Here is a 72089-nt window from a genome sequence, read left to right as displayed (position 1 = left end):
ACTGTTGGGTAATTTAATCTTTAACTATGCTTTGCAAGGGCGTTGGTTTGCATATGGATGGTAGGGACATTTCCCTACTAATATTTTGGGAGGACAGAATTGTCCCTACCAATATTTGAATGAATTCGTTCGCACTATGTTTGGAGGAAAGTCATATTAAATCAGTCCGATGCAGGCTCAACTCTAGGCATGGGCATAGTATCGTTATTTTCGTTTCTATTTGTTGTTATTCGTAACCGATAATCGATAATATTAATTAATTTTAAAAGCCGCTTGTCTGCCCCTCTCTGATCTGTAGTTTCCACTCTGTGGTCTGGAGCAATGCCCCGCCCACAGCACTATCTGATTGGTTAGTATTGGCCTATCACGCTGAAGGCTGCTGTGTACACAGATGGTCACAAATGAAGGTAGTTCCGGTTAACGAATGGAGCTGTGTCTCGAAGGTAAGGCAGCAGACATCACTGAAGCTGTAATAAACATCGCAATCTTCTACACTAAAGTTACAACAACACCACACTCTGATGAACAAGTTCATCTGTTGGTTCAAGGCACACCGAGCGAGAGAGAGAGAAGCTATCACTAACTGCTAAGCTAAAGTAACTGGCACCTGAATAGCATGTAAACAGCTGTTGAATTAGTGGAGGTCGCTAAAAGGAGCTGAGAGCTTTGGGTGCTGGAGCAGAACTAGTTTAAGTTTAAATGTACAGCGGGTAGTTAGTCACTGTGATGAAGAAAACAGCAACATTAACTGTGTTCAGACAGAGCAGCAATAAACTCTACCAGTAACAGAAACTCAATAGACTGAAGATGAGACACTACACTGACGTCAGCATGTGAACGGTCACTAACTACTGTTGCTGACATTTTTCATTTTACTACAGTAGAGGTAAAATCACTGTGTGAAAATGTTCTCTGGTAAAAGTACAAAATGAGTCAGTTAAAATGTCTCTGAGTAAACGTGTTAAGTTACATTTTAAGGGGAGAGGTAAAACATGTTATCTGGTGATAATAATATATGATAAAACTATTGATTTAAAGAGCATCTTTAGGCTGCCAGGTGTATCAGTGCACAGGTGAGAACAGCACTGAAATCAACCAATTAATTCCAGTCAGGCAATATGCATCCTGTGCATACAACTGACGATTCCTAATATACACTCAGTTGGCAATTTATCAGAAACATCTAGCTAAAACTGATGTAGTTTAAAACAACAGTCCTGCAGTAAATCTTCCTTCATGAAGATTGTAGAGTTCAGTTTTTATTAAAATTATTTTTGACAGCTGTTGATTCAACTGTATGATCATTTTTGAGGAATTATTTTGTAAGCTGGAACAGCAGCGGACCAGAGAAGTAGACGAGGCTGATGAGGAAACAGGTGCATCTTCAGGATTTTTAAATGATGATGATAGTGTAATTAAATATACACTATTATGGATAAATTGTAAATTACTAACTCATATTTAACTTAACCATAGTCCACCTATTATGATTTTAACTTGGAAGTTATTATAACACATGATAATATCCTAAAGTTTTAGTCTTTGATCTGATACAGTGTAGTTTTTATTTAAATATAAATAAATTTTCTGTTCCTCTGTCTGTTTTTCTATTGATAAACCATTTGGTTGACAGCATTAAAAAGTCCTGTTTGTTTTGGAGGGGTGGCGGGGTTGTTGCGTCCCTACCAATGTTGAGACCAAACCTCCGCCCTTGATGCTTTGCATTTTTTAAGGTCATCATATGTTTTATATGTAAAATCTTAATTTATAAAGAAACCTGTAACTGTCAAATAGATATTGTGGCGGTGCAAAAAAGTATAATATTTCCCTCTGAATTGTCATGGAGAAGAAGTTTAAAGTGGCATAGAATAGAAAGTACAAGTGTCTCACATTTGTTCTATATTTAATTATATAGCTGTTAATACTTTTGTATATCCACTCTAGTGGACACATGACTTTTACTTATGATACACTATTTGAGGTAGCTATTGTTACTTTTACTTAAATAAAAGATTTCAATGCTTCTTCCACCACAGATGAGACAAAGTAATCAAAGCAAAATCTTTAAAAAAAAATAAAAAGAACATGAGAATCAAACTCTATGCATGTGATGGAATATGTGAAAAGTGGACAAATGGAACAGAACAGTTCAAAAATGCTGCAAAACAGCCGTGTATTACAATGAGAAAAGCAGTGAGGCAGACATTCAAACACACAAACACCTACACACAGCGAGGAAGACCACAGCAGTGATACGCTTGTTATCAAGTGAAGTTGAAAGGATTCAGCAGAGCATGCTGGGCTGAGCTAATACATCTCAATGGTGATGCATTCTGTTATGTCCAGTGGAATCCTGTAGGTGGAGTGGATCATCCTTCCTGTATGTTCCCATCAAGCATGGCACATGATCATCAGTTCACCATCTAAAACACACTGATCTCTCTGCCTGTAATCACCAGTCGTCTTCTTTATTGCCTGGGAATATTGAGCGCTACACAGTCACACTAGCGAGTCTGCTTGATTAATGTTTCAATTAAAGAAAGGCAGGGGGAAAAGGTTAGTGAGTAGATGCAGGGAGTGGGTATTATTATTGGGAACATTTTCTATTTGATTATGTTGGATGGGAGTTCGGGAAAGTTCCTCTCATAGCTCAAGCAACCCCTGGACAGCTGGAATGAGAGTGGAAAAAAGAGCATAGTTAAAAGAGAGGGAATAAATATTAGAAAAGTGGGGACTATACAGGAGCTATGAAATATTCCTGTGAACATTTATGGGATTAAATGTTTAAACTCAGATGTGGATAAAATACTGTTTTGGTTTTGGGCTGAGTTTGTATTTTTTATGGCTATTTTAGGGCTTTCTGCAGTGAGCCAGCTGGCGGTAGACACTGAGGAGGAAGCAGGTGTTCCAGATTTGAGTGGCAGGTGGTGATCTATGCAGATCTATGCAGCCAGAGTGAGCCACCAGATAAATCCATAATTTCTTATTACAGCAAGATAGAATCCGAAAGACCATCTGAAGAGCCTGTAGGTTTTATTTTATGCCGCATATGAATAGAACATAAACACATTTATGTTATCTACACATAAAAATGGGGCAAGCTGTTGCACTTCCTTTTTACTGAGAGGAATAACTTGACATTTTTATGAAATATGCTCATTTAAGAGTAAGATGAGGAGATTAATACCACTCTCATGTTTTTACAGTAAATATGAAACTAGATCCAGGAGACAGTTAGCTTAACTTAGCATTAGTTTAGTCTGACAAGTTGTGGTTTTACAAAATGACCACTTCATGATCAGGTGTTTTCACAATTTTTGTACAAATTATAGAAATTGTTATTTGCTTTCTTGCTAAGAGTTAGATGAGAAGATTGATAATACTTTCATATCTGCAAAATATGAAGCTACAACCAGCAGCTGGGTTATCTTCATCTTAGCATAAAGACTGGAAACAGGGGTAAACAGCTAGCCTGACTCTCTTCAAAGCTACAATAATCCACTTACCAGAACTTCTAAAGCTCACTAATTAAGAGATTATATCTGGCTTTCTTAATGTGTACAAAAAACTAATTATAAAAACAATGAGGGGCTAGCTGTCTCCACCTCTTTGTAGTCTTTGTCCTAGACTAAGCTGACTTGCTGCCAGTGGTGGTCAAAATAGAGGGCTAGCTTCCACCTGACAAAAAAAGTTCCAGTTTTTATGTAATGATAAGCTAACCAGCTGCCAGTGGTAACAAAACCCAAGTGATCTCAAGTGAATCTCAAGTGTTCACTGGGTTTTATACTTTGGTTTTTGTAATGACTAAACAAACAAGACATAATGTATTAATTAGTGAGCATTAGAGATGCTAGCAGGTGAATTTTGTTACCTTTGGACATTTAGGCTAGCTGTTTCCCCGTTCCTAATCTTTATGCTAAGCTAAACTAATGGTGGTTGTAATTTCACTGTACAGATGTGAAAGTGGTATTGTTCTTCAGCAAGACAACAACTGTATTTGCCTGAAATGTCCAATATCGCTTTAAAGCATCGATAAACCTTGAAGAACATCCTGACCCTTTCTTAAGCAGGTGAAGCCGATTTTCCATTTCCACCCTTCAATAAAACCGGACAATCAGGACACATAATCCTTGTTTGGGAAATCAATCCCAGCCTTGTCCTGAAGCTGTGATCTCTAAACACTAGCTCTGAAAGTATTTACTAAAACAGTGGTGGCTCCAGGCTGCGTGTTTTAACTTGCAATCTATGCTCAGATTCACAGCTCGCAGCCCAGGAATGTAGGGCTTTTCTACTTGCTTGGGGTGGTGCTGTCGCTCCCGCTGTCAGTCTATCATTATTCCAGAGATGACACAAACATACACGCACATGCGTGCACACACATGCACACATGAATGTGTACACAAATATTGCCAGATATCGCATTGTATACTGCCTGAAAGATTTAGCCCAGTTTGAGCTCAAACAATCCTCACAACATGATGTTATGGAATGAGAGTGTTTCGAGCTGGTATGAATTATGGATGACCATGAATGTTGTGTCAACATTCATTCATTGTACTTTCGGACCACACCAAAGATTATTCATTGAAATGTTAGCTGTGCTCCATACACACAAAAACACTCCTACATTCACACACATAGGGAGAGAGGATGCATTAGGATGATGATCACACCTGTACTCTGTATCTCAGAAGCTCCGATGATCAATGAGACTAAGAGATGAAAAGGAGAGGGGAGAGGATTCTCTTCGCGGTACAGAAAGTGACTCCAATCAATTTGAGGAGAGATACACGCTGCTCTGCTGAAAATGTAGACTATTGCATCCTTGCCTCAAATGACAGCTGATCTTTTTTAGAAGCTCAGAAAAGAAAATCGACTTCGCTGCAGCTCCTCTGAAAAGTTTATATCCCTGACCAAAATCAGACTGTGGGCACAATGAAAAGATTTGCGGTACCACTTCATGATCAGCCACCATTTATCAATGGGTGAAAAACTGCAATTAATTTATTTATTAACTGTCACTAAATCATTTACTAACACTTTATAGTTCGGTTATAATCTTTTTAAGAACAACTTTAATCATTCATCATGGAGACCCTCCAACGGATTGTTTGAGTGCCTTGGAAAATAGCTGCAGGACATCTGGACCAACATTCATCTATCAAACTGCTTTTTAGCATTTACAGCTGCAGACTTGATTGATTGGAGAAACCTTTACTAATGATTTATCAACATTTATAACTGACTGACTAACTTTTGCTGATGTCTGGATAGCACCTGATATTAGAATATTAGAAATTGAGAAAAACCAAGACCCTCATTAATGTCATAGTTGCATTTATAACTGCAAAGCTGACTTATGTAAAAAGCCTAATGCTTTACTGACATTTATAACTGCATTATTACTGAATATAAACACATAGTAATGTTATTACCAAAATATTTTTAAAAGAGGGCACACTAAAGCAAGAGAGTCTTTCTACAAACAAAAAAGGGAACTTTTTATAATTTACATTTCACATTTATTGTAACATATTATGGTTTGTATGCATATCAACAGATAGTCGAACTCTATGGTTACACCTTTGTAAGTCTGTACTTGTGTTATAAACAGGTTATAAATCACTTTAGGTGCAGATACCCTGCAGCCTTTTTCCAGAGGGCAAGTAGTCAAGCAGTCCATTAGAGAGGTCTCCCTGATGATTCAAAGATCTAGACAGACAAGCGGTGTCTTGCTAGTGGAGGATTTTCATGGCAAGACCAGAAGTTGTTCTTATTAATGGCTTATAATTGATCTATAAAGCATTGGTAAATTATTTATTAAACATTAATAAAGCCATTAATTACATCTTACAAACCCTTTATTAACTGTGCCTTATCAGAAAGTGCTTGCAGAAAAATATTTACTTTGTGATTGTGTATATCTACTTATATAAAAATATAATGTGTTCCTCTGTGTGGATCTCTATAATGTGTGAGCATGAGTTTGCACTGACATGATCGTTCTGACAGACTTTAATGCTGCTGGAGGCATTAAGCTGACAGGCTAACACTGTGTCTCCTTCCCAGACAGGTAATCCACCTTACAGGTCACCATCCTTGGATATCTCAGGGGGAAATCTGTATTGTCTCTGTTCCTGGTGCATTATCATTGTGAGGTGAGAGACCCAGCAGACTGGATGACCCCACATTTCTTCACAGTCTTCAAGAAGCAGGAAGGTGAAACATGGACAAGGTGATTACTGCAAGTCCATTTTTTTCCGTCTTACAAATGGACATATATATTTTAACAGTAGTAGTCTATAATGTTTTAAATAATATTTGGATAACATATACTAATATACATTTGTTGTATTTCCAAATACATCGGCCAATGCTTTTTTTCATATAAGCTGCACTAAAATGATATCCAACCCAGTCAAATTGCAGGTTTGGTATTTGATTAAGCAGTCCCTGATATTTGTTTCTGAAGCTGATGAAACCATAGAGTTTTTTTTTTAATCCATCACTGGGTTATTTTTCTTGTGTTAACAGGTATATTCTATGTGGAAGATATAAAGTTGCCTTTGTTAAGTGAGCAGTTCTTAGTGATAAAATGTTATCAATTAACTGTATTGGTTTACACATAATATTATTAATGCTGTGTTCAAAGCAATTTTATATTTGAAGCTACAGTGGTAACGAAATAGCTTTGCACCAATCTTAGCTAGTCGCGCATAGAATACATTAGTTAATGATAGGTAGCCTTAATGTTAACTCAATATTGCATTAATGTTTGATGTTTTGTAACTTTAGCAGTTATTGTATTGATTGATGAGTGATTCATGATCGCTGCTAATCTATTAACACAGCTCTATCTAATTTGCTAATGGTAACTTAGAGATCCGTTGGTAACCAACTGTTACTTCATAAAGAAACTTGAGTAGTAGAGAAACAATCACATTATGTTACTCATAGCCACTTTTAGATATTTGTGCCAATGAAACTACTTTTTTGTATGGTATAATGAATATTTACATATACTGTATAACAGTGCACATTAGATAACTCACTATCATTCATTCTTTTTGTGTCAAATATAATTTTTAGGTAACTTTTGCCTTTATTTCTCAAAGTTCACTAAAGAATCAGGAATTTATGGGTTGTAGATCATGTGTAATACTGTGGCATTAATAGTGGATGTGTAAGATACATTAAAATCTTAGATCTTTTTCATGATGATTTATTGGTAAATTTCATAACTTACATGTTTTTATATTTCGTTAATTTCATGTTCATTTTTATAGAGACTAGCATAGTATACCAAATACCACAACATTTATAGCTTACACTAATTTGCAATGCCTGTCACATAGATGGGCCTTTATGCAAATATATAAAACAAACACAAACACAAACAGTCCTCTTTTTGTAAATTCATCACGATTTGAGTAAATAAATGCCCTTGTTTAGTAAGGAAAGCGGTGAAGTGGTTGTGCGAGCGATGACCCCTTAATGTGTGCCTTTAGGCTCTTCATAGAGGAACTTCCTGTTGTTTTCGTAGTGACACGGATTGAAAACTCTGAATGGCTTTGGAAAAGCCGTCTTTTACTCTTAGCCCTGGGCTATGATTGTAAAATAACAGATAACTGAAAGCAGTATGAAGATACTTTCAAGATAAGAGCTACTTGAACCTGTCCACTTCAAGACTTGAACATCTAGTATGTCTTAATGGAAGACTAAGGACTAAGTGGATGTCATACTTTATGTTTAAGATAATGACTGCCTACAGTACTATGATGTATTATTCTTTGACTGCAATAGCATGTGAATTTCTGTCTGAGAGAAAACTGGTCAATAGTGTGGGAGATTTTATATACCTTGGCAAATATGTTTTTGGCAGCTCATTTTCAGTTTAAACTTCCTCTATTTGTGCAGGTATATTTCCCAGTAGTGAGAGCTCCTAAGTCCACCATGCAAGTACATGTCTCAGGAGATTGAGTGACATCCCCTGCTTTTAAGAGGATTTTATTTTGTGAAGCCAGGGAGATGGACCATGGCGCTAATCTATTCTGACACTGCCATGCTGGTGGATCTGCTATTCATTCAGGCAAAGCAAACAAAAGAAGGAAGGCAGATCGTTTTGCTTACTCTGCCCTCATTGTTAAAAACCTCCACTCCTTCAGGTGTCCATGGTGATAATAGCAGCTAAACTTTGTGTTTTTATACCCATATCATCACATGTGCTCCACTGGCTGTTGAGAATAACATCGAAATATTTTAATAGCAGAATGTAGTGTCCACACTTCAACTACCTGCTAATAAAATGCTCCAGGCAAGGAGGCTTAAAGAGGGTTTTAAGAGGTGTATTTAAATCCCTGCTACTCCATGTTGGTGGGCATTGACGTGATCTTTGATTAACCAAACCAGCATGAGGGCTAAAAATCTTTCATATCATCTCACTCAGGGTTTTTTTTTTTTTTTTCAGTTTTTTTTTTTTTTTTAAACACAGGCTGAAACAGGCTCTGGATCTTAAATTTCATAGCTCAGATCAAACTGCAAACATCCTGACATGGAATTTTGATAAGTTCTGGGTAAACACCACCATAAGCTCATTCTGTCTCTATGTGCAGTACGTCAGAAATAAGTTTGCAACAACAAAATGTTTTCAGCGAGTGTTGCACATGTCAGACCTCCTTCAGAAGATTCTTCTATGCATTTATCACACTGAATCTTTTCATTTGTTTTTTTTTTTTGCCTTACTCAGACTCTATGCTGTGCTGATGATTACTGTTGCACTGTGATGACAAGAATCCCACCTGACATGGCTGGACTTGCAAGCTTACATTCGTCTGTGATTTGCTGTACTGTGTAGGCAGCTACAGGTGCCTCTGTGGCGTAAACACAGAAGAAGCAGATTTTTAATCAGTCCATCCTTGAACACTGGGGCAGAGGGATGAATGCAGCGAGTGCTTAATGAGCAGAAAGATTGTTTTTTTTATTAGAAATACAGCACCATTCCTGAGCAACTCATCAATGGAAAATGAGAATCTGCTGCTGTAAAGCTTCATAAGTGCCCTAATTATTATGTACCCTTTTAAACTCTAGCTTTAGGATTAGTCCACTCCCATAAAAACTAACATTTTGAATTTTAAATATAACTGCTGAGCACTGTCAATGATATATGCCTTTATTTAAAGTCTGCAAATACCTTTAGTGCTTTTTTTAAAGGGTGGAACATAAAAGAAACAATCCCCGGGATTGTAATTGCTGTTATGATGTATTATCTTCCACATTAGCCTCCATGACAAGCATCACAACAATCCTATAATTTTATGTTTTAGCCCAGGGATTTTCCAGTTCCTCCATCAACTCTTTAGAAGTGCAAGTCATAGTGTGCGGATCTGGTTAGCTTTTCACAGCAGGGTGGTGACTGAGTCCTCCAACTTGTCCTGACAACTCGGCAGGTTGGGTACTTCTCAATAGAAACACCTCGGCAGCGTCACGTCTGCTACCTGCACCTGCCACAGGCAAGTGCCTCTGCCTTACAAAGGCATAACTTAATGCCGGAGCAGGTCCCAGCCTGCATCCCTCCCCCCTGCATCCTCTTACTCAGCCCTGCCTCGTTCTCACTGCCTTATTGTCAGACCACAAGGAAGGCAGGAAAAAGTGCCTACTTGACCTTCTTTGGTCATTTTCTTTACCATGACTTTCACATGAGAGAGTAACTTTTACCCCAAAAGAACTGTCTGGTTGTTTCCAGTATTAAGAATCTGCTGGAGAACTTGAAATCATCCTCCCTGCAGATGGTAAGGCTCACAAAATGAGGAGCGCCGACAATACTGTTTACAAGCAGCTCACAATGTGTCTTGTATATTAGCATATCCAGTTTGTTTTCTATACTGGCCCTGTGTGCTCTCTGATCAGGTGGGGATAGCAAAGTTTTATTAAAGGCTTCTTCTGTCAGACATACTAAAGTATTCCTTCGCCATCACTGTTGTTGCACAGGAATGCTAGATTTCCATAGTTTAGACCACTGCAAAATGAAAGCACTTGAGCAACAGTGAATCAGTGAGACAAAAGTCAAAACATGATCCCTCTGTGCTCATGATAACCCCCTGATGCATGCCCAAACACGTATTATTTTGAATTCCTTCTCCTTTATCTCCATCTTCCTCCGCATCTGCTGCCAATTACATCATCATAATGCTCAAGTTCCTGTTTCCTCCCTCTCCTGAATGGCTGATCACCCCTCAGTGGCAGCCGAACAGACCCACGAAGGCATAAATTTAGAAGGTGCACGTATTAGTATGTGTCTGAACAGATGAAGGGGAGTTATTAATGTCAGGGAGATACAGTACGTATTAGAGGAAGAGAGTAGGCCTATTATTCTGCTCCAGAGGGTGGAATTAAATTCATTATCAGGGACCAGTTAAAATGTGTTCTCTAAGGCACTTCATATGTACAGGTGGTGGACAAAATAACAGAGACACCTTAGAATAAAATCAGACTTATAATGTTTAGCTTGTGTTGACATTGTGCCTTATAAGTGTTGATTAAAGTCTGATTTTAAAGTAGAATCAAGTCCATTTTACTACAGCTGAAACATTAGGTTGATTTATTGATCAGTCAACTAACAGAAGATTAATATGCAACTACTTACATCATCATTTAATTGTTTAAGGAAAAGTGCCAAAAAATGTTTGGTTCCGACCACTCAAATATGAATATTTGCTAGTTTTCTATGATATTGAATTAATATGTTTAGGTGTTGGACTGTTGGTAAGAAAAATTAAGTAATTATGGTGCTGCTGGCTGGGCTGCAGTTTGGAGACATAAGCCTGGGCTTTGGGAAATTGTGATTTGCATTTTCCACTAATTTCTTACATACTATCTGCCAAACAATTGATTAATGGAGAAAAAAAATGCAAATTAATTGACAATGAAAATAATCATTATTTTCAGCCCTAATTTGTGGCCCAAAATCAAAAATCCACATCAGAGGGATTTACAATCTATACAACATGATTCAGATAAGGAAATACATAATATATCAGGAAAAAAAAGGCTAAAAAAGGGAGGACAGACACATATACATACACAGAAATAACAATGGCAATGACTTGACAATACCCTGAAATATTCTGGTATACCGATTATGTCATATGATTATAATAGAAACAAATTATAATATTTGCCATGTAGATATAGGGATGCATATAGACTTGCTATCTATCTGGGATAGTGTACTTTTGATGTGTTTAGGGCTGTTAACTTTGTCTCAAAAACTAGAACATTTCAAGATTCACTTTTTAATTAGTATTTATTCTCAATATAAGCCTATAATTTTACAGTACATGTTTCATGAGTGATTTATAAATAATGCCATATACATTGAAGTTTAAAGATGACTAGGTTCAGTGTTTTTTTCTGGACATACACAAGTTATAGTTTCTGGTGTTGAATTGGATTTTACCAATTCATAAGGTATTTGTGTTATTTTGTCCAACCCCAGACATTGCAGTCTACTACAGGCAATTTTTCAGACTGAATAACCAGTTGAGGGGTTGAGGCAGAATTAATGTATATATTGAAAAATTCCCTCTCTTGATGGCTAGCGCCAGATATTTTCACCCCTCAGTCTGTTACTTGAATGTATTTTTCACTCTAGAATCTACTTTGAATGATGGACAGGGATATAGGTCAATAAGATGAACACTGTTCTTTTCTTATTGTGCTCCATGAAAAAGCCAAGTCATTTGTCATTGATTTTCCCCCTGTCTTGCCATAAGATTACTCTCCGTTGCTCCTCCACAACTCTTAATACCTCTGGGAGTGCGCAGAAAAAGAGGGCAGCTACACCTGCGGCTGCTGAACAAGTGTATCACTGTCTGGGCGCTCTGTCCTGGCTTGTTGGACCCTCTCACCTGGAATGTGCCGATGAGACAATCAGGTGCAACAGGCGCGTGGCAGCATGCTGCAGGGAGAGATAACCTGCTCTCAGACACCGAGCAAAGAGTAGAGAAGGACTTTCCATCCTGTGGTCGACACCTCTCTAAAACCCTGAGACATGCCAGTACAGAGAGGGCCGTGTGACACACCGGCGAGCATGGTGGCTGATTTCTAAACAGCTCCTCTCAAGGAGTAATGTCTGTAGATTCATCATCGTGTAGGCTTGTTTGACTATCCCAGCATGACTCACTCGTAGGGTGGAGTACTGTGAGATTTTGTTTAGCCTGAGGGGGAGAAAATTTCATTTCTATCAAGAAAAGGTCATGAGCAATGTTCCAGCTTCACAGGAAATGCATCAACGCACATAATTGGATAACCTATCAGTTTTGGGGGCACCATGATTGAAGCGACACTATTTGCCAGTGATATTTGGTCAGCTGGATTGGAAGTGAATGAAAAATGATGAACACCAAGTAGCTCTTCACCTGCACAGGACTAACTGTTATTGTAGCATGAATCTTTTATTAGCATGTGTTTACAAAACATCTTGTGTTTAAGTATACAGTCACAGCAGCTTTGTTGAGCTTTAGATAGCGGCAGTATTGGGTTATATTTATGTATAAGCTGCTCAAAATCTAATAATCGGTGTGATTTCCAACTAAAAATAACACTGCTACATCAATGTTATTTTCACTGGCTGCCTCATGATAAGATTTTTCAAAGTGATACAAATAACCACACATCCTTTAAACTGTTTAATTTTTAGAGAGTTATAAGCTTCCCTTCCAGTCACACACACACACACACACACACACACACAGGCACACATACGCAGTGGTCAGAATGTGGTTATGCACTCTCTTTTTTTTTTTTCCAACACAAAATGCAAGACATCATAACCCTTCACTACTTGTAAATTTAGATTAATGGTCTGATAACAACAGGTCATGTACGTATTATCTCGGGGCCTTTTTGTTAAGCTGCATGATTTTGTTCCCTTCTGAAGGGAATATTATTTACCACTGAAATCCAAGCAAGACGTTTTGAGGAGAAAACGACCCCTCTCAAGTGTTCATTTTTCCAGAATGTGTGTGTTTTTGTTGTCTAGGTTTTCCTTGGTGGCAGTGAACAAAGCGTTCTACTGTGGAGCAGTTTCAGCAATCGCAGACACAGTGTCTGTACAGGGAGTTCCTGTCCCTGGCCCAAACCCACAGACCAACAGCAAAGAAGGACAAGGTCAACCATTGCCTCTGCTTTCTCTTGGCATCAAGGCAGAAGAGCTTTACCTCACCCTCAAGTTGTATTCCTCCAGGCTCCATGTCAGTGAGAGATGAAAAATAAAATCTAATGGACCTTTAAGATATATTTTTACAGTCGAGCTTCACACCAAAATAAGTCCTAATCTGTTAACTGTGTTTTTGATCAAATGAATCAATGAGGGGGGAGGACAACAGGAAAAATTCTGAAAGCGAGTGGGGGCGAGGTATTTGCTTCAAATGTCAGTTAGCTGTTGTCATGACAGTTTAGAGGCTAGTGCTAGCATAATTCAAAGAGGTCTGCAATAGGCTTCGTCCACACTAATACGTTTCGAAATTCGAAAACAATCTCTTTCCAGACGTCTGTTTTAGTTCTGTATTAGAAATGACCCATACAATCACACCTGGAAACCTATACGTACATGACCATTCACCTACACTGGGCATACGTGAGCCGGTATAAACAGGAAGCAGGTTGTCTATTCCGCAGTTCATTAGTTGCAGAAAATACTACGAATGAGTTACAGCAAAGGCAGTTGTCGAGTTAAAATGCAGAATTTAACTCCGCAACAGCTGCTAGCAAAGACAACAAGGTCAGTGACACTTGTAGTTTGTTATCCCTGTTGCTTTCACCACTGGTAGTCAAGGCTTATAAGCCAAATAGGGAGCGACTGTGTGTGTCTACATCATTGTTTCCAAAGGTCTGTGTTTCCGCCCGTCAGGACTACAACAAAACCCTGGAGTTTTCAAGCTAAAATGGAGCTAGCAGCGTTTTCAAAAGTTTCAGTTTTTGTCCTTCAAAAAGTTTGGAGAAGTACAGATGCCAGGCGTGAATGTAGCAAAAGTTGTGGTACATAGTAGTTTGGATGCAGCCATAGTTTCCCAAATTTTTTTCAATGGAACCACACAGCACATGAGTGTTAGAGGTCAACATCATTTTAGGATGTACGCTTATCTGCATTTTTACCGCGAAATGAGAGGACCGATACCACTCTGTACCAAAAACTAGTCAGACCGGAAACAGGGGGAACTGCTCTGGCTCTGTTAAAAGCTAAAAAAAAAAAAAAAATCCACCTAGCGGCATCTCTACAGCTCATGAATTAACACATTATACCATATCTAGTTTGTTTAAACCATGCAAACTCTCTGAAGAGTGAAACCTACAGACTCACACAGCCTATATGCTAAGCTAACATAAGTGGCATCTAGCTGTGGCTTCATGTTTATCATGCAGACATGAGAGTGATATCAATCTTCTCATTCAACTCTCAGCAACAAAGAGGATTTCCCAAAAGGTCGAACTATTCCTTCAACTTTAGAGAAATGCAATCAATGAGGCTCTTGCTGCATCAGGCTGTGCCCAGTACAAATTACAGCTTTATGTATTCCCTGTGTAGCCTCCTCCCATTGCTTCTCTGTTACACTCAACCCTGTTTTCATCCATTTCCCAGTTGATCATAAATAGAAGATATTGCTTAATTAGCTGAGGGGGTCTGGTAACAACAAAGATTCAAAAGGTGCAGAACTAAGAGGATCCATCATGGCAATTTTAGTGACCTACAGGTAAGATAGGGAGCCTGCTTGTGAAATATTTTACAGTCCACATTGGTTTAACTCTTTGCTTGGGTAACCAGAGATTACGAGACAATTATCAGAGGCTGGAATTCCAGACTGTGCTGCACATGATAAGAGAAGCTCAGCGGTTGTAGAAGATAAAAGCAGAGACACTCACCAATGAAAACACCACAAGTCTTATCAGATTGCGATAGACTTTGTAGATCCTCACTAATCTGTGTGTGTACTTGCTTTGAAAAAGCTTTCACTGTCACATTAACTCTCAGCCATATGTGATTCGTCACCTTGGTCTGTGTGGGAATTCATGCTGTTGTTCAATTAATTTGTGGTCTATATATATATATATATATATATATTTTTTTTTTTTTTAATGAAAGCTTTTATTCATGAAAGTGTATTGATTTACATTTGTTCAAATTAGCTGTGTGCTTCAGTGCTGTTCAAAGCAGATGGGCAATTATTCTTTCACAAGTGAGAACATCTATTAAATTTGTATAGCAGTCAAGTTTAACTGTTGCAAGTTAAAAGAGGGAGTGACAACATAGATATCCTTTTGAGTTTTTTGTTTTTTTAAATGTGCCTCTGCAAAAGTTGCACAAAGAACACAGGATTTCATAACATCCCTCTGTAATATGCTCAAATGATGCACATGATTATAAACATACACCTCACAGGATATTACAGATGATGCAAGACTCATTTTTTGTGGTATTACTCTGACAGGGAGCTTACACATCCTCTCTGACAACTGCGCCAGGCCTGCAGGGGGATGTCTGGCCTTTTGCAATGCACCAATCTCCAACGTCATTTTAGTTCCAGATTACAGAGTCCATGCACCGGTATCTGCGAGGCTGGCTCTCTACAAGGCTTTCAGCAGTATTATTTGGAATCTGACCTTTGGCTTTCATGCTAACATATGACAAAAGCAGCATCATGTGTTTTGATGATAAACCTGACAGCATGATGTACAAATCCAGTTTTCTTCCTTGTTTTTTTTTTTTTCAAATAGTCCAAAGGCTTATGCAGTTAATTAGTATTCTAAGAGCTACAAAAATCATGTTTTGGCCACTGGGCAGGTTGAAGGGAGGGAAATCTCATTATCAAACTCTTACCAGTGAGCTTGAGCTGTGCGCGACCACTGTTTTTGGAATGACTCTGAAAGATTTAGGCGTGTTTCTGAAGCCCTGATTAAAATTGCAGCTGCTGAAATTTAACTGGCAATGCCGCAAAACCAGCATCTCATTCTCATTTATTAGTTTGCAGATTGAGGACATTTCTGATGGGCAGTTTGAACTTGAAATATGAGTGACATGTTATGAAGTGATACTGCGTAAAGGATTAAAGTAGCCTACATGTCTGGTGAAATTCTGTACTTTTCACTGTCAGCAAATACCATGGAAACCAACAACAAACTGATGCTCCTAAAAACTATTGCCTGTGTAGCCAAAGTTTATTCTTCGGTGACACTGACCTCCAAAAACATGAGACATGTTCCTACTCAGTTCAAGTCACTCCCACATTCATGATCCCGTCGCTGTAAATATTGAGTAACACACCAAATGTGTATTAGTCCACTGCTGAAAATAATCACCAACAAATTAACTTTTTTACTCCTTTTTGAGTTGTGTTGCCAAAAACTACATTGTCCAACTTTTTAGGAAATACCTAAGCCTGTTTTTTGTGTTTTTTTTTAAATGAAAGCATACATTCACAAATATATTCATGAATTTCATATTTATGAATTTAAAGATTTATGTCTTCTGTACAAATCAGTAGGCCTTGGGCTTAGTTGAAGAGTATTAGGAGGCACTATTGCACTACGGCTTTGGTCTTGTCTTGGGATTTGTAAACAGTAACAAAAATATATACTGTTATTGAATATTGCCAGCCTCATCCTTTAAAGGAAAAGTTAATCATTTTGGGAAATAAGCTTATTTGCTTTCATGCCAAGAGCTGAGAACATCTTCCTTCAGCCAAGAAATACACACAGCACATAACCCTCTGTAAAACCACAACACGCAATCATCCCACTTTGGTTTTGTACAGGTTAAACAGACAAGATATAACATATTTATCAGGAAGCCTTTCCGATGTTTACAGATGGATTATGTTACCTTTGGACAGAGCTAGGCTAGCTGTTTCTCTTTGTCTCCTGTCTTTATGCTAAGCTAAGCTAACCAGCTGTAGCGTCATATTTACCAGATGGACACAAAAGTGGTATAAGTCTTCTCATTTAACTCTCTGCTAGAAGACAAATAAGCGCATTTCCAAAAAATATTGAACTATTCCTTTAACTCGCAGTTCAAAGAAGTAATGACATTTCCAAACTTTCCCCCAAACTCAGAAGTGTCATTAAAAATTATTTTCTTATTATAAGTCACTGGGTCTTTATCAAACCCCCTGAACCAACATGATTAGAAAATATGTTACCATACATTAATATGCTAAAATAAAAACTTAAACACACTTTCCCTTTGAATTATGCAACAAAAATTGTGCTTACAAATTGTACGGCTTTGCTTAACAAGTCTTTGATGTGACACCCCACAGAGAAAAAAGCACAACAGGCCTGTGCTGCATGATAACAATACAATTATAGGACATTATTGGCCATGGTCGTTGCTTCTTTTAACGCATCATGTCCATGCAAGCAGACCCCCCTTGGGAGCTCCCTTGTCTACACCACATCCTAGTGAGTAAGAGCAGCTCCAGACACTGATGAACTCCAGGGCCCTGCCTACTTCTCTACACCTACCCCACCGTGTCATCACGGTCAGGGCTACTCGCTGAGCCGTAATTACCTCGGGCTGACACACACAACAAGGGAGATGCCTTCAAGTAAACACAGTCCAGATTCTGGCCCAGCTCACTTCAAAGCTGGAGCATGCTGATAACAAAGCAGACCCTGGAGAGTCCCCCTCTCCCCTCCCGCGGAGAGGGTGGCCAGGGCTCACATCGGGGGTGGGTGAGTGGGGGGTGGGGGTGGGGGGGTGGGGGGGGTGTTGTTGTGTGATCTGACACACCTTCTGTCATCCCAGTGGAACATTCCAGCTGTACGTGGCAACTAACACTACTGTTGTGGGATGATGACGTGTCTGCCCCTCCAGGCCTGCGATTCATATCCATTGCTGTGCTCGGCGGCATGTCTCACACCGACGCTATCATCAGTGATCTCAAGCCAGTGGTTTTTTAGTGTCGCTTCAATCACAGAGGCCTAAATTAGTGCTAATCTGAACGTCATTAGCATTATCTCCTAATACAATCCAAATGCTGCTTGTTGCCTTTAAAGTTTATCCCACATCACTCAGTGTCTTCCTGGCCTCTTATCAGCTGTGGGTTTTCTCTGCGGCTCATGACACAGCTGGATCAGGTCTCCTGTGATCAGTCCACTGGAATGAAAGCATTGGTGCAGACCAAGCAATCTCCGAAAATTCTCAAAGGCTGCGGTGAAGGCAAAGGAATGAACCAATGACAAGACAATATTTATGGCAGGGAAGACTGTGACTACTAGCTTGGAAACACAAACAATCTGTTTCGCAAAGGGGGATTGTAATATTGATGCAGTGTTTATAAGACTCAAAATTGCAAAATGTCGCTCCATACAAGTATTCAGCTGCTTGCTATGTTATGTTTGAAATCTTAGAGTGCTGAAATGTTTCCGACTCCTCTTGAAAAACAGGAAAATAGGAAGAGCAAGTTGTGTTCAACATAAATAAAATCCAGCAGTCCTAGAGGAGTTTCACTTCACTGTGGACAGCTCTGTTGAATGTGGCTGTAAACATTGTTATTGCTATCTGTTTTGTCCTACTGATCACAGAGAAGTCTTGAGCCAAAACAAGTATTCTTACCTAAACTATAAAATTCTGCCACACTGATGGTATTTCATGGTGCATGGTTCATCAAACTGTGTCACCACACTGAATTCATTATTTTCTATCCTGTTACCTCCACTGTTACTTTTCAGAAATTGCACAAAAGTAAAAGTTCAAAAATCTTTAAGTAAAAGTAAAAACCTTGAGAAATAAAATCTTTTCTTGCACAATAAAAATGTGGGCAGACTTCACACTGTGTTCTTTTAAGTCACAAACAACTTTAAAGGATGTCCATCAACAGAATCATTTATTGCATGATAAACATTTTGTAACTTTGGCTCTGGTTCAGGTTCTTGGCTTCTTGGCTCATAAGACCGAATAAGTAACTCAACTGGAAACTGAAACCGAGAAAGATCAGAAAAATCCAAAGCTGATAAGTCCATTTGATTCTGCTTTGGGGTTACTACTCCTCCAGAAAAAATAAATGTCACAAGAAATCTCATGAGAACCCAACTGTCAGATATTACGAGTACAAATTTGACATTTTGGCCAGAGGAAGGAAGGCTCACAGTGTTGAATGCGTTCAATATATTTGATGTCAGTTTTTCCATTCAGTTTTGATATTTTGGGCCTAATGGAGAGGCAGTCAGTAATGGTCAGAGAGTTAGTAAAATTAGTAAAATGTAGAATGTTAGGATTAATCTTCAGGTGACCATGAATCAATCACAGCACATTGAATGGTTAATGCAGCCTGTAGGCTTACACTACCTTGTCATTGACCAAAGTGTTCGACCTGATGATGGGCGCTCTGTACATTTATCTCAGGATCAAGAATTTCCCTCAACATTATTATATAAATCAATATTACAAAATGATTCTTAAATCAGTGGTTCCCAACTTGGGGATTGGGACTCCTCAGAGAGGTTGCAAAATAAATCTGACAAGTAAATGGGATAAAAAAAAAAACAACAAAAAACAATATCCACACAGGAAATCTTTTTTTTTTCTTTTCTTCTCATCTTCACCTTATTTCTCACAAATTACTGAATCAATTTTTCTCTTGGCCTCTTCATGAATCGAAGCAAACAACACTGGTGGGAAGACTCACTTTTTGATTGACCTGGTCACAACCTGTTGACATACATAGGTTTGTTTCAAAGGAACACAAGCCAAAAAGAATGGGAAACACTGATTTAAAGAACAAATATTAAAACCTTTAATAGATCATGATTACATTTTAAAGAGGTTTGTTCAACTCAATGTATCATCAAACTGAACAAACAAGAAAAAGTTAACATTTTACATCCAGCTGTTCCTGTATTTCTAGTTGTGACATTTCAATGTAGTACAGCTACTGTGATTTGTAACTTGGCTATGCATTATACAGCAGTAAAGATACAGATTATCAACTTTTTTTTTTTTTTTTTAATATCCGCTGAGATCCTTGTCGAGCAAAGGAGTCCTGCCCATTCCCAGAGAAGCTCCTCTGGAGGTTCACGTCCTGTTGAGGCTTGTCAGCAGAGTACAATACCCAGAGTCTGAATAATGTGGCCGGGAGCTAGTTTATTCAAGCACCTTTTGTTTGCGCTCCATACTCACCTTTTCCCTCCACTGATGATCAGATAACCACTACACAGAAGGAAAAAAAAAAAATCCAGACTATCTCTAGAGATGCCCTAGCTGCCACTGGCTCTTTGCAGAATGTGTCACAGTAGATATTGTAGACCGATTTCATACCATGTCATGGTTTGAGGCAAACATCACCATCTAAGAAATCCAAAAACATTCCTCAAAGCAACATATTCAAGTCTTAAATGTGATCTGGATGGCGCCTAATACCACTCAGAGGCCCGATGTCATGCCAAACTACAAGGCGGGCCTTTCTCAAGCCCCCAGAGTATTCAGTTTCACTATTTACCCATAAGTTAAGGGAGGTCATGCAGTAATGTGTGTGTCCCCAGACAGCTGCTCTTTGATGTCAGTACCTGGGACTCAACAGGGATACGCATATTCCTATGACAAGCTCATACAATTTTGATCCACTTTTTTGGGAAATGCACTTACTTGCTCTGTTGCTGATCGATACCACTCTCATACTCAATCTGTCTGCTAAATATAAGGCTACTTCCAGCAGCTGGTTAGCTTAGCTTAGCATAAAGCCTGAAAACGGGGGGAAACTGCTAACCTGGCTCTGGTTCTGGCTGAAGTTAAAATCCAACTACCTTGCATTTTTCCACCACGTGGTACTGACTCGACTCGACTCGACTCGACTCGACTCAACTCGACTCGACTCGACCAGGTACCAGGTTCTTCTCACTATAGTGACGATGCACAATGCTATTGTAACGTAATCTTCAACTTACACACACACATGAGGATATTGTAGGGATACCAAACAGAGAAACATCTGCACCTCCTCAATTGAACACACCATGGTTTTGCGGGTTGCCATACTATAAGTATAGTATGATGAAATACCAGGTTTGTTCTCGACGTCCCGTCTCGCACAATGATGACGCAGTAGTGACGATTCTCTCTGACCAATCAGTAGTCTGCAGCGCTTTCATGTCACCCTTTGGTATCGCCTCATCTCGCCCGGAACCTCGGCGGAGGTGATACCAAGAAAAAAAACAAAAACAGGTACCAGGCACTTTTCACAACTTTTGCCTGATGGAAAACCAAAAAAGGCAAATAGAGGTGAGTAGAATTGAGCTGGTACCATTCAGTGGAAAAGGGCTATAAGATAACCTTCCCTCTCGCATATAGAAATGGTATCTTTCTTATCTTCTAACTCTTAGCATGAGAGCGAATAAACATTCAACAATTCTTTAAAAAAAAACCACATGAATATCACATCCTTTCCTATTCATTGCCTTTTAAATCCTTCAGTAGGCTCTTGCTCCATTTCCAGCTCATACAACTTGAATAAGTGGTAAGCGTCGAACCAAGCGCCTTTGTGGTGCTGAGAGCATCTCTGTTGTATTTTCTCTGTTTTGTTGATGCTGTTCATGCTGTTGCTGTGGTGGAGAGTAAAACCACTTAGAAACGGCTGGTGGCCAGACAGCTCTCCCCAGCCCTGATTCATCATAATTAGGTCACCGGCTCGGTCTGCTGGCCTCTCAGGGATCATCTCACACTCACACTGTCACATACACATGTGCGTCAGCTCAGAGATGCAGCTCAGAGATAATCAGTGATCAAAATAAAGCACCGTGATGAACGGGCAGAAGTCTTCCTTTTATTTACCTGCAACCTCTTTTTAGCCCAATCCACGTCTCTGTATTGTCTTGTGAATCCATCTTCGGAGGGTGAAATTAATTAAGGATAATAGCTTTTTACCTCACATCACCTCATCAGTGGACGTGGAAGCATTTTCTAGATTCAGAGTATGTAATGGATTGAAAAACAAAAAACACATTGAGATGCAGTGTGCTTCACACAAAAGGTAAACACAGTGAGGATATTAATCTGAATTAAATGACTTGGGACACAGCTGTACAATTAGAAAGTAAATCTCATTTCCGCAATGGCTGTTTGGTCTTTTAAAGTCTGGTGCGTTTTGTTTTGTAATTTCTCCTCCTTATCTGGATGTGAATGTACGCAGCCACAATTGCGATTGGACCCAAACAGCTGGTAAATACGCAACTGGCTCAGACATACCCACTGTTAATTTGTTCCTCAGAGCAGAGTTGATTGTAAAATTGTATAATCACCTCTAAAAGCCGAGATCCAGCATAGGGGATGGATGCAGTGCCCAGCCAGTACAACTCACAAGCTGGATGGAAATACCTTAAAGATCCCGGGGGACAAACAACAATGTGTGCAATGTACCAACTCTGCTTATTTAAAGGTTCTGACGCTTCTTTGTATACCTTATTTCACTATATTCTCACTATTGTTCTCCAGATCTGTCTTTTTCCTCATATCGCTGTCGTTTACTGGTTCTGTGACCTTTTTTCTAATTAAGTAAAAGACAAAGGAACCACTGGTGCCTAAAATTCATTATGATAACCAATTACTGACAACCTACCATCTTGTTTGAGCACAGACAGTAACTGTATATGAAGCTCCAGTGGGATCAATTTACTTCTAACTTCTGATGGCTGTCAAAACATCCCCTGAACGAGGCAAACCAAGTTTTGTGTTGTCTTACTAAATGAGGAAAATATTAATATTTCATGTTTTTGAAAATGCTGCTGTGGAAAATAATGATCAAAACCGTTTTCTTGTTGTGAATACAAAATGAAATACATCCAATGTCTATCTATTTGTAGTATTTATAAAGTAGAACAGGTGCTACACATATTACGGTGATATAGGGATAAAAAATATTCTAATTGACTGTTTTACCAAAAAAATATACTTAAAATATACGTATATATTTTTAAAGTTTCCCATGTCATGAAAAGAAAACTTCCCACTTCTTGTTATACAAACTCAGGCATTTCATGTTTTTCTTTTTTTCTGGAGCTTTTTGAAAAGATTTCCTTTGGTTGTTGGTGTCGACATAGAGAAAAAAATAATTTTAATCTGTTTGAGTGTGGATGTGTCCTTGGTTTACACAGAACAAAGGGGAGATTGACACGGTTTTGAATCAGAATTAAGCTCTATCTGCTGAAGAAGATGCTACAGAACAGCTAGGAGATGAACCTTATGGTGAGGCTGTTTTATCAACGATGAACTTTCAAACTCAATTTTAAGCCAACATCAGTAAGAAGTTCTTAAAATGTTCAAAAATATAGAAACATTTGAACATACAATCCCATGACAGCTGAGCAAAGTCCATCTACTGAATGTGATATGACTGAAAGCAAGAGAATGGGATTGTTTTTGAACGCATTCGTCCGAGGCCAGGAATTAACTCTCAAATTGCCAATTTATGTATTTATTTTTAGAGTTTATTGCCATTCTAGCAGCTCTGAGGCTTTCCCAGGTATTTGGCCATAATTAGAAAACATGACAACGTAGCAACAAAATTTAATTTATGGCCCGGGGGGGGGAGGGTTGGCCCAAAAATTAAGCCCAGCTCCTGATGCGATGTTCACTCAGGAGAAAGATGAGTTTCCACTGGTGAAATAAAAGTTTCTGTGTGAGAGGAGGGAGATGAATCAGTCAAGCGAGGGGCAGGTAATACCACCCAGTGCTCATGGCTTTCAAATTCAAATTGGATGATCAACAGTGTCAAAGGCAGCTCTGAGGTCTAAAAGGATTAAAAATGAGCAATTTGCTGCATTCACTTTTCAAAGAATGTCATCATCATTATTTAAATTAAAAACAGATTCTCCCCACTTAGTGTGACAGCGACTTCACATCAAACCGCAGGTCTCCAGCGTCACTTTGTGAAACTGAAAACCATTCAGAAGTCCCTGTCAGAATAGTATTTGGTATATCTGATGATCATCCAACATCACCTTGTCCTGAGATGCAGCAGGGAGGACTCTGTGAACATATTATTCATCTGAGCTGACTCTATTCCTCAGGGATGCGGAGGAAAGGGACTCAACTCTGGAGAGCTTCATTGAAATGAACTGACATCTGTGTCATCAGCAGCAAATAACATAGTTATATGGTGGTCACATTTTCAAGGTTCGCAGTTACAGCTCCTCTGATATGTTTTGAGACTATATTGATGTTCTAAAGGTTAAGTTGAATTCAGATAGGAAAGGCATGACCGAACACTAAGATTAATCGCAATTGCAAAACAAAAGATGAAGATAAAACTCACAACGGTTTAGAAAATGCTTCAGAATCTGTCCACATCAGTTTGTCAGGAAACACTTTAACCTTCTGTATTTCAAATAAATAACAGTATATACACACTTGATAAAGTGTTTATACACTATACTGTAGTTATAATTTGTGTTTATTTAGTATTTGTCAGTAACTCCTCTCATCTGCAGGTGGTGTATAAACAGTTAATGAATGATAACACTTTGTAACAATGCTATAATGCTATTTAATGACACATTTATACACATGAACAAATATTTACTGTGTGTTATAAAACATTTATTAAATGTTTATGAACATGTAGTGATGATGGCATGTTGAGCTTACAGCTTCATTATTGACCTCAGACTCAAGGTCAACTTACCAGGGCTTTCATCAACATCTCACGACTTTCATCAGCTGTCATGAGAGCCCAAGACGCGTTTATAGAAAAATGAATGAATAATGAAATAAATTAAATACATGAATACTTCATTTTAATATATATATAAATAAAAAATAAATATGAGACGAGACGTTACAGCTAGTTTGTACATATTTGTACAGTTTTCTACATATGCAGCCAAAGTTGGGCTGAGCCTGGACTTTTTACCACATAAAAAATTATTATGTCATTAAACTTTCCATTAAAATTTCTGTGGACAACGGAGAGCTATGTGAAGTGCAGTGCAGTATTGCTAGCCCAAGCTAAAACTAAATTTACTTTTTCCCTGGATGTTATTTGAAAATTTTGGTGATATTTGTGTGTCAGTCTACATAACTGAAAGAGGCAGTAGCGAGTGTAAATCTAGTCATGATGGAAAACAAAACACCTGCGGAGGGGCAGTCATTGCCATCTCAGCTTCTGACGCCAGTAAAATGCACATGACTGTATGTAATTCACCTTTAAATTTGCATATTTAAATGTATTATATTGTAAATTAATTAATACTGATTTCAAAATAAATTATAATTTTAGACAATCAGACACTTAGCGAACCAGAGATGTAACATTCTGGGCAGAGTTAAGTATCTGCATGTTTTAGGAGGTATTATGTAGTTAGATAGAAACATTGTCTTTGGGGAATACAAATGCTAAAATGCTAAAATATAAATAAAAGTACAACCTTTCTAACTGTTGTGCAGTTTCCCAGCTGGTTGCTGCCCTCTGCCAATACAGTAACAAGCACATAAAAATGTTCTTACCTCTCCTTACAGCTAAAGTATGATGTTAAACCATTTGGTAATTGTTTATATATGGCTTATAAATGCTAAATATGGGGGAGGTTTAAAATAATGTGCTACAGGTTTATCATTTAACTGTTGGAGAGTGAAAAGCTTTCATAAAAAGGTCAACTTTCAACCCATCAAATCATCTGTGGCCACAAAGGACCATGTTGTTTACAGAGATGATCTTTTACAGCTGTGGTCATGGGGTTTAGTGGGTTGAACATTAAGGAGGAAATACAATCAAGTAAATATGATCACAGGATCCTTTGACAGCTGACCTATGCACAACAAGAAGGCAACAAAAAGGGACCACAAAGCTATTGATTAAGACAACACAGCCTCGTCTGTCTCTGCTGGACCCTTCACTTCAGCGCTGCTAATGACACACCGGAAAAAAAAACAAAAAAAAACATTTCTGACCTACATGGAGAGTCGGACATTATCATACACGACTGATGTCTGCCATACATCAAAGAGGTGGTCAGCGTCTTGTCTCTTCCTTAATGCAATTTCTTAAAAGTCTTTAAACAACCATTTTCACCCCTTTGAATTAACCCTCTTACTTTAATGAGATAAATACATAAGACTAGAAGAGGCAGAGCAAAACTTGAAATGAATTCATCTTCCCTGGTGATTGAATTATACTTGCTTGGTCTGCACGAATCCAATTTATCAACAAATAGAGCGCAGATGCAAAGGACGCTACACAATTAGAGGCAAACAGTATTATCTGGAGAATATGCACCTCCAGCCGAAAAGCAGCGCCATTCTAACTAGCTATCCAGTCACTTGAAGAGACAACAGAAAATGAAAGAGAATAGTCTTTAACAAGATGCAGGAACTCAATAAACAGGCAAACATTCCTGCAGGCGGTCGGAGTGAAGGGGAATACACAATCATCGTCATTCTGATGTGGTGGGGTTAGGGAGGAAGGCTGGGGATCACTTCCAAGCTAAGACAATCAGACCTCAGAGGACACCCTTAACTTTATTTGTTCCACTTGATGACCATAAAGGAATCATACTCCCTGATTCACCATAAAGTCAGCAGGTCTCTGAGAGTCCTGCTCTGCGTTAGATCTACCACACTGCTCTCTGAGGCTGCTCTGGATTTTCATTTCACCGCGGGGGGGCACTTATATGTGCAGAGTGAGGACATTTATTTTACATGTGATATAATGTGCGTGATAAAATAAAGAGTGTTATGAATGGAGGCTTTAATGGCTAAAATCAAACCAAATGAAATGAATAGACGACTAAACTGAAGAAGACGGTGGAAAAGTCATATTTTGTTTGCACTAAAGCTGCAGGAGTAGTCAATTAATCAGTTACCTGACAGCAAACATTTGGGAACTGTTTCAATAATCAATTAATCATTTTAGTAATTTGTCGAGCAAAAATTCCAAACATTCCCCAGTCCCTTTGCAAGTGAGAGAACTTGATTCTTCATATATGAGAGTAAAATGAATATCTTTGTGTTTTGGACTGATGATCCAATAGAATAAGCAATTTGAATAAATCGCCATGGGCTGAGGGGAAATTATTAAAAGCATTTTTCACAATTCTTCCAACATTTAAAGGATAGAAATGAATCAGTCAATTGAGGAAATCATCAGCATAAACATCAATAATGAAATTAATAGTTAGTTGCAGCCCTAATTTGCACTGAATATAATAAATCGCTTCATTCATGCCTCACATATATTCATTTTAGTTGAATTTTGGGAAAGAACAAATCCAATTTCATCTTATCTTTACAATACTTCAGTAGGAGTGATTTTTTTTTTCATATATATCTGCAAAAACACCCACATGGTATCTTACCTGCATTTGGCATTCATGGGGAAACACGACAGTGTGACTATTAACAGTCTCCACACCTAACAAATATTAGATCTCACATTCTTTAACACATCCTCTAATAGCCGTATGCTTTAAAACAAACAAGTTTCTGGTCCCTCCCCTCCCCTTCTCCTCCTACTATCATCACAACGGCTAGATCAAATATTCATGTTGGAGGGGAAAGCATTTAACACGTTGTTGTTATCTGAGAAATCAGTCATGCAGTTAATTGTTGTTGTAACAGGGAAATCTTGCAAGATTATGAAGCTAATTGGCATTATGCATTCATGTGTTTTCCCCTCTCTGACATCAGCATGATAAAGTGCTGCCTATGGAAGTTGAGATATTAGATCCTCCAAACAATAGTGAGGACAAACAGCTTCAGTATCTCAACATTATTACAGGTTAAGTGATGGCACTTGCCTTTTATGAGACAAGTGATCTGAACAACATGGACCTGCTGCCTTCAACATTTCCACATTAGGTTGGGGAGGGGGGTATTTCTACTCTATCAGTGGACCTGTGGCTGTGGTTTGTATCCTCCTGGTTGCACCTGCTTTTCAGCCAGGTTGAAGAGCCCTGGAGCCACCTGGCCCAAACCAAAGAGCCGCAGTGAGCACCTGGAATAGCTTGACGATGACTCACAGTGAGGAAAATCTACCTACAGGGGAGTTCAGCCCCTCGCAGCCAGCAAAACAAGTGTCTATTTGTCAGATCACATCTTTCAGGTCAGCAGCTCTTGGGCATTAGGGCAAACGGGAACACACTCTGGGGTCTGTTAGAAAGAGTTTAACTTTAACTGTATCCCCCAAGGCATTGCACTTTTTGTGCTCTAATCTCTATCTGCTGCAAGAAGACAGCATATGGTAAAAGACAACAAAATGTAGCTCAAGGAAGTCTATTTAATCCATGATGGCAAGCATCCCAGAATTCAAGGAGGTTGTCAAAGCAAATGCAAATGTGAGCTTTTTGTGAAAACATATTAAAATCTTGATATCCGAGTGCCCTCTGCCCCCGCAGTGATTGTTGTGATTGAGCAGGAAGATAAAAAAGAAAACATTTCCCTCAGGTTAATTTCATGACAAGAGTTTCGAAATTAGAATGACTTTCGATAAGAGCTACGCCCTCACATTTAAACTTTACACACACTTGGGTAAAGAAAGAGTCATGTGCCCTCAAAGGGTCTAACAAGTGAGTGCAGATCAATATAGCTAGTATGTGTTAAATTTCAAGATTGTTTGATGTCTGGACAGGTTCACAGGGAACAGGTTCAGGCCTGATTCAGAGCTGAGTCACCTCTCTCCTCATTTTTATTTTATTTTATTTTTTTACATCTCCATAACATGAGATGGTGCAAGCTGGATTAAATATCATTTACTTTTGTGGAGGTTATTCCGTTTGAAGCTTGTGAATATCAGCGAATCCTGCTGAGCCCTGCTGAAAGAACCTGCTTATAACAGCACAGCAGCAAGAAAGCTTCACGGATAAAAAAAAAAAAAAAGGCAACTTGAGAAATGCCCCCAAAAAACATTATACAAAATGTCATGAAACTTTATTTTTAAAAGTGTCATGAGAAATATGAAAATATCAAAATCATTCAGCATCACAGTTTTCACTGTTAGTATACAATCATCTCAGTCACGCTTACATTCAATATATAAAAATATAAAATGAAACTGTTGTTCAAAAAAATACATATTATTGCCAAGTAAAATTGAGGCACTTGAGAAAACTTGTATTGCTATTTGAGTGCTGGCAAACCTGCTTCTAATGACTGTGCAAAAGTTATAATAATTTCTCCCTAAAAACTAAGTTTGCACTTGTTCCCTAAGTAACAATGGCTTCAGTATTCCTCTGGTTATATTTATACTGTCATTCATAATGCGCCCTTTGGTATCGTTTGTGTGGTTACATTTAAAAAAGTGGAGGACTGCATAACAGCCATTGAGAGACATTGGTACAAACACTGAAGATAACATTGTGAAGGCATATAAAACATTCTAGACATGCAGAAAAGTGCATGAATAGCACAGGTAGGTGAGTACATGGTTTGACAAAGCTTGACACTGATTGCAATCACAGAAACACTGCTTGAAACGAGAAGCACGTGAGCACAGAGCTATTTCTCACTTTGAAATGAAATCGACCGGTGGTAGAAAACAAAAAAAAAGAAAAAAAAAAAAGAAGTCTGCACATTAGGGACCAAACCCCCTAGGATGTGATTCCCTGACAGTTCTCCTGGGCTTGGAAAAAATAAAGTAACAGAGCAATGGAGGAGGGGGTTCTCTGCTGGTGGAAAAGTATCCCAGTTCAGTTCAGTGTGCTACACAACAACCAGATTCCTCATGCTTGTGCAGAAGAGACATCCTGGAGAAAGTTTTGGAGCAGTTCTTGCATTGGTATTTTTTCACATCCGAATGGGTCTGTAGGTGCGCCCTGAGATTGGACCTGTCTGCAAACGCCCTGTTGCAGTGAGGGCAGGAGAACGGCTTCTCTCCTGTCAAGGGAGGAGAAAGAGAAGGAAGACATTGTCAGTGATTGTGCACACACATATCTCAATCCAAGTATAGTATAGTCACAGAGGCACGGTGGCCTATTGTGTATTTTCTCTTTTTCAGCTGGCTGCAACACAGAGAAGGGCACTGAGCTGAGCACATTCTGCTGCTGACATGACATTTGTCAAGAAAAGAGGCAACAGTTTTTTTCTTTTCAACATCCCTAGAAGTAAACCTGCAGGAAGTAATACCATTCTGAGCGTTTTTCACAACAGTAACTTGCACAGCTTCACTACAAAACAGCTGTAAGCTTTGTAACAGTGTCTACTGTAGCTGCAGAGGCTATTAAATTATGTATTAGGCCGAATCTGTACCTGCAAAAGCCCACAACAACTTAACAGCCTCTTCACACATGGAGGCCCCTCTCTTGCCCCCCTCCTCTACTGTCACTCACCGGTGTGCGTCCTGATGTGTCCTTGGAGCAGCCACGGTCTGGAGAAAGCTTTCCCGCATATTTTGCAAACACAAGGCAAGGTGTGAGTCCTGATGTGCATTTTGAGCGCTCCCAGGCTAACATACTCCTTCTCGCAGTATTTACAGCTGAAGGATTTCCTCGTTTGGGCGTCGCAGTGCAGCTGTTTGTGCTTGAGCAGTCCAGAGTACGTGGAGTAGGACTTGCTACACAAACTACATTGGAATTTCTCTGCCTCCACTCCGTGAGGGTCTGTCAGCTTGGGCAGCAACTGCTCGTCCTCATCACTCCTCGGGCTTTCAGAGCCGCTGTGGTCTTTAGAGGAGGTGTCGGAGAGCGATGAGGGGTATCCAGAGATGGGGGAGAGGTCACTGGGGAGCGGAGACAGCGGCAAGTTGCTGGTAGTCCACACTGTGATGGGGCTGTACGCTGCCGGGCTCAGGATCTCCGGCTGGGGGATGACAGGCAGGGGAAGGCCCTTGTAGATGTGCGGCGTGAAGAACACTGAAAAGAAAGACAAGTTAAAAGTTAAGTGAGTGATCGGATGCTGGCTGCCATCGCTTGAGTGGAGAGCACAGATTTCAAAGCACAAGCCAAAAAGCTTTTAAAATGTCAACTCCTGCGAAGTAAAAAAAAAAAGAAAAAAAAAAGAACGCGATGTATCAACTTGATTTCATGTCAGAAACAACTTTTACAAAGTTACACTTGTCCTTTACTCTGAAAAACTTTACCTGTTGGGCTTTCCAATTCACTATAATTTGGCTTCTTTGCGGAGTTTATGTGTTTCTTGACCAGGAAAGAGCGTGGCATCTTGGAAAACAAGTGGACAACTTTGGCAAACTTTTTGTTGTTGTTGTTGTTGTTCTGTTAAAATATAGCGGTGAACGTCAGTTTAGTGTGTCAAGGCGGAAATCCTTATTGCTTAAGTCCAGTGGAGTGTCATGATGCAGCGCTGCGCTCTTGGAAACAGTGCAGTGAGTAGCTGTAGAGCAGTAAATACTCCCTATCAGGTGCATGGGAGGAGCCATCCACTGCCATTTACATATACTGGGAGCTCAAACCAATTAAATCTCGCCTTTACCACGGAGCTTTAAAATGTGCTTCTGGCCTATAGGAGCGTGTAACCTCCTCAGGGGCTGGGTTAGTGCCATTCACTCCAGTTAGACAGGTGCTTTGTACTACACTTGTGAGTGTTTCAGGGATGCGAGTGTGCAAGTGTTCATGGCATCATGCAGTTGCCATTGGTTGTTACCCAGAGTGACAATAAGAGCTGCAGCAGAATAAAGGTTTTTTTCATTTTTTATTTTTTATTTTTTATTATTTTTGAAATATGCTTTCAACCTCAGACAGATCATGAAAGAATGAAGTGCTAGGGGAAGAAAAAGAAGAAGTGCCTCAGGGAGAGGTAGACAGGATTGTTTAAAATGCCATTGCTAATGTAATCATAGCACTGCATGCACTGTGTCACTGATGATTGTTGTGTTATAAACCTCTGGGGACTTGATTATCCTGCATGGGTGGCATATTTGAATTGGAGAATACTCCCACCAACAGCAGCAGCCCTAATGATGATGATAATGACTGGATTGAAGGAAGATGGAAGGTTTGTCGTCAACGTGTTTGGATATTTTTATCTCCACATCTACTGAACTGACAAATCTGTGGCTCCATGATGAATGCTCAAACCGGCCACTGAGCCAAACTGCATCGTTGCTGCATCCACATTGTCATTCTGTGGCTTTGCCAAAGGATGGCTCTTCCTAATGCAGTTGTGTGTGGAGAAAGCCACACATTTCCCTGCCAATAATGCAATAAGGCATTCCTCCTTGAAATGTAAATTTAAGTGTAGTTCCCTCTCAAGGTCAGACATGATATCATAATCAAATTTATCCCCCTTGCTGCTCTTGCTGAACTGGATGAGGAGACGCAAACTTAGCAGTCTACGCCCCCTTGTGTTCAACTCAGCTCTTCTGAGAGAGAGGCGTGAGTTGTGTATCTAAAAGTAACAAGGCAGAGGGTAAAAGAAACACAAAGGCAAAGGCTTAGCTATGGTGATATTGAAAAGCAGCTCCTAGAGCAGTTTGATTGGCTAGGTCAGCAGATATGAAAATCTCTGTCTGGGGCAAGCCTTAAGTTAATTGTGAACCGCTTATCTTATCTAGAAAACATAATTGCAGATCATGAATAGTTTCCCTTTGTGCCTGCTTGGATTATAAAAGGAAAGGAAGGTTATCTGCGCATAATAACTCCCGGCTATACTGTCACACATTTGGTGCTCCGTATGGCAAGCAGGGATGGCTGAGGGATGATGGTGTTTGGTGGTGATCCAGTAGAAAACATTGTGCACCATAAAAAGATAATGCTTTTGAAATTAGTATTGCCCGTCAGCCAAACCATATCCAAGAGAAAAGAGGCCGTGCATGTCCAGGTGAAAATGCCGTCTTGCAGATTTCGTTCTTCACTTCTTGTCTCTCTGTTCAAGGCATCTGGATGCTGTTCTACTGAGATGTTTCTACTGAGAGGGGGGGGGGGTTTATGAGTACAGCGATTAATTAACAACGGAGAGGAAGCCGTGTATCCTTGGCTGTGCAGGATGGTGCAACACCAGGAAAAATGTGCTCAATTAAACATGAACATGCTTTTGACTCTGGTCAAGTGCAGGTAAAAACACCAACCTTTGCTGTCTTTAGAGGTGGCAGCATCTGGTGAACGCAACATGCAGGTGTTGTCTGCTCGACTGTCGAGGCATCTCCAGCTCCCCTCAGATTCAGATTTAGATTCGGAGGTGCTGTTTTATGGAGTTTAAACTTGCACATTGTCCATTATTCACTCTTTGTTTACTTTTAAAACATCTTAAACAAACGTTGTTAAGTACCCAATTACAGTGTTGACTAATGAACAACTGGAATGAAAATTGTTTTATATTTATATATATATTTTCTCTTTGTTTTGCAATTGCCTTTCCATCCCTCATTAGTTTTTTTTAATATAATCCTGTTTATCTTGCCTTAAGTTTTTAGGAGCAGTCTTTGTATAAGCTTTTAGCTTCCTACCTCTTCTGCACAGGCTTTTGTTTACTTTTAATCCATGTATATGAAAGTATATGTAGGTGTAAGTGTTGCGTATTGAATGTCTTTGTGTGCATATCTTATCTCTTGTAATAATTGCATTTTTAATGTGCAAAACAATTAAATAAACAGTGTATAAAAAAGTATACAGTAAACACAGAAAGGTCACATAAGCCCTGCACTACTTGGTGTCAAATCTGACAGTTTTCTTTTTCAGTAATATTAAATATTCATGATTAAATAAGCAACAATCAGAGTTAAAGTTTTGAAAAACAAACATCCTTGGGTAATCTGCTTTGACTGCTTTGACAGGGCTGTGTGGGTGTGTGCTTTGATCAGATTTGATTGACAGTAGCCTGAAAACTTGGTGCGGTTACTGCCATCAGATTGTGGTTCAAATGTTGCTAAATCCTGACTGATGCACTGAAATATGCGACATCACCTTTTTACAACTGATCCCTGCCCACATCAAACCAGCCACCGTGCTGCTTTTTCCATAGCGGGTGAAGGTGAGGCTGCAGTACATGGAGCACAGGCGCCGTTTGAGTCAGTATTATCTCGTGATAATCAAGCCACAGTAGGTGGTAGAGATGCTCCGTGTTGGCAGAGACACTGCAGTAGATTTCCTGTCTGGATTCAGCCACTGAAAGCCATGTGAAATATGTGTTCATTAGTCTGTGTCATTTGCATTGCTGCTGGTACATTTGGTATTTTGTTTAGCCTACTTGTTGCACAGAGCTGTCAATTCTCGTTGGCAGAGGTGGCATGTGTGTCAAATTCAAATAGTGTGGAAAGCATGTCCAATTGGAACAAACAGGTCTTGTCAAAGTCTGTTCCCCCTAGCAGAGATAACTGGTTAGGGTTATGTTAAGGTTGGGGTCAGGTTAAGCACTGCAAAAGACGACTGGTTGGGGTTTTGCATAATGTTTGGTTCAGGTTAACAGACCAGTGTGTAGGATTTAGTGGGATCTATTGGCAGTAATGGAATATAATATTCATAAATATGTTTTCATTAGTGTATAATCACCTTCAGTTGGTTGCAATCTGCAACCTCCCTGCTAGATGTCACTAAATCCTATACACTGGTCCTTTAAGGCAAAGGGAAATTAATATCGGCATCTTCGAAACGACATCACCGGCACTGCGCCAGCCCAGTTTTGAAGGGTATCCATTGGAAACAGCACAATCAGAAATGCAAATACAGGAATCTCCCCAGTGTGTTCTCACTTAGCAAGAGTATTTTATGTTTATGTTGGACCCCAACTTATAGTCAGAATATGTCTGAGAAAATACATTTTCAGTAGGGATCAGGGGGCACTTTTCTAAAACTAATTTTGAAACCTTGACTCAGCATATCGAGTACAGATTCAATACCAGTGCTCTTCACTGCATGGTGCTCCTTGGAATCACTGTTATGTGTGTTGCTAATGCATGAAAAGTGAGTTGACAGCCCGACATGACTAAATTCATGTGTCTGATAGTGGAAACACTGAATCCTTCAATGATGCTGACAAAGAAATTGTATTTATTGTGGATCGGTTGCATCACGGCCGATATCTGATCCACTTAATAGGCTCAGAATTGGCACTGATCTTGATCCAGCATATCAGTATCAGATTGAAACATCGCTTAGTCAGGCACAGGAAGGTTAAAGGTGCAATAAGGTCAAATGTGGAGCTCTGGTGAGACCTGGAAGCTATATAAGAGCCATAATCTGGCTGTTAGCTTTGGTTTGCTAATGGATCACAGTTAAGCCATTAGGAAGGACAGGGACGGGAAGCCTTGTATCTTGTAAGACACTTATAGAGGTTGCTGTAGTCTGTGTGAGATGTGAAGTCACTGAGCATGTCCATTTATCAACTCCAAATCACACCACCTGCCTTGGTGTGGAGAACAGCTGCAGGTTGAAGGACCACCAGGTCAAAACTGGTCCAGAGCTGCAGGAGGTTTTGAAATTTATTTAACCAAACCTTTCAAAGTAAAAGACTTTATCTGTGTTGGGTTGCAAACTCCACAGTTTATGAATAAGTGACTGCCTGTGACGTGCTGCTAAGGATGGTAGGCAAACATGAAACGTCAGAGGGGGCAGCTTGCATCATGTGGAGGGTGTGTGTGTGTGTGGGGGGGGGGGACAGCCGGATCTCTCAGCTGGCATGATGACAGCATGGAAAATTGGGTGCACCTGGTCAGCCTGCTCAGCTGCTCAGGAGAGGGCCTCAGGGAAAGAGTGCAAATACTACTGTGTGACTGAACGCATGTGTGTTCATTGAAAACACAAACTGAGTCATGAGAGTCTGACTGAGCAAGAGTGAGAAGATCCACCCATGCTTTTTTTTCCTTTTAGATGCCATTTAGCTCAGAAAGTTGCAGAGAGAGACACACACACACACACACACTGGCCTTCAGAGTCAAATTAACTTGGGTAATATAACAAATATATTCTTCTTCCTTTGTCTTTTGCTGCACATCTTAACTGACACACACACACACACACACACACACACACACACACACACACACAGGACCGCAGTGCACGCAAATGTAATTGGCAGAGAAAATGAAAAAAGCTTTGTGAGATGTTAGTGCGTGTTTTAGCACGGGTGGGACAGACGTGGGACGGAGCCGCGGACGTCCCTGAGAACAGCAACAAAGTAGAATCATGTAATATTAATGGAGCCGGAGTTGTGCGGGTGCCTTGGGTAAACGAAGTCGATTGACGCGCGCGTTAAACCAGCCGCATGTGATTTCCAGCTTCAGTCATTTTGGCAGCACGATGCGAGAGAGGGAGACGGACACGGAGCTGTGAAACCGGACCCTCTGCCAGAGATGTCGACGGACAGGAATCCCTGAAACCGCCGCTGCCCAGGAAATATGGACAGATCTTGTTTTGTGTGCGAGTGCGGGCTGTTTTTCTCTCGGTTTTTGCACATTGCTACAGTGTTAGTGGACCAGGATGCCGTGTGGGCGATGCTGCCACAAGGGATACATTGTGATTTCGCAGAGATGTTTTAGCAACCGTTGCATAAATTAAAAAAAAAAAAAAAAAGACAAGCCGTCACATGAGGGATTGGAGTCCAAAGGGATCTAATAAGACATCACCACCTGTTACTAGAAAATCAGGTAAGCCTCACAGACCTTTATTCGCTTTTACATTTACGGTACCTCCTAATACAGTGCATGACGGACGTAGGTAGTTAATTATTCTGCCAAACATCCATGAAACGAAACATTAATCCATTTACAATGTACTTTTTTGAGATGTAATTTGCTTTAATGCTGCGCACCAAGAATTTATGTACCAATCACCTACATGATCTGATGGCTAATAAAGCATCGCACCCTGTAATAGTCACATTTGTGTGATGCACTGAGCTGAACAGTTTACTTATGATGGGCCTCGTGATGAAACACGTTTCATTTTATGGTATGATTTGCAGGGGGATATGTGGGCTTGCTTGCAGAAACCTTTTCCATTGCCTCAGTGCAGGTACACACAAGCATCACCCGCAGTTCCTCCAGCCAGTGCAGTGGCAGCAGACCTCTTTTCATCCACAGTGCTATTCAGCTGCGTTAAAGTACTCTCTCTCTCTCTCTCTCTTTTTTTTTCTCTCTCTCTCTCTCTCTCTCTCTCTTTCTCTTTCTCTAGCTTTCTGCACTGGATGCTAATAATCGAAAACATTCCTACTTAAAAAAAAAAAAAAAAAAGAGAGAGAAAAGAAAAGGCCATTTTACAGCTCAAACGTCACTGAACTATTCACAAATCGCTCATCAGTCCTGCCCCCTTGTTTCTGGATCCTGAACATCAACGTCCATCAGAGATAAACCTGAGGAGTATTTCAGCTGCTGCTGCTGCTGCTGCTGCTGCTGCTGCTGGTAGAGTGTGTTTTATTAGCCTGGCAGAAAGCTCTTGAATCCACTACTGTTTCACAAAATTTATGCTGCTTCTCTCACTATAAACCGGTGTGGCAGGGTGCTTATAAGGCAAGCTTGTTTTCTCTCTTTCATTGTGGGCTGCAAGGTGCAGTTTGTATCTAAGATATCCACTGAGATGTAGGAATCAGACTTCACATCAATGATTTCAGGTCTGTACCCTCTCAGCGCAGGAGGCTCTGTGCTCATGCGGGCATATTGAGCTGGTCCATGCGCTGGTCATAGGTCAGGAGCAATCTGTTTGATGTACTGGAGGTCTCACTTCCTACTGAGGGAGGACATTGACATGTCATTGATGATTTTATGCCCTCGCATGCATCCCACTTCCCCCCCTGTTTCTGCTTTAAGTCCTAAATCAAAGAGCAGTTTGGCCAAATGAGACAGGTACACTGACTGAGAAGCAGGCCTGAGTGAAAATGGTGTCAGTCACATCTGGTCAATATGAGAGTCAGGGACAACTTGTTTGAGTCCTTCATACTGTGTCGCAGTCTGGATCGGCTGATAATTGAAAGAAGGGGGGGGGGGCTGGTTTCAAAGTTTTACCATCATGATCTAAAGCATACTGGTATCAATTGTGGTCTGGAAACAAAGTCAGCACTGCACAACAAATAGTTCCTAAACACTTTATCTTCCTTAGTTAATCGATGCCTCTTTCTCCTGCAAATGAATACCATCGGGTCATTTAAAAATCCCAGACTAGTCATATGTCTTTAAATGTACAAGTGTGATGAGCTGTCCTAAGGCATCACTAGAAGCAGTCGATGTACACATTAGCATGAATTATGTACGTTAGCACATTGGAAGCGCTGTTACACTCCCCCAGCATTGCACAGCAGCTTGATATGTAATAGAATTGTTCTGAATAATCAAGGATTACACTTTTCAGTACTCGGAGTGTGGCGTAATTTCATTTTTTTAATGCCATGTGGCTTTATTCTGTGACCTATTTTGACCATAAAAGGGAGTGCTGTGCTGGAAATGATGCACACAAAAAAAAAAACTTGACAGCAGTGGCAGAGAAAAATCAAGAAGTAGCAATAGGAATGCGGAAACTTAAGGGTAAAAATTGAAACATGTACATGCAGCTTTTTTTGAATTCAACAAAAACAGTTTGGTACCTCCAAAATAGAGCAATCCTTTACAACATTTTCCTCCAGTGATTGTTTTGGCTTAAGGGCAGCTGGGAGAGCCTACAGTATGTCACTGTAAGGCTGGACATCTTCATTACAATCTAGCCCCAGAGCTTGACAGCAGAGAGGAAAATGTATCACACCTGATGTTTCTGTGGGGCTTTTATAGCAACTGTTTGGTCGACCATCCATACAAACTGCTCCAGATGTTGAAATCACAGAGGAGAAGCCATATGCCTTTCGTTGTGGCGTGATGTACAAGCTGCACAAATAAAAGAAACTGTAGATAGTTCTCTCCGAGAGGGCGCAGGAAAAATATATTAGTCGTCTGTGCCACGAAGTCACTGTCACGCAACAAGAAAACCATTAGTATGGCTTAGCGGAGACTGATGGCTAATGAAGCGAATGCACACCAAACTCTTGTGGCAGGGAAGATAGAAGACACAACTCTCATTTATATGCGCCTCATATACCAGCCCATCTGATTTAGAGGTTCAGGACTGCAACACAGACCAACGCACTGAAAGCTACACGTAGGTGATAACTGCCCTAAGAAAAGCAATAAGGGGTTAGATTATACATAATGATTTATGATGTTAGCAGGCTGCTTAACATACAAGTGAAAAAAGACCCCTCAGAGATAGCATCTATACCTCCAACGCTGCATTTCTGTCCAGGGCAAGCAGTATTTCCTTTATGCTTTACAACCTGTAAGTAGCTCAGGCTCGACAATTTTAGGTCACATCTGATTAATGTGGACAGTCTGCTTATTCGTTAAGCACCGCTGCCTTGACAGCACGCTATACAGTAGCAGCTCAACCTTGATGGAAGACAGTCTTGTGCACTGTGAATTGCATTGCTGTGTCTCCTTGGAGCATTTTGTATTCACTCAACCATTAACTTCACACTTTTTGCTTATGACAGCAAAACAAACTGTGTGGGCATCATAGTTTCTGTCGACTGTAACACAAGCTTTTGAAGGATTCATCGTTTGAGTCATTTAGTTAAGCATGAATACCAAATATTCTGTTTTTCAGCTTCTCGAATGTGAGGATTTCCTGCTTTTTTAAAATATCACAGTAAATCTAGTACAGTTGTGTTTTTCATACAGAGTAAACAATTTATTGATTCATCCACAGATAAATCAATAATTAAAACAGTCATGAGTCACAGTCCTACATTTTACTGCTGGAAATGACCCTGAGGGAATCATGAAAATCTTCTAGGAAATTATTTTAAAAAAAAGAGAAAGGTTTCTAACTGCTGCTTTTATCTACAATAATATTTACAACCTTTTTAGGGTTTATGATCAACAGAACTCAGTTTAAGATAGTAATTTGTTTCATGTTACACAGTTCATAAATAATTTTTCCCAAGCTATTGAGAGATAGTTCTATATTTCCCTGCTTTATATTTAGTAAGGGAGCAGATGTGTCCCTCAACTGTGTATAGCTTGATTTCAATGGAGCCTAGCCTTCAGCGATTTGCTGAGCTTTTTAATCCTTTCATGTATTCTACACACAGCGTGGGGCCATTTCCAGGCCCCCAAGCCTTTTTTCTGGAGGGCTGCTCTGGCCCTATTGGTTGAAATACACCAAATGACTTTATTCATATATATTTAGCATAGATTCATTCACATATAGTATAATTAGGAGAATGCTATAATTCAATAAAGGCCATGTGCTCATTTGTTGAGGCTAATTAAGACCCTCATGTAAGATAACATGCTTGACTTGCCCAATCCATTCATCCACAGGCAATGCACCATAATATCATTTGTGAAAAAAAAAAAAGAAAAAGATTACAATCCAATTAAAGAACCTGTCAGTAGTGAACAGGCTGCAGGATTGGTTTCTTCTAGCTATAGTTTATTATGTCTATTTCTGCTCCCTGATATCCAGTGATATAACAGGGAACCAGTTTGTGAAATGATTCTTGCTGATTTAAGTTGGCACCCAGCTGATATCTGGTGGCTCCCCGTTGCCAAAACCCATACATCATAGTCAGGAGGGTCAGGAGCTCAGTCTATAAATGTGTCCATCACTAATTTACTCCTCTGCCTATCATTCATGAGCATCTGGCATGGAGAGCGCCACTGGCTGTTACTGGGGCCGCAGTCATTGACTTATGAAGTAATGAAAGACTTATTTTTTTTTGACAAATGCTCTAAAAGAATTGAAAACACGATGAGATGCTCTTTTCCATTTTTGCCAGAATGATCGATCTTGAACATAATCTGAAAGAAAAGAAGAAGTAGCACCTCCAGCGGCACACAGAACAGGCCCTGTTGAATGCAAGATGTGCTCCGTAACTACAGAACTATTCAAACAGCTGCCTCTTGACACGAGTCTGTTCACTGCAGCAGAAAGACCCGGGCGTTCATTTTATTAATGTGTTGCTAATTGTCAGGGGAAGAGGAACCGGCACACCGCACAGGTTTAAAAACTATTCTTTAGATTTAAACTATGTAGAGCTGAAACGACCTCTCAACAGAAGACAAATCTGCAATAAGTTTGATAATCAAACAATGATTTGGTTAATCTTTTAAGCAAATAACCCAAATAGTCTCTGCGTTTCCAGTGTGAGGATTTGCTGCTTTTCTCAGTTTTATATCTTTGTAAATTGGACATTTTTTGGGTTTGAACTATTAGTTAGCCACGTAGTCATTTGTGCAGACAGATGTATCCATGATGAAAATTATTTTTTTAAGCAAAAATTCCCCAAAAAATCACTGGTTCCATCTTCTCACATGTAAACTTTTGCTGGTTTGTGTGGTCGTCTTCTTCTGTGACAGTAAACTGAACATTTGTGGGTGTTTTACCACATTTGAAGATGGCACCCTGGGCTCACCTGGGAACCTTTGATGACTACTTTTTCAATTTTTTTGACATTTCATAGAACAAATGATTTAACGATTCATTGAGGAAATAATTGGCAGAGTCACAGGTCATGAAAATTATCATCAGTTGCAGCCGGCTAATAATCTTAAGTCATTTTTGAAGAAAAAAAATGTTGCATGTTTCATATGTAAATAGTCTTTAGTCCTCTATGATAGTAAATTCAATACCTTTGGATTTTAACAAACAAGCACTGTAGACTCTGTAGATATTTATTGACCATAAGTTTGATTATTCCAGAAAGTAATTATCAGTTGCAGCCTTGAAACCAAGCTGCGAAGAGTAAAAATGTAGATTTTTTTCCCCCATGGCCACTTTGTTTATGCATGAATAGGACATATTTTAAACTCCAGAGATACAAAACCAAAACAGATTATAGTACCCTAGTACACTTAAATTAAAACTCCAACCCATACCTTGGCAACTACACACCTACCTAACACAGTAAACTTCCTGAACAGTCCAGCCACACAAGCTATGAACAATAAAGAACAAGCAAAAATATGGAGGAGAACTATTGTAGGACATCGTCACGTGAAGAATATAAATGATGCTGAAGTCATTTTCTCCCAGGGTGAAAATTGCGATAATTGATCAAGAAATAATTTAAATGTCGGGGGAGTGATAACAAAATACATTTCTTTGCAACATAAGTAATCATAATTAGTTCTGTGCATTTTCTGTTATCTACAAAGACAGACTAGATAAGAGAAGGTGAACATTTTTAACAGAGGAAGAGAAATGTCATTATGTTTTCTAACATGAATTGGGCAGATCCTGTGAAATTTAGTCGGTGTAATGCTGTTGATGCAGAGTAAGACCTTTTTGGTGATGCCATAATACGCGAAGAACATAATATCTGCCATCGTCACCAGCCAAATTAAAGAGCTGCACTCCCAGGCACCATATGTTCCAGGTCAGAGAACAAGTCAACATACAGTAAGTGAAAACCATCTCAATTTTCGAGCAGTAAAACTACATTTGCTGGAGCACTCTGCCGACAGCTGCTCCACCTGCATGCACAAACGGCCATTCATCATCCTGTGTGGGCCACAGCTGTCCTCAGGTCTAAGAGATGGAGATGTCAAGTTACAATCTCCACATCATCCAGGCAGTCTCACTCTGCTCCTCTCGCTCTGTTTCCTGCCATTGTGTCAAAGACAAGAGCATTATTTGAAGAAAAAAAAAAAACACTGCTTGGCAAATTGGCAGGACTGAAAATATCTGATGGGGTGGTTGTAAAAGGAGTTGCGCTGACTCGACTTAAAAGGCACAAAAGGTTCGGCTTATTTAATCTTTGGATTCTCGCAGAGAAAAAAAAGGAAAAAAAAAAGTGAAGTGCTCGCATCTTCTGACAGGATGTTCAGGAGGGCACCTGCAAAGACAAAAGTGCTCATCTCAGAGCTGCAGACACATTTTTCAGCTGACCACGTGAACGCATTCATTTTTAAAGCAGGTCCACAAATGATGTCAGGATTTTCTTTTACATCCATTAAACAGAGCTGGCTCGTCTCCGACACAGACAGCTCACAGTGTAGGCGCAGATGGAGACCAAAACTCTGGTTGTGTCTCTCAAACTGAATTTCCAACGTCAATGAACCTGAAATAACAAATCTTTGAAAAAAACGCATGATGACATACATTGCAAAACGATTTATTAGGTAAAACATAAAGTCGGCATATAGAATAGACTACTGTCATCACCTATTTACAGTACTTACATTTTACTATATATCAAACTAGGGCTGCAACTAAAGATTATTTCCATTATTGACAAATCACTAAATACTTTGTTGATTAATCAGTTAACCTATTGACCATTTGATCTATAAAGTGCCATAAAATTGTGAAAAATGCCCCTCACATGTTTCCAGAGCCTAAAGTGATGTTTTCAAATTGCAGTTATAAACCTAAAGATATTTAATTTACTATCAAATAAGGCAAAGATAAGCTGGAAGTCTTTACATTTGAGAGTTTAGAACAAGCAATTTTTGGGCACAAAATGACTTACTGGAGCTATTTGTATGCTTTGCTGTTGCTGCATAGCCAGCGTTAGCATTAACAGCTGTTTCCTTACCAGCCTAGAGGAAACGTTGTGAGTTCAGAATCAAACTTGTGGAATGTAACGCCAATGTTGACTCTTGTTTCTATCATGTCTTTTCTAGCCAGCTAGCCCCGGCCCGTACCAGCCCGACTCGTCACTTTCCCATAGAGACTCACCGTAGCCACCAATCTGTTCTGAAGACGTAGCGCTGCACAGAGAACAAATTACAACCTCTTGCATTACAAAGACAATGATGGCTGAAGCTCTTGTCGAGGCCACAATCACCACCACCACCCGCTCCTGGCAAGAAACCACGTTCAGCGGCAAAGAAAACTTACAAATAGCCCCTTTAAATGATTATCATGATTACTGCAGATGGATTTTCTGTTGATTGACTATTACAGCTCTATATCAAATCAGCAGTATTAGTATTATTTTCTGTATACTGTGATGTAATATATTCTCCACTACACGGCAAGTAATATACACGTATATACATTCAGTTGCTTGTTTATTATGTACGCCCATCTAAAACAAAATGCAATCTAATACATATGATTTCCCCCATACAGATGGGGCAGACAAAATATTACAAACATCTCTCAGTACAATGCAGCACAGTCAAACAGCACCACAAACTGCAGCCTCCACAGCGATCATAATGTTTAATCAACAGCTCTTTAACACAGTTTCAACAAGAACTGGACGTCACAAAGGTAGGATTTACTGCAAGTCTGTTGTCTTAGACTGCATTAGTTTAGCTACAGTAATACCTGATACCTTCGTAATAATAAGCAGGCTGTATGTGAACATATCAGATCTCCATAAATGAGTCAACTCATTGACGTGTTTTTTATTGCCAGAGGTTACAATTCAAGAGCTGAATAAGTCAAACATATCAAAAATACACAGATCACCACACATACTTAAAAAGAAAACCAAGTTAAAACCTTGACTCGAAGGTCAGAGCTTTTTTTGAATTTTAACTATTTTCATGAATCTTTTATTCTTCAAAGATATTCAGAATCCCCCGCTCTTGTTCTTCTTTCTCTGTCCCCCCCAGTGCTTCGACAAATACATGTGCGAGTTTCATTAAGGCTACTCTTACTGTATAATCACAAGTTGCTGATTTATGCATGAAATGTAGCTTGAAATGCATATACTGTAAGTTTTTTTTTTCTTTTTTCTAATCCTGCAACAATGATCATAGTAGCAACACTGCGGCTCAACAAGGAGGTGGCGTGGAGCCAACAATGCATGCTAACGAGGAGGATTTCTCGAGGGCATGCTGTTGGAACTTAATAAACACTTTTGAGAGTCATTTGTGCTTGGCATACAGAAATCCAAGAAAATGGAAGAATATGAGTTAATTGCATTTTGGCATTCATGCACATGAATCCACAGGTTTTTTTTTGTTTTTTTTTTTACGACTGAAGTATTTGAGAGGATCCTTCATCATAGACAGAGAGATGGGATTCACAGTTTTGAGTTTGCTTTTGAATCTCCCATTTTGTTTTTTGTTTTTGTAGCGGGTGCTTATTTGAGAAATAAAGATGTGAATTGCTTCTGACTCAACAGCCCACATACATGCAGCAGTTACATTGACATCACACTTATCTGTGTTGCTGGCAACTGTCGATTGCATCTTTTCAGCCGCAGACAGAAGCATTTAACAAACAATATCCAGCTCTGTTTCTGAGCTTCATTTGAAGTTTTGTTGTTTTTTTTTGTTTGTTTTTTTTCTTCCAGCTCTTATCAGATCACAGCAGCTCCTCACCTGCGAGTGGGTTTCGTATCAGTATGATACCTTAACCACATCCTCCTCCTATTACTGCAGCACAGCCACCGATTAGGGACCGCCAGGAGTGAAACCCTCCCTGCACGCTACCCTCATTCTGCTCTTCGGCACCAGCTCCACTGGGAATAATCCTGCTACACCTACAGCCATCCAGAGAGGTGACAGCATTGCTCTTTCTCCCACCACCAAAGTCTGACAGCCATGATTTGGGGAGGCCCTCTGCTACGGCTCAGATCAGGGATCAACTCACTGCTCGATGGCTAGATCTCACCATTCGAAGAGCTGGGGGCCTTTCTGCTGAGGTAAGTCTCTCACTGCCTCTGCAGCACAGGCTCTGTTCAGCCATTTTTGTTCTGTACTTGTTTTGTCGAGTCAAGTGGCAGTCATGTCTGATTAAAAGTGAGTGGAACTGGTTTATGTAAATGAGGCTCTCACACAACATTCCTCGAGACTGCTTGTTTGTATAGAGAAAGTCAGGTGATTTAAAAAGAATATGGTATTTATTAGTAGTGTCACGCCTTTATTTTCTAATCACAGTACCTCTCAGGTTATGGTGCTTTTATTGTGGCGTTTTCTCCTGCTGTGGCTCAGTTTTATGCTCTCTCAGACAAGGCATTGGTTACGGTTACACAGTTCATTTCTGGGATCACTGGATTGGATATTGAAACATTTATCAGGACACCTGGGTTCTCACCTTTTGCTAATGAATTATTCATTAACCCTTAATGGTCTCTGGTTTTCTTCCAAGATTGCTCAATAGAGTTTTTTTTTTTCTTAGCACAGTTGAGTTTAAAAGAGGCACATTTCAATGAAACATCTACTCTCTCCGTCGTCAAAGTTCTATATGAGAAAGACGGAGCTATAATGAAAGTAGGCGTCCTGCTAACAATGCTGTTTTAAATTGACTGCAGTTTGGTGCAGCAAGTCGGTCATGTCATTAAGTATTTCCCTCCACAGTCTAACTCAATCTTGCTTTTTTTTTCTCCTTTACAGTATCCCTCACTGCATAGTAGCACATGGATTTCAAGACTTCAAATGAAGAGGTTGGTAGGATTCAATCATTGTAACAGTCTGACAGGGAATTGACTATGATTACAGAGACTGCCTTGACATTTTCAAGCGCTTGGAAAGCAACACTAAGCACCACAGTATATCTGAAAGCATGTGGCAACATCAGCGCTCCGGCCCTTCGTACATATGCGGCCTCAGTGGGTCCCCCACCCCTTTTAATACATCCATTTTCACATCTGTACAAATAAATGATTCACTCTCTGTGGCTTATTACAATAGCCTATTAGCAAGCCATGTAACGTACCAATTGTAAAATCACTCAGAAACACTGCCGCTTTCCCTCTAATTCTTTTCTATCTCTGCGTGTTTTTCTTTTGTCTTGTGATTTTACTTCATTTTACTACATTTTTTTAAATGACATGACTGCTTTAACATTCACCTGAGGTCCTCAATTAGCTTGGGGACAAGGGGTGGACAAACAACCAATGAAGATGTTAATGGAATCATGTTTTATTTTTGCAGAATTAAGGTGAATTAGTTCCTAATAGGCACTTGCCTTGTCTGTAGAAGTACTATAGTAAAAGTTTAGTAACAAAAAGTTAACCCCAGTCTTAAATCTGAAAAGACCTGCTGTCTCTCTTAAAACAGGGTGTGATGTTAAATAATGCTGGCAATGGTTGTTTGTGGACACCATAGTAAAATGGATAAAAACACAACGGCAAACTGATTATATTGCAAAAGTTACCATCCTAGTTGACAAATATTGCGCATCTCAAACATCTTTGAACTGTATAATAGCCTATTGAGAGGCTGTTCTGTTGTTTTTGATACAAGGAATTGTTTGTCAGGTTTATTCAGCCAAGAGTGATAGTTTACTTATAATGTGGTAACATTTATTTAGAAATTACAAGTAAAAACAAGCTTTTATTTCCAGGCTTTTTGAGGACCTTCCCCCTGTTGCGGCCTACTGTTCCACTCACTATTATCCCATTGGGTTATAAAGAGTTGTCTTGGTTGCATGTCTGCTGCTGTTGGTGCAGTATAAATGGTCATGTGCACGACATCAGGTTGGAGACCATGATTGAGATAATAATGGAGGGAAGTGTGATAGTGAAACATCAGTGATAAGGCTAATTATGTGCAGTACAATACATATGCTACAAGGGGTCCAACAACGCTCGACCACGTGAGACGCTGTCTGACCCGGCGTTGCACAGTTATGGCACTAGTGCCCTCATTTTGCTCGGCTAATGACTCTCACACACACATTACTTCAAACAATGTGAATTAATGCCCCCCCGCCCCCCTCGTGTCATTCCTCATGTTGCAGCTGCAGGCGGAGGCTCATTTCTTCACATTCCTCATTACGGGGGTGAAAGATAATATGCTCCCTAAACTGACTTTGATTCAAGTTTGACCTGCAGTTGAGATACTCTCTCTCTCTCTGTGTGAACAGCAGCCATGCAGCCGGCTGTCTGCTTAACTGATGGGTGGTGTGTCCCAGGTGACAAGGATGCTGACAGTGGAGGCTTTTTAGAAAAAAATTTATTAGCAGTCTTGTCAGGTGAAGGTGCTTCTTTTTATTTAGACCTTTTTAAGTCAAGGACAGGACAGGCATCGCAATTAAGCGGATGGGGGTGGGGGGGGGGGTGGGGGGGTGCAGAATGCAAATTTATGCGGATTAGCATGTTTTAAATGGATCATTGGAAACACACACAGTCCCCACACTTGCTTGTATAAAAGCAGGGAAATTCAAATTTAAAGGGTGAGCTTGATTCTAGCCACTTAATTTCACAGCTTCTTAATTTGTCATCATCATCATCAGCCTTACACTTAGAATAAGTGGCCTAGGTGTTTTTCCTCTCAACATGCACACACAGGGTATCTTTACAGATTCTCCTCATTATTTAAAAACACAGTTTTCATATGTTTTTTTTTTTCTTTTTGTCTAAATGTTTATTTATCACCATGAGTGTTGATTATTGTTGTCTGTTCCAACATTAGCAATAACAAGCAAAGTAATAATAAAAAGGCAAAAAATACAAAACAGATATCACCAAAACTCTGTACCCTAATTTCCATGTTCATCCTGCAGCAAGTACTCTCAATGACATTTCATTTCATGGCCAGTTAATTTAGTCATGGAGAGATGATGAATGAATTTATCTCTCTGCCTGTTCACAGACAAAGACTGGGATTTATTTGATGCAAGAAGGTAATGAGGAGCCGTTTAATATTCGACTACACTTGGCCAAAGATATTCTGACCATTCAAGAACAAGATGTCATCTGTGTGACAGGAGAGCCTTTTTATTCAAGTGTAAGTAACACGGTCACCTCTGACAATTACTGAATGCTGCTTCACCTTCATACGGGGAAATCAGTAACATGTGCATGTGCAGTACGGTGAAGGTTACAGCACAAAGATGCTGAGAACACCGTGAATGTCAGCTAATGAAAAATCTGCATCAGTTAATCTATTCCTCATAAATCAAATGTAGCTATTAAATAGTGATTCACCCGCTGGATCATGATGTATAGTCTTTTACATTTTACATTTTGAAGAAAAAGTTGAATTCCTGCGCTCTGTAAGCACAAAATGTGTTCGATCCTAGACCTTTGTCAGGCATCAAACTCACAATATGCAACTCGCAATATGCCACAACATCTTTATACCAGAGTGACAGGCTGTCACAATCCATCCAAAAAAAGAGTGAAATCACAAACACCTGAGACAAATCCAACATCAAAATCTGTTAAGAAACTCATATCCAGAATTTTACAATGCAGTGAGACTTGGATTGGTGTGAACTCCCTCCTTTTGTCTCATTTTGATTTGCACCTGCAGCTTTGTCAATTTCCATTTCACTCTTACATCATATGGATTTGGACAGACATTGTCTGATTTTACAGATGTCTGCTGCTGCTGATGCTCTAATTGCCTCATGTGTTCCTAACTTGACACTTTTCTTGACACTTCAGACGATTGGTTGTTGCAGCCTGTGGCTCTCAAACAAAAGATGTTGTTCCGCATCATGAATTTAATGCCCGCAAAAGGTCGATAGTGTTGCATTTTTAATACATTTATTACTCACTGTGTGTGAGAATCCAACACTTTCTTTGGGCAGCACTTGATTTTTGTATGTACCTGTACTTACCAGGTGTGCATTCGGCAATTTACCCAGCATTACTTTTCAAAATGTTGTCTTGTATTGGATGGATTTGAATATTGATGTAGGCAATGACCTGTTGCAATTGAGAGTTTGAAAACACTGATGTATACTGTATAGATAGAGGTGTGCGATATGGCTGAAATCATTGTCATTAAATTAATCCAAATATTCACAAAGTGGCAAAGTTTTGCAGTCACAGCTAAAGTGATCAACCTGAACTGTGAAAGAAATGTTTGACACTGTAGAAATACACTTATTCTTCTTACATTTATACTTCTTACATTTCATTTAATTTTTCATATTTACTGTACAGATACAAGTGGTATAATGCTGTAACTTGGCATGAAAGCAATAAGTGTATTTTGAGAATGACGGCTATTCCTTTAATAACTACATGCTGCTCATATTTATTAATTTCTACAACCAACATTTGTAGAATAATAACATGTTAAGATCCTTATCATCATGTGATTCCACTGAAAATCTAAAAATGATAAAGATTTAATTATCACTGCGTCTTATGTATTATTATTACAGGAAAAATAAGCTGCTGTACAGTGATTCTTTTAAATGTGCTGCACTTTGCTGAAACAAATTAGGATGTATGTTGCATCATTCAATCAGTGCTGTTAATTTGTTATAAATAAATTCTAGTTTTGAGACAAACCGTTGCTTCCATTTGTTCTGTTGCACGAGCTCCCACAGGTTCAGCATCAGCCTGAACTCATTTGTTGACTCTAACTGAATCTCTTCCAGGAGAGGACTGTAACGATCAGGAGGCAGACGATTGGAGGGTTTGGCCTGAGCATCAAGGTAATTTAGATCCCGGGTGATTAGACCACTCCTCCCAACTTCTTTAATTAAGTCTGAACAAGTGTTATTGATCATTTTCTTGTAAAACGGCAATAGCAGCGTTAGCACAGGGACTCACTGAAAATTGGGTTACTCTTAAGTGTCTTTGCCTTGTTTTGTGTTTGTGATACCTTGGTAATTCAATTTGATTTAATTTGTCTCTTTAGGGTGGTGCAGAGCATAAAATCCCTGTTGTGATATCAAAAATATCAAAAGAGCAAAAAGGTATATTATTATCCTCGAAAACTTTGCACAACTACTGCCATTTTTATGTTTGCTAGTTTATTTTTACTGAAGTGATTTTCTGTTTCCAGCTGAACTCTCTGGGCTGCTTTTCATTGGAGACGGCATCCTTCAGGTAAAAATGCCAGAATTCACATTGAAGCCTGTTTACACAACTCATTCTATTCACTGCAAAATAACATGGACTGTTTCTTCAATAATTCATGTGCCACATTCACAAAACTGTGTTGAAAGATTATGCATCCCTATAGCTAAATGTCACATCCCAAATCTTTCATTTGTTATATGAATGTCACCAAAAAAAAAAAAAAAAAGAAAATCTCCCACATCTCATCTCAGTCAGCTCATACGATGCAGAAGCAACATTTACAAGCCAGCCAAAGACATTCAGCATTCATGGCAACCGTGGATGTGACTCTCTTGTTTACAGTTTTCAGCGCAGATGCCATAACAGTTATTGTGCTTGCTTCATTAATCATTTTGAAGATAGAGCTACAGTGATATGGTGCCAGCAGTATTATTTAGGGTAACCCTGTTACTGTTGTTTCTAGATAAATGGAATAAACGTTAGAAGCTATCGCCACGAGGAAGTGGTAAGCTGTCAGCTCATATCTCACATTCTCTTACACTGCAACAGTTCTTTCAGCAGCTTATCTTGTCTCACTTTATGATTTGTATCTTTTTGACATGTAAAGCCAATTTTTTTCTGTTTCATCCCTTCATAAATGTAACTGTAAGAAATGTGTGTGAGGAGCATAAAACTTCCAGTCTGTTTAAATCCCTTATCTTGGATTTCCATTCTTAGCTAGACATTGGCACACCATGTTTCATCACAGCAAGCCTTCAGCAGAGAAGCCTCACAGTTTACAGCTTCCTGCAGTAAAAATATTCTCTTGTTTTTACCTTCCAGGTCCAGGTTTTGAGAAACGCTGGTGAAGAAGTGACTCTTACTGTCTCTTTCTTAAAGAAGACTCCTGCCTTTTTGAAACTGCCCCTTTGTGAGGACTGCACATGTAAGAAACACACACAGTCACACACACACACAAACACACACACACACACACACACACACACACACACACACCCACACACACACACACACACACACACTCTCTTTAATTAAACTATATAATCACCTTTACTGCTGTGGCGAATAATCAACCAAGAGTATTTATAGCTGGTATTATTTTCTGTCTAGGCCTGGTCGTCCTGGTGACAAAAAACTGTAGCCTGAAAATCCAAAAATAAAGAAACATAGATTCAGCTGCTCTTTTTTTCTTTTTTGGAACTTGCTTGTCTTGACAAGCACTAAATAAAGACGCTACTTTGCTAAAGAGACGATAGGACACCATCTCAAGCTCCACAAAAGATGCTAAAGACTGAACTGAAAGAATTGACATTGCTCATTGTGGTGCAATTGACTGCTCCTACATGGGATAGCTTCAGCCCGTCATCAGACATGAAAGCTTTTATGAAATCCTTTCATACGCATATGTAGGCCAGGTTGACTGGCCAATCAACCAGTCAACTGACTACAAACTGGCTCAGAGAACAAAGTAACACACTTTTGTTCAGGGCTGTGATTCACTGATGTTGGAAACCTTGAAATAGATAGAAGTGTTGCACTGAATTTGAAGTGTGGTGGGGGGGTCTATTATATTTTCTTTTGTGTGTTCCTGTTGCACTTTCAGGCATTCCCAGCGACCAGAGTAGTGGGACGTCCTCCCCTCTGTGTGATAGCGGCCTGCACTTGAACTACCACCCTAACAACACGGTACATTTTTCCATTATTCTCTTCTTTAACTGACTGATTCTATAACTGACCCTTTGTAGCCATGCAGCAGCCAGAAATTGTTTCTATGCAGCTGTCACTGCAGGCTGATAACCGGGATGCTCTATCTTTATCTTTTGAGGTGGGTGAATCAGCTTCCCTCTGCTGCTGTAGGCCTGTCTGTGCACCTGCAACAGCAGCAGCAGCAGCAGCAGCAGGACTCAAGCTCTTGACATGTCAACTGTTTGAAATGTGCGAGGTGGGAAACGACAAGCTCTTCTAAATTGTGTTTCACACTTCATACAGGACACGCTGTCCTGTTCGTCCTGGCCCACATCCCCAGGGCTTCGCTGGGAGAAGAGATGGGTGGACCTGCGCCTTATTCCGCTGCTACACTCACGCCTGTCGCAGTACATCCCGGGCTCTGACGTCTGCAGGTGAGCTGCGGGGACTTCATCTTGAAGGGTCAGTGGGATCTATTCTCACTTGCAGAGCTGGTGTCACCCCTCATACATTTTAAGTGCTTGGGTGTTCTCTAATGGAGCAGAAAATATGTTTTTGCAACACAAAGTAATTCTGCAGTAAACTTTATTTACACTGGTTCTGTGCGTCTGCCATACTACAGGACAGAACTATTGAATAGTGGACAGATGACGTAAAAAGCCATTAAGCTGTCAATAAATACATTTCCATTTGCTACACAGTGGATGATGGAAACAGTAATCTTTTGGATTGACTCTTAATGAATCACTCTTGTGGTTTGGCATGTTTTAGCATATTAGCTGAAAATTGCATAAGGATATCATAAGTTTTTAGATTGATCATCCTTACTACAGAATTTTTGTTTTCAGTTTATTGTACAGCAGAATGAAGATGAACTTGTCCTTGTCAGAGTTAGTTTGTCTGCTTTGGTTATTACATTGTGAGTATGGTCTGTTCCTAAAATCTCTTGGTACATTTAAAGGAATAGCTCAGTATTTGTTTGCTTCGTTGCTGAGAGTTAGATGACAGGATCGATACCACTCTCATGGCTGTACTGTGCTACAGCTAGCAGCCAGTTAGCTTAGCTTGGCACAAAGACTAGAAAACAGCTAGTCTCCAACCAGCACATCTGAAGCTCACTGATTCATACATTCGTTTAATCCTTACGCTGAGATGTAGTAATGTGCTGAAATTCTGCAGAGATGTGGATAAACTGTAAACTGGATAAACTCTTCTTGTGCCTTTTAAATTTGATCCTCAGTTTTATTCTTTATTTTTTCAGGAAAAATGCTTTCCAGGTTATAGCTGTGGACGGCGTTTGCAGCGGAGTTATACAGTTTACTGCAGCCGAAGACTGTCTGGACTGGCTTCAGGCAATAGCGAGCAACATTTCCAGTCTCACCAAGCACAATGTGAGTAAGAAGCAATAACGCTTGTTAGGTCTGCCGCCTCATGCAGTCACCCATGTAAACCAATGAGATATTGGGTTATGTGTTAATGCAACAGACTTTCAATTTGTGGATTGTCTAACAGTCTCTTTGCAAATGTCATGGCATTAAGTAGACACACACTAATGCCTTTTCAGCCCGAGGTCACAATAACAGAAAGCGCACTGAATTACACTTACAGTACTCCCTCCAGCTAAGCCCCATGCACTTGTGTAATCTATAATGCATCATAATATATGATAAAATAATGATACCAAGAGGCAGCAAGAAATAAAGAAATAATGATGTTGTATTCTTTGTCTTATTGCAAACATATTTTCCCAGCTCTACCACAGCTGACATGAAAAAAAAAGAAAGTATGTCTGTGTGTTTCCAGACAGGCAGTGATGCTCAGCAGGGGGGGTCAAATACAAATACTGCTAACAAGCTTCATCACATGAGGCAGCTCATACAGAACCTGGCAAAAAAAATGTCTAATTTTGACAACATGCAGTAAACTATAATTTTTGATTTCTAGAGAGCGCCTGTCAAGCCGTCGTCTAGGAAAACGTAACCAGACAGTAGTGTTGGCTCTCCGCATGACATGAATACAACATGGAGGGAGCGGCAGTGTAAAATAGGGATTTGTAATTATCCTGTGTCCATTGGCGTGGCTGTGTGTGTGGCCGTGTGTGTGTGTGTGTGTGTGTGTGTGTGTGTGTGTGTGTGTGTGTGTGTATGTGTGTGTGTGTGTGTGTGTGTGTTTGAGCGATGGCCCTCCTTGTGTGCGAGGGTCTCTGGGGAATAATGGAACCCTGGTTAATTGGAGTGGACGAAGTGAGGGACGTACTAAACATAACACCGATGACTCACTGCCAGAGTGGCCTCAACAATACAGAGTGTATTTCTCGCTCTGGCCTTGGCATTCACTGAGGTGTGTGAGTGAGCTAGTAACATGGCTGCATGTACAGATTTCTGCTGAAAGAGCAGACGGTTGAATATGTGTACATGATTCTGAAATGGCCATCGGTGATGCCAGTTTTTAACAAGCTTTAATATTTTTTCATCTTTTTAAGTGAAAGTAGCTGCAATTTCAAAAGAGCGGATTGGTTATTATCACCTAGATGTTATGCTTTAATGTTCAAAGGCAGCTCAGAATAGACTTCTAGTAATAAGAAGTGAATGGAAAAATGAAAAAGAAACTACAAAAGAGCTGCTTTACTTGTATCCACAAACAAAAGGTATGGTTACTCTTTTTATACACTCCTCCATCTCTTAACTAACCTCCCTGAGGAAAAGGTAACAGCGTATATATAGACAGATGGTTGAAAGAGTACTTTATTAATCTGAATGTGAAATTGTAACTTGTAGCAGCGAAGTCACAAAAACAAAGCAAACAACGTGAGGACAATCTAAGAGCTGGATAAAGAAATTGAAAAAAATATCAATAAATAAAACTTGACTAGAAACTAAACTAACACTAAAAAGTAAGACCATTATTGATCTCTTATTGAACTCTAAATATATACAGCCACAGTGCCTGTAATACATGTAAGTATAATATCTACTTCTACGTCTTTAAATACGATAGATGAGCACTGACTAGCTATACAGTGAATCTATATATACACAGTTATGTGCGGGTATTTTTAATTTTAATCTTATATTTTTACTCTCTATTTCACTTACTTCTAAGTTGTTTTGACTTGCATACTCCATTTCTACACCCATTTTTATTTTGCATTACTTTGTACATATGTGCTTTTGTGTTTTTATTGTGTTTTCGTTTCACTGCTGCCCCAGCAATTGACCTTCAGGGACAAATAAAGTGATTGATCGATTCATTAATTGATTATGCTGCAGATGAGCCAGAGTCCCATAAAGACCTTAAAAAACAATCAAGGGTAAAACTAGAGAACATATTTGGGAGGGTTTGTGTTTGTATCAAATTTTCACCTTTTTTTTAAAGGTCAAGATAAATATTCATAGATGGACCTTTTTAAAAAAAAAAAAAATGAATGGGTCCAACTTATTAAACAGGAAACCTTGCAAATGAGATGCACCAGCAGTGGACAAATATAGCAAGTAAAGCACCCAATAAAGAGCAGGGTCAACCTTTGCTTGCAGAAAAGTGTCAGTCTCTCGTGGTTTGCTGTCAGACACTTGAACTGAGCTGTTTGTAGTCAAATATTGCATCATTCGTCATGAAAAAGTGCCGCCAGTTGTCTGAGCGATGATTGACGAGTGAACCTGCTCGGCTCTCTGCGCTCCACAAACCCCCATAAAGGTTCAGTGATGTTCAGGTCTGGTGACTGGGGAGGCCATCCCGGTGTTCATGAAAGCACTCTTTAGTTTGTTTAGCGATGCATTTGAAGGCATCAATGAAGGCAATATGTGAGCATTATGAAGGAAAGTGTTTGCTCCATTGGTCCTAACGGCTCCCACTAGTCGGCTACACAGCAGAGCAGCAGACACTGTGGGCTGAAGGTTTCTTTTGGCTTTCTCCAAATGTGACTGTGCATCAAATCAGATCTAGAAATCACATCTAAGTTTGACTCATACCTCACGACTCATCTCTTTCTTGTTTAGGCATAATGCTCCTGACGACAGGTTAGGTTTATGTGTCTCTGTGCCTTGGCGTTGAATACAAGTGGTGTCTGAATTGCAGCTCAGATTTAAGTTTCAACAAATGTCAGGCTGAACAGTTTCTGCTGAGACTGTGCTGATTCAATTCTGTGGCAATTTTCAAAGCTGTTCCTCAGTGGCAGCTCCACTGTTAGATGTCTGTCTACACCCTGTTGGCAAGCGCTGACCTGTGATCCCTGCTCATCTTTGTTCGGTCATGTTTGGTATGCACCATAATTATTTTCGAGACAATTCACCTCAACATATTAAATAATTTAGTTTTTTTTTTTTAATTGATGCTTTTTCCATGAGTGACTCATGACTCATTTGGCCTTTCTGGACCTCAGTTGTTTGCTATGTAAGTTGACCCATCAGTGGAATTATCTTCTCAGATACTGAGGGGAAGTAAAGTTAAAGCAAATAGTCAAATACTGAAATTTTAACTGAAAAGTACTTATTATAAAAAGTATTATAAAAGTGCCTGCTAGATCGAGAATGTTTTTGATAAACCCCCAAGGCCTATGTTATTTATTTATTGGATTATTTAACAGGAACAGTGCACATTAATAAACATTATTTTGAATGTGCCAGAGTTAACCAAAAGTCTATTTTTCATCTGTGGTCCCTGGACAGATGTTACACTGTCACCATAAAAAAGAACACAAGATTAAAATTTGAAAAGTTATTGAAATAGTGCATAAGTATGTGGAGAATAAAAATAAAAATACAACTACAGGACATCATCGTGCCACACTGTCAGGTATTGGTAAAAACTTGTAAATATCAGTGTTGGTAGAAATGAGCAGTAAACGACACAGCGACTGGAGAAAACAACAGCCAGCTGTAAAGAGTAGAGCTGAAATAAAAAGGCCATGGTTTACCTTACAGTGATGTTCTCACTATAACAATAGAGTCAATTCTTCCATTCCTAAAACTCTTTTGATAATATTTCTCAAAAGTGCTTTGTGGCATCAAACTAAAAAAACAATAAAAGGCTGCTTTTCTTGTGGTCTTGAAATGTTTATATTTTGAGTAAATGCTATGTATTTTGCCCGACAACAGTGATATGTTATGAGCTTATCTCCTCTTGAATTTTAATCTGCAACAAATCTAGTAAGTAAGGTAACAGAACTGTATTTATCCAGGACTGAATCTTTAAGCTAAAGATGCTCTCTATACATAGTAAAATAAATACATTCATAAACTGTGTACAAAATGACAGTGTAAAGTGCCAAGTACTAATGAAAACAAAACCTACAGAGAGGTGTATCTATTACAATTTAACAGTGTTAATATACTCCTCAAGGGAATCTGTTCAAGTTTGGTACAAATGTCCATTTGGACTCAGGGATGAACTGATTAGATTGTGGTGGGCAAAGGTCAAAGGTCAAGGTCACTGTGACCTCACGTTCTTATAAATGCGATATATCAGGAAGCCCAGAGGGAATTTCATTACATCTGGCAATAACATTCACTTGGACTCAAGAATGAACTGATTAGAATTTGGTGGTCAAAGGTCAAAGGTCACTGTGACCTCATAAAACACATTTTTGACTATAACTCACAAATTCATATGTTAATTATGACACCATTTAACGAAAATGTCTAGTAGGATAAAATTATGAAGTGATGACATTTTGTATCCAAATGGTCAAGGGTCAATTTCACTGTGACATCATAATGTTCTGCAAAAACACCTCTGGCCATTATTCAATGCTGTAACTCAGGAAGGGGAGATTGTGACCATATTTCCTGCAACTTGGCTGGTTGGCGGAGGCACACAACTGCGAGGTGGTAATCTTAGTTGAGATCTGTCTTAAATGACTAGTCAGTTGCTGATATAAGCACTGAAACATGTTTCGCTTGCTGTAATAATTCCTTCTCTTCATCCTGGCCATCAAAAAGATCTCCCCCTAATGCAGTCAGTGTACGTGATGTGGGACACAATCCACAGTCCTGTCAAATGTGTATTCAAAAATGTATCTGTTTATTAATAACAATCTTCAGCCAACCAAATTAACCAAATAAAGTGGATACCCTCCAAAGTTACAGCCTTTATAGTACAAAAAAGTCCCTTCTTTTTGTCAGTGTCCTCCCTGCCACTCAACACTATCTGTGGAAACATGAGGAAGGAATTTTGTATTAAAAGGTTGTAACTTGAGATAGTGGTAACTTTTGATTTGACTAGCTCAGACTGCTGAGGCCTCATATAAGCTTTAAATAAATTATGACACCGCTATAACCATAAAGAGTGTGCTGTCCTGGCACCCAGGTTATGGAACAGCTTCCCTCTGGGGGTCAGGTCAGCAAACTCAGATGAGTGTTTTCAGTCCCATCTCAAAGTTTTCCTGCCCTGATTTGTTTCTCTTTGTTTTTATTCTTTCAATAATTTTTTATGCTTTTGTCCTTGTATGTTTTCATCTGCATAATGTGAAGCACATTGTAACGCTGGTATTTTACCGAGGAAGGGATCTCTTGATGGCCAGTATGACCACAAAGAATGATTATAGTCAGCAAAACCTATTTTGGAGTTCATAGCTATTGTTTTAAGACGGACTTGAAAAACAGTGATTCTGTCCATGTAATAGAATTTGCATTTATGGTACAATAATTACAGATGTAATGTAAAATGGAGCGAAAAGTACAATATTTCCCCTGGAATGACATAGAATAGACATATAAAGTGAAAACACAGCAATTCAGTAGGTGTTAGTTTGGTATTTCCCACCTTAAACTCAGTCAAAGCTTCCCACCGTGTATTTTGAAATAGAGTGAGAGATGTGTGATTTGTTTCAAAGAACTGAACCCCTCAGCCTTTCCTGATTTATGTCCAAGGTGGTTTAGACCTGCAGTCACTGTGACTGGCCTCAACAACCCACAGCTGAATGTGAACAAACCCACCATCACTGCTCCCATATATCCAAACCCAGCTCACATCTTGACAGTTATCTGGCTGTTTCCCTCCCAGTTCCTCCGCTGAAAAAGAAACATCCTGTTTTCTCCCTCGACACAAACTTCAGTAACTTTGCACAATAAGCAGCTGTGACTTGTTCTCGCCTCTAAAGGAGGACAGGATCAGGCCTGGATGGCTTAATTTGGTGCTCTGCTCCTAAGAAAGAGTTATATTGATAGTATAGCATGGATTAGGAGCGAGTGATACCTGTGATCTGAGGAGAATGTTTTAATTTAAAGCCTGACTGCTCTCTCAGTAGTTTCCCCGCTTTTATTACCACAGAGAGAATGGATTTTTTTTTAATGGATTTTTTTTTTTTTTTAGGAAGAGCCTCGGGTCCTTGTGGAAATGACTCTATCTATCTCATTTTGTAATTTGCATGCCTTGAATAAATGAAGTCGCTCTAACAGTGTTCCTTCAGTGCTGTGGTTAACATGTTAGCACAGATGCTAGTTTATTTCTTCTTAGACAGACTGTCATTCTGATTGTGAGTACCTACAGGGTGCTCCAAATATTTAAAATTTTGCCAGTAATTGGTTTCTTGCTTGTTGGCAGGAGATATTTTGATGACTTACTGATGCTCTTGTTATATTTAACAGGTGAAGAAGATTAACCGGAATTTTCCAGTAAACCAGCAGGTAAGACATTTTCTTCATGCAGGAGCCGGGCTCCTGCTCCAAATTAAGATTTTCTTTCTGCTTTGGCTGATTTTAATTTTAATTTTCACATTTTACATTTATCTTAAAAATCAGACCTAAATCTAACCAGGTCAGTCAGTCAGAGAATGGACACAGCCCCATCTTGCCATCTATTGCAACACAAGCAGAGTCTTTGCATCATTTAAGACCATCCGCTGAGAGATGATCAGAAAACAATTTAAGTGTCATATGATGGCATGGGGAGCAGACGCGACAGTGGGATACTTTTTGTCTTGCTTATTTATTCTGGTTTCTGCTTCACAAAAATGTGTGAATTCACTTGACAATTCATTTAAGAAATTTAACTGCATGAGATGTGACTGCTTGTCCTAAATCTTTCACTCGCTTGTTTTGCAAATCCATCAAAAAAAAAAAAAACTCCAAACAGAAAAGCAAGCAAACATTTTACTTGGGTTGAAATCACCCTGACTTTAATGAGTAGTGATGGTGTGAAACACTTGATGTCTAAAATCATGCCTCAGAACATCTGCAGCAGAGGCTTTGCTTTTTGTCTCTTCATCTCCCTGTTGGTCTAACCTCTTTTTTTCTCTTGAAAACTTTATACCTTTTGCCTAAATGTAAAAGCCAATGATATGACAATAAATGCTACATGCTTATAGAGTTCTGTCACTTGACTGAAACCTCCCCCATCTCACATTTAATAGATAAATAAATTGCTTATAACACTATACATACTAAAAGAACATCTCAAGAGTTTAAAAACGTACTTGTCAGCAAACTGGTGTACAAACACATGAGTCTTTGATAACGCTGCAGCTGTAATCATATTTAATGTTGTCATAACACACATGAACAAACATCATAAAATCATTAACTGTATTACACAGAGTTAGGGTCTGAAACTGTTTATGAATATGTTCAAACCTCATGAAGACATGTTGAGATTCACAGTTAATCCCTGACTTCAGAAACAGTCGTTTCAAAAATGAAAGGTCCCAGATCTCTCAGCTGTATCTCATTGCCTTCGTGTAAGGATGGTGTTTTCTTAGCTCTCACTGAGACTGAAAAAGTATTTATAAATTAAAATATATGTGTAATAAAAGTAAGAACCAAATACTTTATATCTCATTTTGAGTGTGTTTTGAGTGTGTTAAACTACATTGATAGTAATTAATTTACTGTTGTTTCTACACCAGTTATAGATGCCAGATGCCACAGGAGATATGCTGTAGTTGTCAAATATATTATTTAATACTTACAAATGTACTTTTTTCTGCTAAAAACTACATTATAATGTGTTATGAGCCATTTATTAATTGTTAATATATTGCTTGTAAATACTAAATAGGTTGGAAGTGTTACAGATTTGTCTGCCATCACAGATTTTTCCTACTTTATTCTGTGGCATACAGATCTCTCTTATTGGCTCTTCATATGATTTTTGTGTGACGAAGTACCTCAATTTGTCAGGTATTTTATCTGCTAGAAAACAGGCATACCTGTCTCATTATCTTTAAAGCTCCTGAATATTTGGTTCCAAATCTCAAATAATTTTCTGTACTCTATCAAATGAGCATGACACAGGAATTTATCCCACCCCTTAGAAGCCTGTTATTACATGCCACGTCTCTGGTGTTCATCTTTGTTTTGTTTTACCCTTTGATAGATTATTTACATGGGCTGGGTCGACGAGAAGGAGCAGGACTCTGTTCAGGACCGAATGTATTCACCAAAGTTCCTCGCTTTGAGGGGTTCCTCACTCTTCAAGTTTTCAGCCCCCCCTGTAAGTTTTGACATCTTTGCTTGTTTTATACCAATGTCTTCAACCCACAAAACTTCTGTGTTTGAACTAATGTTGCTCAACTCCACAGGAGATTTTTCATTTGATGTTAATGTATTGTTGAGGGAGAAAATGCTTTCCTGCTGGAAAAAAAAGGAAGCAGCTCACTCATAATCATTTGTGCTGCATTGATCTTCCTGTTGATTGATGATGATCATTAAATCTGTTTACATTCTGCCAGCCACTTAAGTGATTATGACAAGAGGGATAAGCTGTCGATGGTACTGGAGATGGGAAAAGATTGATAGATAACTGAAAATTGCCTGCTCAACTTGACTGTGTTGATATAAATGGAATATGCTAATGTGAGTGGATGGTGGAATATGGGAGCTTGCTTGTTCAGACGTCGAGACAAGCTTATTTATTATTGAAGATTAGTTTCCTCTGAGGAATATATCCCCTCAAGTGACTACATAAACCCTGCCCCCTGATAGTGATTGACCTATCACAGCTTAGCAACCGTAACAAGGCATAAGCTTCAGATTAGGTTTATCGTAAGAGCGACACTTGGTATCTAAAGAGTTTGGATGCTAGTTTTTTCTTTTAAAATTACCTTTCCAAAAACAAAAGCAAATGAGTAAGGAGTGGATTAGCATTAGCATGCCTAAAAAATTTGTCATTGTGCAGTGTAAAATGAGAAGCTAGCGGGGCGTAACACCAGTAGCTAAAGGGGGACCGCACTTAGCAAACGCTCAAGTGAATTGTCATTAAAAAGTATTTCCAAACATTTATGTGATATTTTCAGGTGACAACATGGGACTGGACCAGAGCAGAGAAAAGCTTTACTGTGTATGAGATAATGTGCAAGATTTTAAAGGTAAGGCACCTTTTTTTCATTCATTCATTCATTCATTCATTCATTCATTCATTCATTCATTCCATTTAGAGATCAAAGCCCCACGCTGGATACACTGAAGGAATAAAAAGTAGCAAACAGAGTCTGAGGGCTGCACTTACATAACTCACTTAGTACCTTGCATGTGCTTGTCAATCCCACAGAGATGCTCAAGGCTCAGATTGTTTTGTTGCGTCTCTCCAGATTCGAGGTCACTTTGAATTCGATTGTTAGAATTTATCTGCAATTCATTACGTAGAAACTCATTATGGGTAATTTAATTCATACAAACATATTAAATCAGACATATTAAATCAGATATAAATTGACCTACACTGCCATACCTATTACACTGTGCTATTTGTGTTACATAAAGCTATAAAAAGATACATTAGAGTAAAACACTGTCTGTTTCAGCCTGCATACATGCCTATTACCTTAATGTGAGTGTTGAAGATATAGAGAATAAGAATTCAAGTGCTCTTACAGCTGCAGTCTGCAGCCTGTACTCTGTCATCAGAGTGAAATAAACCTCCCTTTACCTCCCTGCATTGCTGTTGCTCGTCTTATCTCCACATCACTCTGCCCATCTGTACCTGATCAGCATGGCAGTCGTACTGTCTTGTCTTAGGATAATGACCTTCTGGACAAGAGGAAGCACTGCTTCAGCGTCCAGACAGAGAGCGGGGAGGACATGTTCTTCAGCGTCGAGTTGGAGTGCGAGCTGCTGATCTGGGAAAAGGCTTTTCAGATGGCCACCTTCCTGGAGGTGGAGAGGATACAGGTCAGCACCTTAACAGTAGGCAACGTGCGGGGAATTGTGATGATTTTAATCTCACACAAGGTTCCACCTCAGTTGTTTTAGTACAAAGATTGATAATGCTCATATAACATTTTCACAGCAGCAAAAGAGACTTTTGTGTCCTTGTGGGTAACATCTTGTTCTTCTATTCTGTAGAGTAAAACATATGCCTGTATCATGGAGAGCCACCTTATGGGACTTACTATTGACTTCAGCATGGGCTTTGTGTGCTTTGATGCAGCTTCAAAGGTGAGTGTAGGACAGTCCTTTCATCATCAATAAGAACTGGGAAAAGGGAAAACAGATCCTTTCAGTGGGAGATTGTACACAGTGTGATGAAACTAATCACGATGCCATGCCTCAGTTTCCCTTTTTCTTTTTTTGGTGCTGCTAACTTATTCTGCACTGTGTGCATTTTGGGAGTATGAGCACATTTGTTTTGACGGCTGGTTCCCCCCAGCTCAAACCTCACTTCTCCCTGCAGTTCATTTTGGCCTTTCCCCAAGTCTGAGAGTCATGCAGACTACTCCACTGGTGCACATTATGTGGCTGAGCAGGACACAAGCGTTGCCATATTGTTCTCTAAGATTTTGGCCCTAATTCCTGCAATGGGAAGCAACAATGTCCCCCAAGGACGATAAAAATGTTGCCAGTGTATTGTTTACAGAGAAAAATGTGCAAAACACAATCCATATGTAAACTACAATCGCAGACAATACACGGGGTGGGATTACTGCATAATTAAAAGCTGCTATTGGCAAATTTGAAAACCCATGTTAGAATTAGTTTTAATCGAAAACAGCACAAATAAAACTCTGTACAACAAGTTGAGCTGTATTCTGCTGGCTCAGGGTCCAGTAAGATGTTCCACAGCTCTAGTTTTTTTCTGGAAAAGCTGAAAAAATGAATCTTAATTGGAATTTGTATCACATAATAAAACAAGGCTGACAGAACAAAGGCCTCAACTGCACAATGATTCATAATCTATAAAACTCTAAAGGTGGACATTAGCAACCTGTGAGAAAGTGTGAGTGCAGCTCCAGCCCTCCCAAACCTGATGGATGGATAAAGCAGTTAGTATCATCTATTAAATAAAGGGCATAAAATGTAAATACAACAAATACAACATTTGCATAACAAATGAGGACTGTGCATAGAGCAAGTGAGCTGTCAAGACTCAGAGGGTTCACACTCTGGTGGCAAGACACCCTTAGAGTCAGCTGTTTAAATAAAAAGCTAAAGTGTAGGAAAAACCAACTTGAGAGAAACAGTGAGCAAACATAAAAAGGTTCATGTGAATGTGACTCTCTGCCTTAAGAAAGGCATCAAAATACTCTATTTAACATTATGTTATAACATCTTTATAGGGAAGTTCTTGCTCTGATCTGTACAACAAAAAATAAATGCACCAGATGAGCAAAATGTACAAATCACCAGTGTGTGCCTGAGGGGGGAGGGCATGTTGAAAGACTGCAGAGTAGCTCGACTAATTTGAAAAGAATAAAAATGATGATTCGGTTGAAAAAAAAATCTACCCATGTCTTCCTATGTAGGAGGAAAATAAATACAAAAAAGTATTTACAGTTGGTTTGAGACTGATCTTTAGTATATTTGCCATCACAAGTTTACTAATGGTTAACAAATGGTTGAAACGTCCAGCTTTTAGCTTCTAGTGGTAACAGTATGAATGCAACCTGAAACTAACATATTGAAAAAACAAGACTAAATCTGAAAATCCAACAATTCCAGGATTACTGTGTCTTGTTTACAAATATTATTTTAACAATATCCACCTTTGTGTAATTAATAGCTTAAAATAGCATCTAGTTTGAAATCAGTTCAAATGAACACATTTGAAACATGTTGATGAAAGGATATTTTAACTTCATTATTGCACAACAACAACAATAAAGCAACAAAAATAAAACTGAGCAAAGCTCATGAGAACGTCTCCTTAAGAGGAAATAGAGTCAGATATAATCCTCCATTTGGAAAATGTTACTGATATAATATCAAGTGGTTGTGACTGACATGAAAGAGATGGAAATATCATCACCTCTGTCAAGGTTAACAAGAGTCAGATGGGTTTTTAAAGGCAAAGAAGACAAGGTGACACTCTTCCTGTTACACTCTGATAGCGTTTCATGAATATCTGACCTGATTTAAAATGATTTTTTGCCCAGTAAAAAAATATCACAGTCAAGCTTCACGTATTCAGATAGCACACAGGGAAAATACTTATACTGCATTTACTGTTCAGTTTATATATAGCTACCACTGGGTCGCTTAATCTACTGAAATGCATCATATTCTATAAGATTATCATATGTATGTAGCGTTGTTGTCCTGTGAGAACCCTGTAAAGCAACACGTCATCCTTCAGTTTATAGGAATAAAATTAATTCAAAATCACCAAAGTTGGAGATATGTGGTTTTCAGTGGACAGGATGGGTAAAAAATTGTAACCTTAGAAGTGGCTACTAAGTACAACTGTCAGACAAATGTAGTGGAGTAGAAGTAAAATAAGGTAACAGCAAATGGAAATACAACATTCCATCAGTGCTCTGATCGGGGTTACAGTGATTATTACAGCGGCAGGAACAGTCAGCACAGTGTTGTAATGAACAGACACATATTCATGTGAAAAGTGTGGCCAGCTGTCGACCTGAGGAGTCAGCCTGGAAACTGTCGCTTGGCTCAGTGCTCGGCTTTTGTTTATGCAGTTCAACACTAATTGAATCACCGAAGCTCTACTATTTCAGGTGAAATTGCTGTGGCTTGTTAAATTTCCCAGTGGCGAAAATAACAAGTTTATATCTCACAGCAACAGATATCTGGTTGATCTGCTGACGTGCCCCATTTCTCACTGGATCCATGTGGATTTTAACATGAATTATTCATGAAACAGTGACACAAGAAGGGGTTCACAGATTGGATTGCTGTAAATAAAGATATATAGGCTAGTTGTATTTTTTCTTTAGTAGACTCACATAATCTTTGTAATTTCTATATTTTAGGCAGTACTGTGGAGATACAAGTTCTCCCAACTAAAAGGATCATCCGATGATGGAAAAAGCAAGATCAAGTTTTTATTCCAAAATCAAGACTCCAAATCTATTGAAGCAAAGGTAAGTAACTTTGAGAGATGCTTAATGCTGCATCACGTAAAGGGAGATGTTATTCAAGAAGAATTTCATTATAGAAAATTAGATAATGCATATTTTTTCTCTTTCAGGAGCTGGAGTTCTCAAACCTCTTCGCCGTGCTTCACTGCATTCACGCTTTTTTTGCTGCCAAAGTTGCTTGCCTGGACCCAATGTTTGTGGAGAGCCATGGCACCGCGACTACCACAGGGATTCCTTCTCTTTCCAGTATCTCATGTAATTCACAGACACCCAAACTCAAATACGCCACTTGACAGGTACTGCCCTCTCCAGACCCCTTTTAAAAAGACACCGCACTTAGTTGTGACTGTGGCCTAAACTGGTGGACGGGAGAAGTGGAAAAATTTCAGACTTTGACATTATGGAGGACAGCTGTATACAGTGGTGGAACAGAAAAGCTCTTAGGGATCACCTCTGAAGAAGCATCAGATTTCTGGGATTTCTGGAATCGTTGTGGACCTAAACACAAACCTCTACTTTGAACAACTTCACAGGAACACTCTATGAACACGAAATGTGCGATTCAAAAACATTTTTATGTGAATTTGTCTTTCTCTTGATCCTCAGACATCCTTATAATCAACACGACACAAAGAAAAATTGAATTCTTTTCCCAGGGTAGTCTGCTTTTCTATGTAATTTTACTGAAGATTTGGGGTTTAAGATAAACTGATTTTAGCCCTTTTTCCACATCAGACAACACATCACCTAAAGTTCTGCAAGGATATTTCTGGACAATGGATATGATGATGGCGCTTTCTATATTTCCACTTTTGTGTTTGTTCTTGAGGTGAAAACTTTTGCCTACATTCATACTTCAATTAGCAGTTAAATTTATTTTCTACTGATGTGTGATGAGTCCAGCTAAAATCCTGCAACACAAAAACATGATTTTGATTGAATTTAATTACATATTTGCTGGCAGCATTAGTGGAGTAAATGAATGGTTTCAGATGGGCATGTGTACGAATATACTCAGTAACCTCATTTCTTTTTCTCTGTATATGATGTACACCCATGTTTGAGGTCAGGTTATAACTGTTTCCTGGATTACTGGATAGGAAGGCTGTGTGGAAGTGTAGCTTTGAGTGTATGGATAAGGAATGTCACTTTGATAATCAGGTTCACCATCCACACAACCATAATCTGACAAAACCTCTCTAAACATGATTAAAAACCACCTTCCATGTTGTTTTTTCTCTCTCCCTAAAACTTAATTATGTAAATAAACACTGACATTCAAATGAACTCAAAGAATTATGAATTATGGCGAGCAATTACTTGTAGGGATTACTGCATTTGTTAATTTGATGTGCACCAGAGACGACTAGGTAGATAGCGCATAACCTTGTACTCTCTTCATCATTTACTCTATGGACCAATTTAGGAAAATAAAATCAGCAATGGTGTATTTTTGGAATATTATCTTTTTTTTTACTTCAGCTTGTAAATAAAGTAAAAGAAATCTTTACATTGACAAATGAGAAAAACACACCGTGAGGAAAATAGAAAAAAAAATGTAGCATCATGGCCTCCAAAGGTTTGAGATGCGCCTTTAAACTTCACTAAATTGTTTATAAATACAACAGAGTAACGGCTAAACTATCATATTCAGAAAGAGTTCAGGTCAATTAGCGCAATTAGTCATGCTCTTACCTTCCATTTACAAAGTAGAATCCAAACACAAGAGGCCCATGGCTCAGTAAACTCTAGAGGATAGCAAATTAAATGGGGTCAGTAAAGTGCTTCGTACAGTGCGGGCTTGTTAAGCTGATGTGAGTGACTGAGGGAAACTAATGGTTGTGCAGTCTATGCAAAGAAAGTCTGAGTGATGCTTTTGTGCTTTAAAATTATCTCGGTCGCATATACCCTTATAACACAGGATCTAGAGAGTGAGGTTATTTTATTTTTTGCAGATGTTTTATTAACAAATATGCTGTGTGATAAATTAATAAATGAGACCTTTTATAACATGGCTCACCTGTGGTTGGTTTTATTTCTCACAGCTTCTGGGTATGCCACCATATTTGCATGTGAAGTTGAGTTTACTGGTCATGTGAAAAGTGAATTTTGATGTGTTCTCAGAAGTTTGGTAAAATTTCTGTACTTATAGACATACTGATTTTGCACTTGACTACACATAAAGTTTAAACCCCTATATCAGTCCATTATGCTACAGCCAGCAGTTAGCTTAGCTTCTTTCAAAGGTAACAAAATACACCTACTAGCCCCTCTAAATCTCACAAATTAACACATTATATCTTATCTTTTGTGTGATCCAAGCTGTTTCCTGTCTTTATGCTAAGCTAAGCTAAGCTAAACTGAACTAAGATAAGATAAGGTAAAATAAACTAAGCTAAGCTAACCGGCATGTTAAGGTAGGTTCACAATAACTGCAAAGATGTGATTAGATTAGAGATTTTCATGCAACTCTCAGCAAGAAAGCCAATAAGGGTATTTCCCAAACTGAGGACTATTCCTTTAATGATATGTAAATGGTACAATTTAATATACTATGTATACTATTATTACCAATATGATTTAAAAACACGTTTGTACTAAATATGAACATACTTGAAATATAACTTCATTATACTCAAATTACCATTGCAGATATGATATTTGAAGCATGTAAATTGTATATTGACATACAGTTTAAGTATACACAAAGTTCTTGGTGAAGAGGTCCATCATTAAAAAATAAAAAATAAATTAAATTAAAACTTCCAGGTTTCTCAGAACAGTCAAGGTCACATAGACACAAGTGAAGTATGTCTGTGGTATGTAGTAAATATCCGTCAAGTTGTACTTTTTATTTATCAGTACAGTACAATTAGTACAAAGCACAGTGCTAATGTGTCAAAAATACACACTACTCATGATTAAGTACAGCCATTATGAGAACTTACTTTTTTCTTTTTTAACAAGGTTATTGCTTAGGCTGTGGTGAAGTCTGAAAAATAGCCCTGAAGATGTCATCAGGGTTAGCCATTCTTAGTCTGGGCTGGGTTTCTGGAGTTGGACCCATACTAGAGACTAAAAGTCTATTTTCACCATTCTTCTTTTATCTGTCTTTCATCAGTCCCTTGAGATTATGGAAATGCAGCACTAAGTCTCTGAAGTATCCTTTTAAGTTCAGCGTATTCCATGTCTGAAACAGAAGCTTTGCAGTCAAGACCGGCCCAAGGCATAAGCGAACTAAGCGGCTGCTTAGGGCCCCCATGGCCACCAAGGGGCTCCTAAGAGCGTTTGAAATGCTCCATATATATACAGTATATATATATATACATAAAAACACTAGAATTGCCACCATTCTAATACCCACAGGCGCCACAATGGTCTGCCAGACGTCATATAATTACATTGTTTGGGTTCTCAAGCAATTCTGCTCAAGCAGTGGAAAAAAATAGATAAGTGCTACTGTATTTAGCTTGGAAACTGTTCTTTTTATTTATTGGAAGTTCTCAGAGAACCTACCTGGAGTTGACATGCTGACAGATGCACCAGTTGACAGTGACCTCTCATCCTCACTCCAGTTCTCATCGCCCCCTCTTCTCAAGACCTGAGAAAGTGCCAAAGCTTTTTGAACATTTTATATTCTTGTTTTTCTTCTTTCCAGTTTCTTGCGGGTACGCAGGCTGAACCTAGTGTGTAAAACTGCGATCACGATCACGATCTCCCTCTGTGTCTCTCTCTCTACCCGCATGGGCCTATAATAATGTAAAATGAAATGTTGTCCCATAATGAGAAGGATCTGAGTTAAGTTTTTATGCATTACTATACTATGATGTATTTTGACATTTTTATGCCTTACTGTACTATGACGTTTTTTTTGCATTTAATACCTTACTATACTGTGATGTTTTTATGCCTTACTATACTATGATTTTTTTAAGCCTTAGTATGCTATGATGTATTTTGTCATTTTTATGCCTAACTATACTATGACATTTTTTTGCCATTTTTATGCCTTACTATACTATGACGTTTTAAAGCCTTATTATACTATGACGTTTTTATGCCTTGGTATACTAGGACATATTATGACATTTTTATGCCTTACTATACTATGACGTTTTAAAGCCTTACTATACTATGACTTTTTTATGCCTTAGTATACTATGACGTATTTAGACATTTTTATGCCTTACTACAATATGATGTTTTTTTGCATTTTTATGCCTTACTATACTATGATGTTTTGAAGCCTTACTATACTATGATGTTTTTATGACTTACTATACTATGAAGTTTTTTTGCATTTTTATGCCTTACTAGACTATGACTTTTTTCCTTTTTTATTCCTTACTGTACTATGATGTTTTAAAGCCTTATTATACTATGACGTTTTTATGCCTTTGTATACTATGACATTTTTATGCCTTACTATACTATGACATTTTTTTTGCATTTTTATGCCTTACTATACTATGACATTTTAAAGCCTTACTATACTATGACATTTTTATGCTTTACTATACTATGACATTTTTTGGAATTTATATGCCTTATTATACTATGACATTTTTATGCCTTAGTATACTAATGATGTAATGAAGCATTTTTATTCCTTAATATACTATGATGTTTTTTGGCATTTTTATGCCTTACTATGCTATGACATTTTAAAGCCTTATTAAACGATGTCGTTTTTATGCCTTAGTATACTATGACGTATTTAGACATTTGTATGCCTTACTATACTATGAAGTTTTTATGCCTTAGTATACTATGACGTATTTAGACATTTGTATGCCTTACTATACTATGAAGTTTTTATGCCTTAGTATACTATGACGTATTTAGACATTTTTATGCCTTACTTTACTATGACGTTTGTTGGAACTTTTATACCTTAAAATACTGTGACTATTTTTTGCTATTTTTATGCCTTAGTATGCCCTTTATGCCTATTACGTATTGAAGCATTTTTATGCCTTACTACAATATGATGTTTTTATGCCTTAGTATACTATTACGTATTGAAGTATTTTTATTCCTTACTATACTATGACGTTTTAAAGCCTTACTTTACTATGATGTTTTTTTTGCATTTTTATGCCTTATTATACTATGATGTTTTTATGCCTCACTATACTATGACGTTTTTATGCCTTAGTATACTATGACGGTTTTAGACATTTTTTGTATTACTATACTATGATGTTTTTTTGCATTTTTATGCATTACTATACTATGATGTTTTTTTCCAATTTTATGCCTTAGTATTCTATGATGTTTTTAAGCCTTATTATACTGTGACGTTTTTATGCCTAAGTATACTATAACGTTTTTTTGTCTTACTATACTATGATGTTTTTTGCCATTTTTAGGCCTTACTATAGTATGATGTTTTTTTCCATTTTTATGCCTTACTATACTATGACGTTTTGAAGCCTCACTATACTATGACGTTTTTTGCCATTTTTATGCCTTATTGTAGTATGACGTATTTTAATATGTTTGTGCCTTATTATACTGTGATGTTTTTTTTGCATTTGTATGCTTTACTATACTATGACGTTTTTATGCCTTAGTATACTATGACGTATTTAGACATTTTTA

General features: G+C 38.9%; 2 protein-coding genes across 3 annotated transcripts; one reads left to right on the top strand and one right to left on the bottom strand.

The window, feature by feature from the left end:
• Nucleotides 1-28887: 28887 nt before the first annotated feature.
• Nucleotides 28888-31272, bottom strand: snai2 (snail family transcriptional repressor 2). The gene is made up of 3 exons (XM_022758111.1): nucleotides 31053-31272; nucleotides 30304-30825; nucleotides 28888-29851 (listed from the first exon to the last, which is right to left on the bottom strand). The coding sequence occupies exons 1-3, from the start codon at nucleotides 31129-31131 to the stop codon at nucleotides 29670-29672; spliced, it is 783 nt and encodes a 260-aa protein (XP_022613832.1). The 5' UTR covers nucleotides 31132-31272; the 3' UTR covers nucleotides 28888-29669.
• A 14932-nt stretch (nucleotides 31273-46204) lies between these two features.
• Nucleotides 46205-67920, top strand: sntg1 (syntrophin gamma 1). Of its 2 annotated transcripts, XM_022758100.1 has the most exons (17): nucleotides 46205-46231; nucleotides 48384-48518; nucleotides 50128-50184; nucleotides 50391-50448; nucleotides 50538-50581; nucleotides 51018-51059; nucleotides 51377-51479; nucleotides 52158-52240; nucleotides 52544-52674; nucleotides 53502-53631; nucleotides 59824-59862; nucleotides 61550-61666; nucleotides 62469-62540; nucleotides 63190-63342; nucleotides 63517-63609; nucleotides 66378-66488; nucleotides 66596-67920. In XM_022758100.1, exons 1-17 carry the CDS (start codon nucleotides 46205-46207, stop codon nucleotides 66776-66778), a joined length of 1578 nt encoding a protein of 525 aa, XP_022613821.1. In that variant the 3' UTR covers nucleotides 66779-67920. The 2 variants fall into 2 exon arrangements, with proteins under 2 accessions (XP_022613821.1, XP_022613822.1); XM_022758101.1 differs by lacking the exon at nucleotides 66378-66488.
• The last annotated feature ends 4169 nt before the right edge of the window (nucleotides 67921-72089 follow it).

Source organism: Seriola dumerili, unplaced genomic scaffold (genome assembly GCF_002260705.1).
Source record: "Seriola dumerili isolate Sdu_G_001 unplaced genomic scaffold, Sdu_1.0 BDQW01000291.1, whole genome shotgun sequence".
NCBI lineage: Eukaryota > Metazoa > Chordata > Actinopteri > Carangiformes > Carangidae > Seriola > Seriola dumerili.
Note: the sequence above shows the minus strand (reverse complement) of the source record. Positions and strands in the feature narration are given on the sequence as shown.

Excerpts from the sequence above, each read along its gene's own strand:
- snai2 (XM_022758111.1), bottom strand. The coding sequence starts at position 31,131 with ATGCCACGCTCTTTCCTGGTCAAGAAACACATAAACTCCGCAAAGAAG. Across the intron at positions 30,826-31,052 it reads TGAATTGGAAAGCCCAACAG|TGTTCTTCACGCCGCACATC; the intron begins GTAAAGTTTTTC and ends CTTTCTTTTCAG. Across the intron at positions 29,852-30,303 it reads ACACATCAGGACGCACACCG|GAGAGAAGCCGTTCTCCTGC; the intron begins GTGAGTGACAGT and ends CTCCCTTGACAG.
- sntg1 (XM_022758100.1), top strand. The coding sequence starts at position 46,205 with ATGGATTTCAAGACTTCAAATGAAGAG. Across the intron at positions 50,582-51,017 it reads TTGGAGACGGCATCCTTCAG|ATAAATGGAATAAACGTTAG; the intron begins GTAAAAATGCCA and ends TGTTGTTTCTAG. Across the intron at positions 53,632-59,823 it reads CCAGTCTCACCAAGCACAAT|GTGAAGAAGATTAACCGGAA; the intron begins GTGAGTAAGAAG and ends TATATTTAACAG.